Genomic DNA, 71,606 nt, shown 5'->3' with positions numbered 1-71,606 from the left:
TAAAATTTCATATAAGCTATCCTTTTTGCTTTGGGTTATGGAACAGTCTGGTCTAGGTTAAATGTAAGAATTAATAGTTCTCTTATTAATTTTAAATCAATTTCTGAAATCTATCTCTAAGACACTAGATTATTTAATTTAATTACATAAATTGCAAATTAGCTAAAACACAGAACCTTGGCTAGCTACCACCTTCCTCTTCCATAATCTAAAAAAGAAACATTTAATCTGCCTGGCAGAGACATTTTATTTACCAGTATCCCTGGAAGTCACCAAGTTCAAGCTGACTCTGAGTAAATACTGTAAAGCCCCTGGTCTTTGATCCCCAGCAAGATGGCTTTATGTGCAGCTCAGCCACATTGGTAACAGGGAGATACAGCTCTGGCAGCTCTAATTGTATCTGCAGCACATGGAGCTACATGTTAAGGAAACTCTGACAGAAACTGGGCAGAAATTGTAGAAATTACCTTATACGACATCATAAAGCACAGGCCTCATATAAAATTAAATTTATAAAAGCCATAGTTTTAAATGAGGAATTGAGAAAGGCAATGGAAATACTGCATGTCAATTTTTTGATTTATGAGTGATTTAAGGCTGAATACAAAACCCTGCAATTTGGGTGCTGCAAACTAAAGACTTATAGAAGCGATCCAAAGTGATCAAGTCTGTGATTCTATGAAGTCACCTTTTGTCCGCTGATTTTGTCACAATCCCATCTGCCCCAAATTCACCTTGGGCATTATTTTCATTCTCAAAACTCAATTTTGTTCAACATGTGGGTTATTTACCTGCTTTATGATCTTTAAGTAGAATGAACAAGAACCATGATTGACTTTCCCTTCTTTGAAACCTTCTGCTCTCAGTAGCATTTTCCAGTGTTGCTAAAGAGAGGGCTGGACCACAGCAGCCCTCTAAAGGTCACTGGAGTGTGATTGAGAACTTCCTTGGTGTCTCCGTGTTCCACAGACTGTTCTCTCTGCTTGAGTCAGATGCCTAGGTTATCACTGATTATTGTTTGCTGAAAGTTCTTATTCAGAGGTAAGAAAAACAAAATAAAATCAAAGTTATGATCAGGGGTGTCTATCCTCCCATGACTTAAATCTTCATGTATAACCATTAAAGTAGAGGTGATGTTTTGCAGCCACAACCTTTTTCCTTTGTATGATAACATATGTCACCATCCTGTAATATTTTTCATGGTGTATGTATTTTAAATGGGGAAAGTAATAACAAAACTGTATTAAATCACTGTGCCAGATGTTGATGTAGTTGAAGAGGAATCCCAGAGATATAAGACTGGAAGCCACAGTCCATCTAGGAAGCCAACCTGGAAAACATGACTAGTGCTGTGGGTAACGCTGGAGTTTGAATATCTGTATTTTCTTCCAGAAATAAAAAAACTCACACTCTGTAATTTTTTTAAGCTAAATATATCAATGCATGGTCTAAAAATGCTGTGAGCTTTTACATGATATTTTCTGTCTGCTTTTTAAACTAACCTCACTCTGAGTGTAGACATGACCCTTCATTTTTGTCTAGAAAAGATGACTAATAGGATTCTAGTTGGAAATGTGCAGTTTTAAATATATTATCCTGTGCTTTGCATCAACTGTCTACACCAAGATGGGAAATATTAATCATTGTAGCAGTCTGCCACACACAAATAGATTAATTTAACAGATGTACAATTTAAGTGAAACTCTGAGCTCATGATGAAAAATTTGGAGTAAATCCAGTACAAGGAAAATAAAGCACAGAACTTATTAAAGGAAGAAATGTGAGAAAGAATTGTGCTAAACATTCTTCTTATTCTTAATTTCTTAGGAGGACACCATACTGGGCAAGCTTGGGGAAGGAGGAGATCTATCTGCTCCCTGAGGAAAAAATGGGGAAGAAGAGATTCATCAGCCCTCCCCCCTGGAAATCTGAGTCCTGCTCAGTCATTACTTGCACACAAGAAGAGAAAGAGTGTGTGTATAAATCCTAGACAATGGCTCAGTGCCTACAAAGAGGCATTCTTCTGTCTGACTTCCACTGCTCATTAGATTTATGATCTGAGACACAAGTAGATCACTTTGCATGAAAGTCAAAAGGATACTCTTTTCTAACTTGATGCAAAAAACTACAGAAACAGATAGAAAGTTCTTAAACTTCAATAGGATTTGGATCTGTGTCACTCAACTAGAAGATGACAATTTTTTTCCCCTGGATAAAACACAAAATCCACAAAAATGAAAGTTCTTCAGTTTTTCAGTAGAACAAGACAAAAATCCTTAAAGAAAGACAATTCTTTTTAGTACTCAAAATATTACTTGGTCTCTCAAAATATTATTAACATACCATCTCCATAGCATCAGTTGATCTTACTACCACCAAGCAGGAATAGATGAGTAAATAGAGTATTTAAATTGCAGTCTTACTACACAGCTAGAAATACAGGTTGTAATTCTTCAAGAATTATAAGTTATAATATATGCTGTGGCTACTTTTTGGCTTCTAGGTACTTCTAAAATAGACCAGTATTTCCATTTATTAACCAAGTTATTACAGCTTTAACATATTTTTAATTACTCCTGTCAGAATATACTTGAACAACTGATGACTTCATTTTATTTTGTGGAAAGCCTTAGAAGTACCAGGCAAAGTTTATGTTGTAACAGCATTATGGTGAGGACAGGAAAGAGTAAGAGAGAAATGAGTGTAAGAAATGGGACTGCAAATCACAGACAGAACTAAAAAGTAATAACTAAGCAATGTAAAATTAGAAATAATCTCCTGGCTAAATACTATTGGGTATTTGAGGTACCTACAGGTTGACAGGAATTATAAAGATGGCCCCAGGTAGGGGTTGGGGTTTGGGGCAGGGGTATGGGGTTTTTCCTTGACAGGATAGTTTTTGAAACAGCATATGAAATACAACTTTTAAATGGACAATACACATATCCAGATCCTTTCTTACTCATAGCTGTATATTCCAACCCAGAAACTCATTTGGAAAAGGAAGTGTCAGAGAAAACACCTTTACTGATTAGAAGTGAATTAAATTAGTACTGTGAAATGGAGTACAGATAGGATAAATTTGGAGGCCAACATCTCAGAATCAGCCTCTATAACTGATAAAACACTTTGTACTTTCCTTGCAGAAATACAGGCTTTTGGGTGCACGACAAATTGAGCTGTCATTGAGGTGAGTTTGCAAAAGGTATGAAATGATGTCCATAACACGATACAGACTTATTCTGCCTTGTCTGGTTTTGGGCTTGGTCTCCCCTTGGTCTACTTCCCCTCCCCCACAAAAAAGGACGGAAATCAAAAAGCCCAAGTTTGTAGGAATTCTCACTGCTAGAAAGCACAAATAAAGGACCTGATATAAATATTCACATAAATGCTTAAAATCTACTGTTAGCCACTGTCTCCTTTTAGAGGATGTCAGCATCATACAACAAATGATAATTCTTCAATATTTTATTAAGTTCAAGTGCTCCCTTGAACTTAAGAAAATATTGAAGTATTATCATTATTAATTATTATCAATAATTATCATCAGGATTATTATTAATATATTATCATCAGGACATTCCTTCATGTTCTTTTGCTCTGTGTTCATCTGCTGGGGTCTAGCGGGCTGGGGAGTACCCTCTATTCCAAATTGGGAAAAAATTTGGGGTTTTTTCATATCATTCATACCCTAATATACATCACAAATATGAATTAAAATTTTTCCAACAAAAATATAAAGTATGTATGCTAGGGCTCTTATTTTTGATACCCATTATCCTGTTTTTTCAAGGTAATATGAAAAAAGAGAGACAAGAATGAAATATATTCCTAGCTAAGACCACTTTCTTATTTCTATTACAAATCTAACTCAGGAGAATAACAGGAAATTTCCAGTTCATTCCTATGTTCTCTTAAAATTTAATCTATTTTGACTCTGTGGTCAAGATATGTTTTCATACTTCCTCTTTTTTTTTTTTCCCCAGTAATTTATTCTAATACAAACATTAGTTCAGCATTCCTTTCAATTAGAGAAATGTTCCAATTCTCTCACAGTCAGTATTCTCTCTTAGCAAAGAGATTTCTTTTTTCACTACTATTAAGCTGAAGTTACTGGTTTCCTTTTCTTCACCTTCTCCCTCTCTGAGGACCTAATGCAAAATGCAATTGTATAAGTTGATAGTAGAAAATATCAATTTTATAGTGGCAATAGTAGAAAAATTTATCAAGATGTCTTAAACAACAAGATATCAATCACATTAAATCTTAAGCACTTAGCTGATCTATACAACCCAAGTACTGCTTGCTGTATTCCCCTCAGTGATCAGAGATGAACAGGAACCTCTAGAGGCAATTCAATTCCCAGACAGGATTTACTTTGGTTCACTAAAATGACTTCAAAACAAATTTGCTTACTCCCCTCAAAACTGAAGGTGTCAGTCAAGAAACGGCATCCCTAACCCTGAACTCTGACTCTCTCCTATGTAGGAATGCCATCCTTTACCAGCAGCGCTGGCCAAACATGCTGGCACAAGGTTTCACATCACTGTGGCCATAAAAAGCAAAGCCAGCCTGCTTCCATTACACAGAGTAACTTTTCCCTGGCAAGGTTATGCCAAAAGCTCTTTCAGCCCATAGATCACAACAAGCCAAGAATTCTCTACAGTCCTCCCAAAGGTGAAACACAGAACCTGACCCAGAAATCTGATTCAGTCACTGGCCTCAAAACATCTGCTTTGCTAGTTTATCCAACCTCCTTTTCCCACATAGACACACTTCAATGGGTTCAGTTGGCATCATTTGTGCCATTCATTACGTCGTGGACTATTATTCACTTACAATAATGACCATTTATTTCTTTAAGTTATGAGGAATCTTGGTCAACCTAATACATCTATGTTAGTCTGCTCTTTGTGATCAGTGTCTAGTAAAAATAATTGGCCTGCAAACAACTAGCTCAACATAAATGCAAAATCTGTCAAGATTTCCACTGGCTGCACTTTCAATATAGTTACAACAGCCAGAGGTAAAATACAGCTAGAACTGGCTATATAACAACAGTTCATATTAACTGAGCAAAATGGCTGTTGTTTTGTTGATACAATTTATCAAATCACTATTTTCAGCAATGATTCTATTTTAAAGAATCCCTAATCCGAAAGCAGCTCTCATCTCTAATTCAGTTGCAGGTGATGGCGCCTCTCACGCAGGCTCTCAGACCCCAGGCTGTTGAGGCCCTCGCAGCCCCTGGGGCAGAGGGGGACACACGGACGTGCCCGGCCGCGTGCCCAGTTAGCGCAGACCAACACTGACATCTGGTGCCAGCAGAGCCATCTTACACGGGGACAAAGGACTCACTTGACACCTCACTGAAGAACTGCTCGTTTGATGCTAAGATAAATCAGCATCTCCCATTCAGCGCCAAACCACAGCAGAGTCTGACTACAGGAAAAAGAAATGAAACTATAAAAATGTCAAGAACATACTTTAAGCCAGGAGAAGAAAGTGAGAGAACATAAATAATATTTTTCCTGTAGTGCACTTTTTCCAAAATGGTGCTATTGGCTGTCATATCACGATAATTTCAGCTGCTGCTAAAACCGAGATCTTCATTTTTGTGAGAACAGCATTAAAATAATCTGTGCCAGGATGAGCAGAGCTTGCACACTAGAAGAAGCACAAGTGTTTCATTCTGAAAGCAAGAGCTTAGATTGTGGCTGGCATAAGCTTACCTTGCTTTAACAGCTACAGCCACTACATGCCCTACCTTGTGGGCAGGAGAATTCCTCTGTGACAGCACTTTTTGGCTACTTGCCCAGAACAAACTGCCCTTAGGCAATGGAGCATTGAGCCCAATCTGGATCAATGAGTAGGTAGGGGTTGGGGTGCAATCTTTACATGCACATGTAATGTCCATCTCCTCATTGGCCACAGCCTTTCACTGCCACAAATATCAAAGACAGGCTGACACAGCAAAGAGGATGGTCCCAAAGGTATTTATAAGACTTTTCAAGACTGTGAAGAACCAATTACAATAGATTATGACTATCTTACCTAGTAAGAAACTAAGATTTTACACTGCTCTTAGTTCTGCTGCCAGCTGCTAGCTCAAATACATCTGTGCAAGATGCACAAACCTGCCCCAAATATAAGCCAGCCTCACTATTCTCTCATGCAAGTAGCCAACATAGAACTATTTCCAAAATGTAGCTGTTCCATACAGCAAAATACTTTGCAACATGTCCTTGTTCCCATAACACACTCTGCAGCCAGCAAACTCCTGTAATAATGTTATTTGCAAGCACAGACTTGGAAAAAAATGGCTTTTTATTATTGCATCTTTGTGCCAGTGCAGACAGCATCCTGATTTACCAGATGTTTCTTATTTCTTTTCTCTAAACTGTACTTTGGTATTTCCAGAATTGAAGGTTTCAGACAAAGAGGTTTAGGTTACCTTAAGAAATCCAATTTAACACTGCCTCAAAAATCTGTGATTACCCAAGTAAAGCCTGATTGAGAGAAACACATCAAGCCTCCAACCAAAGAGAGCACTTTGAATAACTTTTGTAACCCCACGTATTTAAAAAACATGGAAACAGTAATAAACTCTGCAAGTTCCATGAATAGAAAAGCAGTCGTTTTGTGAAGTTTTGAGGTTTTGGAACACAGAGTTGTGCTTGTGTTTTTCCTTTAGTTGTATTTTTTCCTTTGTTTTTTATTTTATAATTGAGACAGTCAAAACCACTGAAATCCCAGAACCATATAAGGGACTATATTTCATAGGGAAGAACACTATTCAAGATTTTGAGTGCCCATGCAGGGAAGGAGGTGCAATGGCATGACAAAGCGAAGTACAGTTTGCCTGATCAGTGCCAAGTGTTGCTGATTAGTTTTCATCTCACTTAAGGTCTCAAGACCTTTATTTAAATACCTCAGCTACTTCAGCAGATGCATGAGCAAGGTCTGTGATTTTCCTGCTTGCAGGAGATGCCAGGACATTTCAGTTCTCTGATTCCTAACAAGCAGCAGCTTCTGCTCTAAGGAAATAGGAGCAAATATAGAAGGCACACAGTTTATAGCACCTTACTTTACTGACTGCTTTTGCCACTACAAGAATTGCACTTAAATTATGGATCGTCTCTAAGCCCTATGTTAGGAGTGTGCATTACTTTTCAAAAATAACTGTAAAGCAAAGAATGTGGAAAACAAGGTGAAACTCTCGTTCTCTAGATAATAGATAAGACAGAAGGAATTCACTGGGGGAAGGGAATTAAAGCACAGTAGCAGAGAGTTGGGCAAGAAACAATGGAAAATAAAGTCCCCACAGCAGTTTATAATTTAAAATCATGTTACATTGCATTGTAGAGACTGTCCTTTTTGTTTTATTTTCCGTCTCACTTCTAGATTTTCATCATTAGACTAACAGTTTACTCAATCAGAATTGATTTTTTTTTTCCTATTTACTGGCCTGCAATACCAACAGCAGTTTGGGGTGGCTGCTTTACAGGTTGGATTGCTACAGAATATTGCAGTTGCACACTCTGTGCCAAAGATCATCTTTTTGAATTATGCCTTTACTAACTGCTAATTGAGCTCTATATCTTTACATCTCCTACTAAGTATGGCCAAGGCAAAACCAGGTTCTGTGATAAAACCTACAGGCACAGGGAAACCAAGACTCCTTACAATTTCACAACTCAACATTTTTGCATGACAAAAATAATGCATTGAACTACAAATTCATATTTGTTTTCATATTCTTGCAATAAAACATTTATATTTTTCTTCCGCCAGTGCAATTTTTGATTTGGGCAGTCTCTCTGTAATAAATAGTTCCTTGTTTGACTCTAAAACTTCAGTGTAGTTATTTCTGACTTCTTTGAGCTCTCAGTCATGCACCTTCTCTTTCTCCTTTTCCCACCCTTTCCATAGTTAGGACAAGGGATTTCCTGGCATGCTCTTATAAACCCAGGTCTCTGGAAAACAACTGTAAGGACTAGGGAGGGGTTGGCATTATCCCATAGGCACTTCCAAAACATACTCAGTTTTGGGGCCCATTAGAGCCTAATACTACATGGCTTTCAGATTTCAAATAACCCAACTAGAAAAAAAATGGTTTCTACAACAAGAGCTAAGAATTTTATGAATTCTAAATTGATTCCTCTGTACAATGCCAGCAAGTGGCTATCTTTGAAGAATTTCCATTAAAAGAAGCTGTCCAAGCTTTCTGCTCCCAGCCCTTCTCATCACAGTAACTGTAACACATATTCATGTTTATTCCACCAGAATAAACATTTGTTCACTCATATTTTATCTCCTCCTTAGTCAGCTACAAAACAAGAGCCTGCTCTCTTACCAATAGTAATTTACACAAAACGATTGCTTTTGTGGGACCTTTCCTATCCAGCATAGCTTGGAACACCAAGTTGGCAGTCTCTGATCCCCCTGCATTGGCCACTCGCCCGGGTGCAGCAAACACTTCACCAGCAGCTCCAGGAAAGGTGACAGCCATGGGATGGCCCCAGGAACTGCAGTCTGCACCAGGACAGGTTTGGTCCTGGGCAAAGGCACAATGCCAGAGTGAAAAGTTTGCCCTTACCAGAAGTCACTGGCATGAAGGCCTGGCCAAGGAAAGGTTTGAGTTTCCACTGCTGTCAACCAGAATCCTCTCACAGGCACTGCGAAAGCAAGACAGAGATTGCTGCTCCCTCCGCAGTGGGACAGCTGACTTCTGAATAAGAGGTTATTAAACAAGATACATAGGTAGTAACTAAAAAAGTTTCTGGAAAAAATAATAATCTGAGACCAACTTCAGTCTACTGTGCTTATTTTTTAAGCAGTTTTACCAATTTCAGTTAAGCGCGATATCAATATAAACATTGCAATTGTTAGTCTTCCATTGCTTTCACTGGGATATGATTTTAAGTCAGTGCTGAGATGTAGCACTTGGTATCAACTGTTCCACACACTACTGTGTGTGAAAACATACACGTGTTAATTTCTCAGCATTCTGGATGGGTTTTACAGCAAGACAGCTCCAGCTGTACATACAGAAAGGCAGCTCCCAGACCCCAAGGAGTGATTAGAATCTGCTTTCAAACCAACCTTGTATGTGTGCAGAGAAGCCTCAAGCCAGGCTGACTCTGCCTGCAGTTTGTGCTCTGGGCACCCAGGAACCTCAGCCAAGTGTGGAAGCCTGGAACATCCTACGATACCGTGAGGATTATAAAGAACAGTCAAACTCCAACCCACACACAATGCCTGTATTGCACTTCTACTACCTACCTGTACCACCCACCTGGCTCAGCACTACTTATAAGTTAGATTATCAACATTGTTTCCTAGATCTCTGCTGATTCCTTACTTAGCCACCATGTAACAGAAGCAATTTTTGGCTACTTACACAAAACAAATCCTAAAAATGCAGATATGTGCCTCCAAAACCTTCTCCCAACAGACCATGTATTCTCTAATGCACACCTGCTCAAGGGCAGTTTGTTACAAGTGCATATAAATCTACAGAATTACCACGCAAAACCAAATCTGCTGCCCTTGCAAGCTTCTCACCCTGAAGTCAAACAAACAGCATGTCTGACAATGTAAAATATTTTTTTGTTTTTAACAGCACCTTTATTTTTACAATAAAAGGGAGGGGGTTTCCTACTGAGAATCAAATTTTAAAAAATTCCTCACAGCTGCTTCAAGTAGTTTGGGAAATGCAATAGAATTTTTCTTGTTACTTTCCATGAAATAGGTGGGGTGATAGTGGCCATGTACATGCCACCACACTGCTGATAGCAATGGAAACTCATCTGCTGTGCAGGAGGTGCACTGAGTAGTAAACTGCATGGTCAGGGTGAAAGTCTGGAGTGTATCCATGCCTGGAAAGCTTTATTACATCCATGTGAACATAGTGACATGCACAGAATACCTAGGGCTGTCCTAAGCTTGCCTTCCTAGACAGTCAGAAAAAGTATTTCTGTCCTTCCTTCCCACTTTACAGCTGTCCTTTCTGAAAACAAACACATTTCTGGCATATTTCAAGTGGTAAGACACGTAACACGAGATTTTCTGCCACAATTCATGCATTCTTCCTGCTTTTCTCCCTGACATTTGACACAGCAGCCTGAAAAAAGTACCCAAGTTTCATGTGGCATTTGTTGCAAATTATAAAATTCTAGTAAACAATGGATTTTTTTCCTTATTTGAACCATGTGTGTTCTCCTCTGTGATCTACCACAGATGGTATTTTTCTTGTTACATAGATGTAGTATCCTCTACTGTTAAGGAGTTATATGTTTTATGAGAGAACAATACAATACCATGAATTCAAGCAAGCATCTTTAAAACCAACTTGAAGGGTAGTTTATAAATTATAGGGAAGCACAAAGCTACCTGGCATTGATGTGCAGACAGAAGGGCCACAAAGGACAACAGAAATTTGACTATTTCAAGAGAGGGCCAGACAAGTTCAGCTCCTGATTATTTTTGAGCATATTAAACATTCCTAAGTGTTCTGTTCCACTTCTATTTCCACATTAATTACCAGCCTGTTGATTATTTCTTTGTTTTCAGTTTGGTGCCTGCAAAAAACTGAAATAAAGTCATACCCTTTAACACCTGTAAAAATACTGCAATTAATGGATGCCTAGGAAAGTGGGTCAGAACAGAATATTTGAGCACAGATAAAAGATATTTCCTTTGGCCATGATAGAATTTTTTATTAGATACATATTTGAGGTCCTTTATTCAAATCCTTTAAAGAGTTTGAAAGAGACTTCAGACTAAAAATTGCTCAGCTGGGTATTAGGAGATCTATGTGGTTCCTCTGATGTAGGATAAATGAGTTAAGGGTGGAGAGATATTTCAGAGGTACTCTTAGAAGCTATTGCTGTTAAAAAGGGGCTTGATTTACAAATATAAAAAGAAAGATTTCTGAGAATTGGATTACATTTCTGTGGCCATCAGATATTAGAAAGGTCTTCCTATTATAATAGCAGTTGCCACAAATGTGTTTTGAGGGAATCTGTAAGGTCTTGTGTCTTTCTGTAAGGACTCTCAAATCCAATGTGCAACACAGGCACCTACAGATTTTGATAGCTTTCTATAGCCAGGGCATTTCTACTTTTTCATACAATAGAACTTATCTCCTCTCCACAATTTCCAGGGAATTAGCTGGATAGAGAAATCAATAATGAATATATCAGTTCAATAAATATTATTAATTGTTCAGAAAATACTTGTTGATATGATTCATACATCTTCATTTTTCTATTTGGCCCTGCCACAGACCTAAGTCCTATTAATTACTGATCTCCTTGGACTATACTTCTCAAAACTGAACTCCTACAACATTTCATCTCAAGATGATTTCTTACTGCAATTAACATTTCAATGATGTGAATAATTTATCTGTCTGAAATAGCCTACTTAATAGAAATAGGTAATAATTTCCAAAAGCAGAAACCAAGGCTTTGCCAGTAGGTTTTGTCATGGAAAATTCTATCGTGACAGCGCTACGTGTTAGTTCATACTCAGAAAGGGCCATAAGCACAACCAGATGGAAAGATGTACTAAAGGTCTCCTATTATTTTCCTTGCTCTTAAAGCATTTATTGTGGTGGCAGTTTAGCATTCAGTTCCCCAGAAATTCTGGCAGTAAATCTATTTTTGTGATGAAATGGTCCTTTGATAGACTTGGGTAAAATGCCGGCAACTCTGAGCTCAGTTGCAGATTCATCATAAGCATGGGTAGAATAGTTGTGTTAACAGCAACTTACAATAAAACTGCTTAGTAAATCCTCAGACTTGGAGTTAAAGTTGTAACACAGCAAAGGGAGACAGCAGAGAAGGTGATATGTGAAGAAAAATAAGCATGTCTGCAAAGCATAGGCTAGTGCTGGCATATTAAAGATAGATTTATAGGAGGAGAGCCATAAGCCCATGAACATGCTTTCAGCTGATCCAAAAAGGAAATTTCTTATATGCTTGAAATCAATGGGTAAATAAAGTTCTTACTGATTTACAAAGCAGTGGCAGCTGCTATGCCATGTACTTTGTCAATGCAGTTCCAAGGAATATCAATGAAGCTCAAAGGTTAGTTTCAGGGTATTTTTGTTTGACTGGCAAGAGTTTGAAATGTTTCCTGGATTTCTATTTTGGCATCAAAACCAGTTGGATGTAATCTCTGGAATATCTACTACAGTTTGTCCAGGTTTATTCTCCTTTTGCAGTTTTATACCTCCTATTAAGTGGGGGAAAAACCCTCAACTTTTCATTCCCTTGCAACAAAGCTTTTCCAAATTTTGTCTTGCTGTACCTTAAACCTACCCAAAGGATTTGTGAAGCAACCCTGAAACAGAGAGAATCTGCCTTAGTAGTAAGGTAAAGCAACTTGAGTTTGAAAATGAATCCTCCACAGAGCCAGAAACTGGGTAATAGAATAGAAAGAGAAATTACTCTGTAACAGCCCCTTAAAGAGGTTCAAAAGTTTCATTTTACTGTCTTAGAAAGTTGCTGGTACGTATCCAACTAAGTTTTGCTTGTATGTATGCAAAGCTGATAAAGTTAAATCTACAGTGTATGAATACTTAAACTGTTGAAAGAGTGGAAACTCCAGGGTCCATCAGGCTCCAAACATCTTTTTTACATGTGCACAATTAGCTTTATTTTGGGAGGGGAAAAAAAAGTAATAAGAAAAGAACAAAAGCCAGAGACAATCATACATAGCCTTGTTCTTTAACCAGCAAAAACACACTGAGGAAGACAAAACATAAAATGTATCTTGGACCTTAAAATCCTACACTTCCCAAGAAAGCAGGCTATGACTTAAAACATATAGCTCCCAAGTCTGACTTGAAAGAGATCTTTGAAGGGTGGTTCTAAATTAACAAATAGCTCAATTACTAAATTAAGCTAAATTTTCACATGCCTGCTCTCTTAAAAACCTGGGACAAATTTGGGATTCACATTTGTATTGAGAGTTTTGTTGGAACCAGAAGTGGGATACAAAGCCAGAAGTAGGTTTTTAGCTGCAATGTGTCTTTTGCCACTGAATACACTGCGGATGGAAAGAGCTGTAATAAATAGCACAGAATGTTCCAAAGGCTGGTGAGATGAAAAATGTTGGTTTTTGTTTTTTTATCCTGCTTGGACTAAGCTTTGTAAACACAGACAAAAATGTGAGCAAGTCACAGCTGATTCAGATAGAAGTAAATTTCAACTCCAAACTCAAATGCAAAGGGTTTTCTTGAATGCCTTGGTCACACTTTTAGTCTCAATTCTGAAGCTAAAGCAACAAGAACAGATCACAGTAGGACAGATCACATACAGAACTAAGGTGCTGTTTGATAATTTTCCGGTAAAATAATTTAAATTTTAGAACTGAAGAAGAAATATTCCAAAATTCCTGAAAAAAAGGTCAGATAGTTCCAGACTGAGAAAGAGGGGGAGAGGTTTCCAGTTGTCCTACATCAGTAGTTTCAGATATGCAAGAAGCCAAGTCTTCAATACTTGGAAGTTATTTCCAGCTCTACAACTCTCACTCTCATTCTCATTACCTGATTGCATCATCTGAGATGCTGCAGATTTCCCAAAGCTTTTTAAAGAGGCTTAAAAAATAAATTCACCAGACCAAGGTAGACTGGCAACAATAGTGTCTCGTGCTGCAATGAGAGTGATTTTAAAAAATAAATTATATACATATAATCTGTATTCATATGTAAATAAAAACTACATTAACAAGAAATACTTGGATTATGTATTGCTGCCTCTGCTTTGCAGTAGTGTTTCTAAAGCAGGAACTGTAGCTAGATTAGAGGAGTTATGGAAAAACTGATCTCTCAATTGAAAAAAAATCCACTGGCTTGTTTTAGAAATTATTTAACTGGCAGTTGCTACACTTGGCCTTTTATCTGTTCCACAGCATAAACTCTGACAGTCTAAAACACTCTTTCTTTCTTTCACTGCTGGCTAATGAAAGTGTGCATTTTCCAATGACTGTGTAATTCTGTTTTGGACTGATGTCATGGCTGCCACTCCAGCAGACCCATTAAAAATAAAAAACATACACACCTAGAACTTAAGCTGTTACCCAAACCAGAAACTTGCAATTGCAGAGGCAAGCTACACCACCTTATAAATGGATTTTGATGTATGGCATCTGTTTTACTGAGAAATGCTGTAGATTCCAAAGCATGCACAGTTTAGGAGCATTTAAACTGCACAAAAAAAAAAAAAAAAAAAAAAAGAACTGCATGAGAAAAATGTCTGCTCAGTTTGAATTCACTATAACACTAGATTTAAAAGTGAGAAGGCCATTGCTTGAAAAATAAAAAGCCTAATTAAGACAAACTGGGACTGAAATACAGGAGAAATTTCAGTGTTCCTTCAAAATGGAATTTCTTGTGGAATGTTGCACCAAGGGGAAGAAAGCTTTAAAAACCTGTCCTTGACAATACTGAAGACAAGTTGCCAATAATCCATTTTCATGCACAAAACATGCATTTCACAGCACATACATAATTGAGAAGAGGTGAACAGAAATTATTCAAAGGTATGCTTTGGCAAATGCTTAATGAATATGCTGTCTTCCCCCAAACTTAAAAAAACATGCCATAGACATGAGGGTTTGCACTTTGTCACAGCAAAGCCAGAGAACAGATAAATACAGAAGAGCTTTACTTTAGATTTACAAATCATAGGGTCAGTAGAATTTCCAAAAAGGGAGATTATATACATGGTACTAAAACTGTCATCAAAAGCAGTTGCTAGAAGAATTCCAGAAAAAACATTCATTAAGGCTATTTCTGTCAATATCTTGCCCAGACAGAAGCCTGGACAACTGCGCTTTGAACTCAGGTGATGGTAGCTAAGCAACACTGTTGTAAATAGCAGAAAAATCAGCAGAGTTAACTTTGTTTTTTCTCTAAATGTACAGTACACCAGGTCGAGTGAAAGCAAGTGATAGGTTAAAGAAAAATGCAGCAGTCACCTGGACATGGCCAGCTACCAGGCCAAACAGCCACTGACACAGCTTCAAGGCAGACTGTTAAGTGTATTGAACAATTGTTCTAATGAACAATCAAAAGAAACAGAGATCTTGGGGGGAAAAAAACTATCAACTCATCTTTGGTTTTGTAAACAAAAATTCAAAATATTTATGGCTGATGTGCATTGTATAAATAAATCAACCTCTCTGTAAGTCAAGTTCCTAACAAAAGTTTTCTCAAATGTTTTGAAACATACCAACCTAATTTATCTTACAGTAGAAGCTTGCCACATGCTTTTCTTCCCATCATCTCAAACATGTTATGGAAAAATAATTGTCAAGACACTAGTGAAAACTTTTGTTTCACTACTGCCACATACAGAAGCAATTTCTTTTAAACTACTTGAATGATGCACGTGACAGCAGCAGATTAGTCAGAAGAGATCCAAACCAGCAAGAACAGACGATTTCCTACTCTGGCTGTACCTGTCCTTGGGGCCAGAGGGCCTGGTAAAATACTTCTTTAGCTGTACTTCTTTAGCAGCACACCAACCCTGGCCAACAGCAGGTGCTAGGAGACAATCACATACAAAGGTCAAAAATAAACTGGTATTTTCCCAGTATATCACCTTTCAATCACCCAGCCTATGCAAATATGACAGAAAATAGTGACATGCACAACTGTATTTCGTGCTCTGTATTTTATCCTGAGAGCCCTAAACAAAGAATAATTTAATTATTAGCTAAAAAAAGTCATTCTTAAATGCAAAATAAGACACATCTGTTTTCATTTATTTTAATTCATATCTCAGGAATACAAACCAATGCTGTTCATCCAGGTATCTAGTACTTACCTGCCCCTTTTAAAATGCCACATTTTCATAAAGTCGTGTAGGGTAAGTATCCCACTACTGACCAAAGCAAGGTGGAAGCAAAAATGAAAAATATTTGTGTTAATAGCATTTTGCTGGAAAATCACAAACCTCTCCACATAAAGTAAAAGGTTTGGTGCTCATACAGAGTCTGTAAAATGCCAATGGCTTGTGAAGAGGGCAGTGGAGCACGAAATAAAGTAACACCATGAGGGCCCTGTGGTACTTCTCCTCAGGTTTCTCTTCTGCGTGTGTGCCTGCAAGCATAGCCAATGAAACTGCTTTCAAAACTGAACTAGTCTGAAGTTTGCAACATGCAAATTGCTTTTGTTTCAGTTGAGCTCCCTAATCCACTTCCTGTAGCACTAGTGTTGTCATCCTGAAAGGAAAGTTCCAGTATTGCAGTTTCTCCCTTCCCCACCTTTGTGGCATCATCTCTGGTAGCAAGCCCAGCCTGGATGACAATTTACATTGCTAACTGCTGTACAGTGCAATGAAGTCAAAAGAGCCACAAGGGGAAACCCACAGTATTTATAAGTAACAAACCCCTATAGGAAAGGTGAACACAAAAAAGCCAAAAGTGAACACATACAGAAATACATATTTCTCTATTTGCAATTCTAAGTTTTAAAATCTGGTCCTCAGAATAAGTGGATATGTAACCCAGGAAGATGGGTGGCTAAAAATATCACTTGATATGGCATTATCCTAAGTCCATGGAAGATGCTGGCTCTGACCTGCTCAATGTAGGAAGGCATTCTGTAGGTGTCTGAATTATTCCAAAGAAAAAAAGGCCCACAGAAATAAACATACAATATAACATACAACAATCAAATTCTCTCCTTACTGCTACAGTCACACCTCTTTGAGTAGGAATACAAGTCTTCTCTTTTTCTTACTAAAAGTTGATATATCATTTTGATTAATTACTTGTCAGGGATTTGCTTGGCTGTCTAACAAACTGAAGGAATAATTTTTCCGCTATAGTTAGAAAAAAAAAGTTATTCCTTTCCAGCAGATGAATTATGTCTCTGCTTTCCTCTGAAGAACTGGCTTTGGAATGAGTTTAGGCAACACCTTAGAAATAACACGGGCTGGATACTTCTTTTACTCTCTGGGAGGGTCAGTTCTAAGTAAACACTGGAAAGAAAATCTGTCTGTTTTGATGCTCAAAAATAACTAAACTGAAAATATTAAAGAACAGTTTAGAAACTCAAGTAATCTATGTATAGAATACTGGTGAGAAGTTTCACCACCAGGAGAATGTGGGATATGTAATGACAGATGAAAGTAAGAAACCCCCTGAGAGAATGAATACGTTGATAACTCTACACATTAACCAGTGCAGCTCTAGACTCCCACTGTCAAAATTCTACCTGCAAGGTACAGTTAGCAGAATGGTCCTTTTTTGCAATCCACGAGTAGTTCATTATCATTCACAAACTAACAAAAGGACAGGACCACAAGAAATTCACTGCTGGAGAGCTCCGAACTACTGCACGCCTTTCCTTCTAACACTGCTGTACCTTTCACCATAGAACGAGTTAATCTTTTTCCTACGCACCTAGGAGGAGCTGGTTTCTTTAGGGTGGCATACAGGCTTTGCCCTTCTCCTGACTATGCACCATACACATTTTGCCACTCAGGTGTCAGTTCAGATCAAGTGATTACTTCTCCAAGACAAAACATTTTTCTTAAAGTGTATCTTTTCAAGTCTCAGCTGTGCTCTCAAAGGCCAAATAGAAACACACAATTCAGGCTTCTCTTAGTGTAGAGAGAACTAAAAGGAATTTACTTAAATTTTATAGAAGACTGTCCCTAATATCTTAGCAATTAGTATTTTCAGCTAGTAATTAGTATTTTATTTTCTTTTAAAATTATGAGTCACATTCTGGAAAGCAGATCCTCTGTTTGACAGGGGACAGACTTAAAAGCAAGGTCAAACAAAGGGCAAGTTTTTTCCAACCTTCTCTTTACTTATGGTAAGGTCCCATGGGACTAAAAAACATGGCTAGAAAATAGTTGACTGTGCAGTGCATTCAAAACAAAAATGTCACTATTTTGTTTTCAATTAACTTTTAATTATTATCAACATAAATTTAACTTAACAGCTGGGTATGACTTATTAGGCTCCAGCCACTCCTCTTTCCTATGCCAAAGCACCTCTCAGAGTGTGGGGAGGATGACTTAGGAGCTGACTTCATGTAAACTCACTCAATCAGGGCTGGCTCCAAAACCCAGGAGCATGAGCTGGCACAAAGAAAACAGAGAAAGGGATTTTGAAAGTGTAAGTAGACAAAGGTGAACTAATAAACACCACGGACCAGGATGATTAGGTGCAGACTCCCTAATGTACATCACAGAGGTACTCTCCCCAAAGCTCAAACATGGCAAGGTCCTTTAGCACCTGCCATGGTGACTATTGAGCAGCTATCAGTATCTACACAGTGTATATTTAAGCATATATTCTATTGCTGTACAGAAATTGTAACTTCTCCCCACTCATGTTCTGAGAGCTGATTTATTAAACACCAGTGTGTAACATTAGGTGTGTGGGAGTTAGCTCAGTGGAAAAACTGATCAGATTGTTCCTCTGCCTGCTCGTCCCTCAGCTTGCTGCCAGAAGGCAGGGCAGCTGCCAAGGGGTCGCACACTCTTGTCAGTTGCAGAGCAATTAAACCGGCATCCAACTCACTTGGATTCCCTGTTTTAGCACTCCATACCTTTAACAGCTTGAACAGAAACCAAGATTCCTAAAGCCAACCAAGACAAAAAACAAACCAAACTCCAACCCCCCCACCAAAAAAACCCCAAACCAACTTACAGAACCACCCAAAAGCTGCACAGTTTGTCCACCTGCTGTCTTTTGTTTTCATACTAGCCCTAATAGCCAAAGAGTGTCCAGCACCTTCCTTCTCTCCTCTCATCTCCCTCTTTTAGCATTTTAACAAATTTAGAACACACAAATTTCATCTTTTGAATTTTCTTTTTTTTTTTTTTTTTTCCTTTTATCTTTGAAAGCAAACTGATAACACTGCTGTCAAGGTTTGGGCAAACAGGTCTTCTCTGTAAACACTGACCTAGCTACCTAAGAAAATAAGCCTTACCAACATCATACCTGCTCTTAGTTTTAGTTTCTTTAAAGCATTTTAAGTTGAAGGTAGGCATTTAAACTAAGCAACTTGAGAGAGAAAGGGTAGGAAAACACAGGTATTGTCACTATCCTCCCCAGACACTTGCAAGCACCAGACAGCTCTTTACAGACATATCCAGCTGTTCCAACACAGTCCCCTGATAATCCATCACTCCCAGCTCCTACAGACAACCACCATTTGCCCCAGCCTGTTTTCATGTGCTGTACCAGTGACAGATGGTTCTATCCACATGACAGAACAAGGCATTATTTGACATGACCCTTTTAATGCAGAGGCCCAGAATACCTTCTCAGTGTAAAATCTGTCCTTTCCCTCATTAATCGTGATGCTGGTCTCAGCTGCCTGCAGACCTTGGCAATACCCTCTGCAGGTGGTGTTTAATGACCTGCCTCTGTCTCCTCTTTTCAGGTCTGCTGCAGGAGAATGCTCCAGTTCTGGCACTGGCACCAAGATTTCACTCACATTCAACAAGTCAGAATAGAAGGCTCCAGCTATGAAAATTGCTCTCAAAGAACAGAATGGTCTCAGTATCATGATTAAAATCACTCTTAAACACATCTCATTGCACATCTACATTAGTCTCAAGCAATATGAGTTCAGAAAAAATTCTAATTTTATACAAGAATGAGTTCCACATGCAATAATTTAAACTGAGTAATAAAAGTGCTCATCAAAATGCCACTTTTACATCAGAACTGAAAATGCAATTACCAAGTCCACTTACAAATTTGATCTTCAAACTTGCTTGGCATGCTCAGAAGCCCACCTTTTTTTGTAAACTTCTTTGAAATACAAAGCTATTTTAAAGATAAAATACAACTGCATTCTTTTTCCACTGCATACTTCCCATCAAATATATTTCCAGCACTTCCATTTCTAATGGAATGACTTAATGAAAGCATCTGAAAACAGATGCTTTTCAAATTATCCTCAAACCAAAAGAGCTATTTTTCTCCAGACTGTATGATGTTGAAAGTCCTAAAAAAAGATTATCACCAAGCTCCCCTCAGGTAAGTTCATTTCACTCTATGCATGCTACATCATCCACAAGGAATATAGAAATAAATCTCTATAAACATCCTTCTGTCCTCCTGTTCAAGCTAAACAGACCTTAAGTACCTAAGCAATTTGTCCATTTTGATGGAATTGCAGTGTGATTGCATGCAATTCTGTGATTATTCAGTGCAAGCTGAAAAGTTAGGTGTTCATACTTGGTGCTGTACTAAGACTGCTAGTGCAAAACCTTGGGGAGGGATACAAAGCCCCTGATAAAAAATGGCCTCTCTTTTTGCTGCCACAAATAGGTTAATTTTGTTATTTTGTGAAACACCAGGCTGGCAGTTTTTCCTGTTTAAAAGTTCTCTTCTTTGAGACGATATGTAATTTTATGACTAATGGAGTGGGAGAGGATGGTGAAAAGCTCTGATTTCACACACAGTCAGCAGTACCTCATCTCTTCAGATGCCTCCACACATTTCCAGAACTCTGGGCTAGTGACCATCCACAAAAAAAGGTCAAATGAAAGTAATCCAGTTTCATGCCCTTTTAAGTCCTTTCTACTTCTGCTGGTCCTCCACCACAAGCACAAGTACAAACTGCTTCCTGGAGTGCTGTTGACATTCCACAAATATCTCTTCTGTCTCCTGATCTAAGTCTTCTCAGATCCTTTCATATGGGGCACAAAGGGAAAGACTCCTCTTTGCTAAGTCTGAAAGTTTCAATGTGGGGACGTGCCTTTTCAAACTAATAGTTTACAACATTCAGCTTTGAACGTTGTCTGTCTTGCCTTCTTTTCTACAAATTCCTGGTGTGCTTAACAAGACAGAAAGCTGTAACACCATACTGAGATTTGTCCCCTCACTTAATATATTCTCTGTTCACTTACTGCCTTTTCAATATTGTTAAAAGGAAAACTTGGTATTTCTATTTTCACACTATCTTGCTTTTTTTGTCTTGACTCTCCTGCTCTTCCTCCTGTATTTTTTATATATGCCTCCTGCTTCTTTTGCTGCTGGAAAACTGCTGCCTTCTAGCTTTGAAAGTCACACAAAGACAAAAAATTAAGCAACTAATAAAAATTTTCCTCTGTCCTTGATGAGGTCCTTTTTCATTCCCCTGTTCCTAATATTAACGTGCCTCTTAGGAATCAAGCATAAAAGACTAAATACATTAGAAGGAAAATCTTGATAGATGTGAAAAGCTACCTTTTAGCTTGAAATTATGGAGCAAAATTATTATTCCATATGCATCCACAAATAAAAAAGGAAATTAAAGCTTCAGTGATTTTGTTTCAAGATTACTCCAATTTAGTTTCATGTGACTGTTTTTGACATCAGGGCATCCTGGGTCAAAGAAGGGTCTACACTGAAAGGCTGTTTAATCTAAAGTGTGCCAAAGTAAGCATAAAACATTTATTTCCCTTGGGCTTCCCAGGCAGCAAATAGCCAAGCTTACAACTGAAGTGCAGATAGTATCTGCAGAGAAAAATATTATTGTTAATGAACTTTCTTATTTATTCCATTCTATTTTGTCTTATATGTGAGTTTCTTCCACACACTGGTATCTCAACCACAGTTCCTGCACAAACCCAGAAGAGACACACTCACAACGTGGGGGATAAGCAGGTGAGAAATCTTTCAAAAACATCAGCACATGTACCCGAGGAAGAGAACAACAAAGAAAATGACACAAGGAAGCAGCTGGTGCCAGGCAGCTGCCCAGCAGAGCCTGCTAGGAAGGAGAAAACCCTTCTGGTTACAACATCATGAAAGAGTGATAACCAGAAATCACCTTGCACCAGTTAATATTCAAGTCTTCAAGTTACACAAAACAGGAAGAACCTGCAGCACTGCCCATGGAAATAGTTTATAAATACAACAGTGTGAGAGTTCTTGTGCTTGTGGGCTCTTAGGAATAAATGGCACAAGTAAAAGTAAACCACATTTTGCTCAAACCATCTAATATGGTTTTCTCTAACACTATTTGCATTTTTTTCCATCTAAATTAAAAATTCATAATCCACAAAGTTAAAACTGGTTACCCCTGTGGGCCTGAAGGACACCCAGTGAAACAAAATGCAGAGGTAAGCAAATTCCAGCAATTGCCACAAGGCTGACTGAAGCCTGGCTCTCTAGATTTGCACAGGAAACCTTTGTTGTATTTGGCAGCCACTCTCTTGTGGGGCTCTCAGAATTTATTTTTTTTTTTGTCTACACACCATATTGCTCAACAGAGGAGGAAAATTTAGCCAGAAAAAGTCAATTGCTGATACCTTTGCTATTTCACTTTGACAGCCTAGATTATTTTGAGTATTTCATAAGCTGCACATCCTTTAAGACAGGATTATTTAACCTGCAAACTATAACCTTTGTTCCTGCTTCTCAGCCCCAACAATTACTGAGCAGCACAGACTCTATAGAAGTCATCAACTGGTTAACAAACAATCTGTCTTATAGAGAGACTCAGTGCCTATCAAACTCTGCCTTGCCAGCCAAATTCTGCAGTTCCTCCATGTAAGAGACCAAACATTTCCGATGGCTTTCTCTCCTCCATGCAGGAGTGCCTGGAAGCACTGCAGTAACAAAACAGCAGTCTCTGTGGGAAGGCAGAGTCTCAAATTGCCCAACAGCCTGTCTGCTGGCTGACAAAAGAGAAGATTTTCATGGCTCTTTCAGGAGCTCTGTCCAGCCTTTCACAGCCAATAACTATGAGTTCTGCTAAATTATGACACCTGCAAGTTTCCTGGAAGAGTGGAGGCCAAATATTTATCCACAGATGTCAAATACAATCTTATTTATTCATCCCTGAGATGGAAAACACCTGTGTGGTATGTCAATCTGACTGACAGGAGTCATGGCAGGGCACATGGCAGGATCTTGCTGAAATTAAAGGACATTAGCTCCCTAGACACCTGCCTATAAAGGCAGCAAAACATCAGGACACACCATACCCCAGTCTGTGAACTGTTCTGGGGACATTTTTCTTCATAGACAGAGGAAATTTCCAGGGTGTGGCAGTATATTTACCTCAGATAAGAAACTACCTGATCAAGAAACTAGTGAAAGATTTGAAATTTGGAAGAAAGCAATTTGAAAATTGAAAAGAATAGTACATTAAGCAGGAAAAGTAGCACAGTAAACACACTCATCTTCACAAAAAAAACCTGAAACACATTTAACAGTTTTACTGCAGTTTGCAAGCAGAATAGCACTGAAGACAATGAAAGGCAGTTGTGAATCTAGAAGTGAAACTACACAGAACATACCACAGGAATTTATATGAATTACGTTCAAAGACGGTAGAATAGAAGGAATAAGACCAAACTAAAATCTTCGATAGAAACCCTAATAGCTTGAGGATGTATTAACTTATCCACAGCAAACCAAAATTAAATACATAGTCAAGATAGGAGAAGGCACCTTCATGAAAGAAAAAAGAAATGGAATCAAGACAAATAAGCAAATGATTGCAACCAAAAATGTTAGAAGAACAGGTATCTCAGTAAGATTCTCTCTCAGAGAAATAACAAGTATGGACACCTAGGGTAATCAGATTAAGATTACTTTTACCACAACATACAAAGAATTTAAATTGGCATAAACTTACAAAGGTGCCCTAAAACAATACAGTCTAAGGTGCTTATTCATAACAAGACTTATTAGTCCAACAGAAAGAGAGCAAAACTATGCTTAAGCATAATTTGGAACAGGAGACTGATTTAGTGTTGATGAACAATACTAAAGTAATCCAAATAAATCCTTCCATTGCGTAGACCCTTTTTTCTCACCTCCATTTAATTAATTACAAACTGTATCTAACACCTGGTAAACTCCATTTCTGTGACTTCTAAAAGTAGGGCGAGTGTTCTCTCCAGATGAGCCAAAAGCACGGTTTGTAGCAAGCTCAGGTTCTTGCTACAAGAACACATTTCAGGAATAGCATGAAACAAGTCCAGAAATTCATGGAACTGCTTATGCTGGGATCCTTCAATAAGATCTGCCATCATTTGAAGACAGCAAAGACATTGCTGCTGCTGCCTTCTGAAACATGGTGCCATCCTTATTACTTCACTGGAGCAATACCTTCCTTCTAAGCAACAAAATCAGCTGCAGGTCAATACTGTGAGCTCTCACTCTCTCAGGGCCCTCCAAGTGCACTGTGTGGATCTGGAGCACACTGTGCCAGGAGAACATGAAACCTTCAGAAAAAAAAAAAAAACACTCAAATTGAAGCTACAGAATATTAGCAATATGAACTATATCAACAATTGCTAAAGGCAACATGAGTGCTAACCCAAAGGCAATCCTTGCTCCATCATCTACCAAGGTCCAGTAAACTTTAGAAAAAGGCATGTAAAGGATTTAACAGATGGGCATACCATTTTAGAAGATCCTTAGGTAGAATTGGTGCCTGTGGATTAAGACTGTTAAAAGCAGGTATGCAGCACTACAAGCAAGCAGCCATGTGTGGGTAAGGGAAGACAGAATTTGGAGGAGATAATCCCTAAACCACATTTCACACAACCTGTTATTTGCTTGCAAGCTAGGAGATAGTCTCCTGTTAATTTATGCTAGTCAGTCCAATAGGTCTTACAATATAAAGCTATTCCATGATGACTGACTATTGTTTCTAACAGTTGAAGTCCCAGTTCAGAATACATCATGGTTTGTGTTGGTTCTTCCTGTTAGCTAAAGCAGCAGCATTTACCCAGACTACTAAAAACATTGTGCATTAAAAGATATCACACAATTCTGAAATAAACAACCCATTTGGACTCACTCTCCCCTCCAAAAGCCTTCTTTCAGTAGAAATCATGGTAACAACCATTTGGCAACAAAACTGTTTTCCCTGCTATGAAACTCTATACAACTGTCAAAAAAAAATCCACTCTGCAGCTGCTGCAAGAGAAAAATCTAAACCTTAACAATAGGCATCTGGACTTGGTGCTTGGAAATAATTTGGGAAATGAATTTTACGTTAGTTTGAACATACTTATAAATTATAGTTCTGTTGGCATTGTTTATCTCAGAGGAGACGTGAATAGTAAAGGGCACGCACCCTTCTGAATCTGCCCCTTTGTGTCAGACAGATGCCACAAACGCCCAGGCATCAGTGCAAAATGCAGAGGAAAAGTGGAGGGTACATTTCTTGTAAGAAAAAGACATATGAGAAGAAAAAAAATAAGTAACCGCGCTAGTGGCAGTATTAGAAAAGGGAAAGTAGATATTTACTTGACCTATTATATTACATTACTTAGGACACCCACCAGTTCTGAAGTATCACTAACTCTGATCTGTGAATCCTCAAGGCTCCTCTCAGAGTTCTCTGAGAGAAGAAGATAACTACCATTAAAGATAACCACCTCCAGTGAGGAATGTTTTAGAGTTAATTAATGAAACACAAGAGAAAAAAGAAGAGTCTATGCTTGCTCAATGAATTGCTTCTTGAAAAGTAGGGCTGTGGTTATGAACTAATGCATTAAAAGTACATTGTTTCCATGCTCTCAAAGATTTTCAATGAGACTTTTTCCAAAGACACTGAAAGCTGCACCAAGACCCCAGTCTCCTAGGCCAGCTTTCAGCCTGTCACTGGGCATGCAATCCCAGCTGGCATGCAATCCAGTGCTGGCCCCTGCTCTTGCTGGCTTCAAGAATGGGACAGAATTTTTAAAAACAGGGTGATTATCAGTAGGAGGGAATTAACACAAGTTGAGAAGAGAACAGTAAAGCTTGTACGTCCTGCTTTGTTGTTGGAAACACTTATAGCAAGAGAACACTGTTTACACACAGTAATGCATGGTTACAGCTGGTTTGTATCACAGGAGAGGCTGTGAACATTTGTTAGACTACAGACTTTTAAAAGCCTGAGAGCTTTTAAAAGACTGAGAGTCTCTCCTTTTAAGCCAGAATGTTTTTGTAACTATTGCAGCACTTACCTTCCCTAGCTGTACAAAGTTTTGTCTGCCCTGCTATTGGTAAGGAAAAAAAATTAAAGACATGGAACAGTGGACACTAAAGATTCAGCAGCTGCTTGATGTAAAGAAGATTGAGACCTATTAAGGGGACCTATTAAGCTCTGCTCCCCTTAGACTATGTTCTTGCTTACTAACAGCCACAGCTTAAAGAACAAACCCATGAGGGAAGACCTCCACATACAATAAGATCTACTTAGAGTATGGTATGTCTGTCTTTTTATGACAGTCTTTGCTCTGAACAGTTTCAGTTCAGAAGAAAGTTAGAGGGGCAGGCTCTGTTTGACTTCTCAGGTTATCTTTTGAATACTCAGCATCTGTTTCAGCTGTTATGAGTTGCTCCATTTGCATTTTTGTGGAAAAGAAAAGGTATCCAGCAGTAGCCAATGCCTTATTGATAAAGTAACTTAAAGTCTCTGTGTGTCACAGCTAATTAGGAAATACTTATTGTAATTATTTCAGCGCTGCCTTTCTTTACCAGAATAGAGGAGATACACCAGAATACAAAATCAGCATCGTACCTCCACACCTGGCTGGTGTTAATAAGCAGTTAACAGTGATGGTATTTGGCTGGCATTGCCATGACATCATCTCTGCTTTTCAATGAGGAATACATGCTGTAAAATGCACGTGGATCAACACTGTCCCCGCTCTGTCTGTTGGGGTAATTTGGAAGACCCTTGGCACTTGATCTAGCAGGCACTTGTTTCTCCAGTTGAAACCCTGACTCTTCAGCGACGGCCTTGGTGTAAGGCACACACAGATGCAGAAAATGCACAGCTGGTACAAACCACCATCTGGGACAGCACACACACAGGACCATACTGAGTTCCCAGAGCAAGGCTCAAAGACTCTTGACAACCTGGATACAAAAGCACAGTTGTGCTAGCATGGCGGTCATTTGGTACCAAATCTCCACAAAATGCCCTCTGCAAAGGGAAAGGCACAACCCAACGAATGAATAAAAGGTCAAGTACATTCACAGTGCCTTAAGGTGGGCTTCTGCTGTCATATGCTATAGCTTTTTCTATTCTAACTACTAGAAATGCTCAGAAAATAAAGCCTATTCCCTTTTTACCATTAAAAAAAAAAAAAAAGGAATGCATGAAATGGGAAGAAATTTCAGTGGAATTCTTGTTGTCAAATTCTCATATGAAATATCCATTTTATTTACTTGCAAGGCGTCTCACTGTTTCCTTATCAGGAAACTAATATCTCCTTACCTTAAAATGTTGGTAACAAAAATTCCAAACAGCTCTATCATCAGATTAAATCTACTTCAGTAATTATTGGCCAATATTTCCATAGTACTTAAAGACCTTGCAAAATCAAACTAGTATGGGATGACATTATAATCAAGAATTCTGTAGTATTAAACAGTCTTATAATCTTCAAAAGCAACTATTTAAATTAAACTGAAACTATAGTATTTACTCCTTCATAATTTATCAGACACCAAAACATACAGACCTGTAATTATTTTAAAGACCAACTTCATAATCACTATCAAGATTCAAATTTCAATTTATCAAGTCTGCCTCTACTCATTCTCACCATATGCTCAGTCCCTCTATTTAGAGATGTTTCAAACCAAAACTTTGGAAAGTGATTGAAGTGTTTACACTTGTTTTGCCATCACCTGTTGAGCACTGTTAAGGAAACAGTAACAAGAGAATCTCTCCAAGGTGCCGGCCCTCCCTTTGGCAGCAGCGGATCCAAGAGGAGAACACCGGTGTGCTGTTTATGGCAAGGCTGCCTCAGAACAGAGAGCTCTGAGGGGCACCGCGCCCTTGGCTCCCCTTCTCGGGGAGTTCTGCACTTCAAACACGGAGTTGTTCACGGTGCAGTCGTTCTTCCAGCACCCTCTAGTGCCGACGGCGGCTTTGATTTGTTACTATAGTGGGTTACTATAGGTACCATCTCTCCATAAACCAAGCCTCCCCTCCCCGCGGAGCTGCTTTGCCAACTTGAACACTATGGATGTGCCCCGCTGCAGAAGCTTCCCACAGCACCACGCCTTCCTGCCGCGTACTCCGTTCTCATCTCTGTCATGTCAATTTTTCTTTCAGCAAAGGAGAGGGTAATTTTTGGTTACCACAAAGAAAACAGTGTAATTGCCCTTCAAATAAATATATCCCCTGAACTGAAGTCAACATATGAGTACATTGTCTTTGTGTTGTTTTCTCAGGCAAATTAGTAATCATTTATTTGAGTCAGTCACATCACCTCCTAAACGAAGGCATTATTAAACAAGCAGCCTTTCTTATCCCTGGTTTCCTTAGAGAAGGCATTTATTTCAGAACCCTCTTTGCAGCCACAAGCTGGTTGAGAAGGGCACAAAATGGAAGACAAAAAGCCATTCAAGACCGGTGGTGGAGCTTACAACCAGAACAGATTTTGAAATGTACCAGATCCTTTGGCCCATGCTGAAATGTTGGCCAGTCAGCGTTCCAGTGTGAAAGCAGAGTGTGGGGAGTGACAGATCACAGCTTCCAGGCTCCAGACAGGGATACAGAGCTGCATATTCTATTAAGGAGCAAAGCTGAAATCAAATAGGATATAGGAAAGTAAGAAACTCCCTGAAAACCAAATCAAATATAAAATCTAGTTAGCATCTTAAATCAGATATCTGTCCTGTGTTGTACTACTGACTTAATGAACTGCAGTGGTACTGTAGTTCTTAAGGACTGTCCCTTCCTTAAGGATAGTCATTCTGCTTCCTTGAAGTCCCAACAATGGTGTTTTCCCTTAATCACTCCTACACTGTATTATTTACATGGGATTTCACAAGTGTTGGGACAGTTTAGAAACTTACAGACTAGGCAGACTACATAAACCTAATCAGTAACACTTGTTTAGAAAGAACTCACCTCTTGGCCTGCAAAGATTTCCATCTAAGTTGATAACGTATTTAAAGTTATTCTGTTTTTATTTACAATATTAAAAATAGATGTCTCAGAGCTGCATTCTCTCCAACTAGTTTATCTGTAATTACTTACACAATTACACTGTGAATTCTAAATACAAACAAATTTTTGGTCAACACTATTTGCTGTGACTTATGACCTATTTGCTCAATTCATTGCAATATGGTTTTTTCCAAAATTTGCAAAAATACACCTTGTAGTACTTACAATTACAGTCTATTGATAAATCCTCCTAAAGGAATTAGGCATCAACTGAATACACCAGAATCCTTACTGAATCAAGTCACTGCTTTGGGAAAGACAAGAGCAACTTTCTGCAGACAGACAAACCTATGAATGTCGTATACTGAAAATGTAAATTTAAACCAAAAAATTAGAAATAGCATACAAGGCCAACACTTCAAACAAATAAAATCAAACTACAGGTTAGATTCGTTTTGCTCCTTTCTCCATTGAGCACCACAAATCAGATACTTTTAGTAGCTTCTACTACCTCAACTTCCAAAAACTGGTACACATAAGTAAGTTTTGGTTCTTTATACACCTGTGCATCAAACCACTCTTAAAATATAGGTTATGAGAATAAATTAATAGGCTGAGTGCATCTAAAAAGAAAAAAAGTTGTTTTAAAAACACACTCTGTGTTTATTATTTATTAATAATTCTATATTATCTATTATTATTATTTACAATTATTATTCATTATTTCCTAATAAATTTATGGCAACCACTTTAACTTTAAATACAAAAGTCTTTTTAACTCTGCCATAGTGACCCAATCTAATTCACAGAAATGTTCCATATTTAGAATAGCAGTACTAAAAACTTTGGGCAGCATTACTTGGAACAATTACATAGAGCATATAGAGTTGAAAAAACCCTGTATATAATAACTAACAAGTGAAACTGATACTGAAGTCACATTAATTGTGGCTGCATTACAGGGTTTTCTACTGAAGCATGGAAGAAAAATTGAATTGTGCTGCTGGAAGCAGAGAAAGCCAGTGCTGAAAGCAGTGGTTGTGCTGTGGGGGAACAGCGCTCTGCACTGGTGCTGGCAGTATGTGGTTGAATCTCTCTGTGCTCCTGCCCTAGGATATATGTTTGGGGGTAGTCTTCATCTCTACATGGTTTATCAGCTTCAAAGCTTATGGCAGATTTCCAAGAATGATAGAAAGGTGTGCATTACAATAACATATGCGCAGGTATTCGCCTTTCTCCTTCATCAAGGGAAAGGATGAACATGCCAAGTTCCTGGGTTTTAACAAAACTTAACTACATTTAGTGTAGACCTGACAAAAGAACCCCATTCACATAATAATTTGGATTAAAGGGACTGGCTTTTCCTGGATACCTCGGTTTTTTCCCCCTTTGACAGATCTCTGGCTTTACTCAGCACCTATGACTCAGGATCTGGACACGATGCACTGTCCCATACAGGAGGGGCACTGGGTTGCATCTGCCTTTGGGTTCTGAAATGCTCACCAGAATGAGAGCACAACACCTCTTTTGCAGCCAACTGCAACTTAGGCAGCGCTTGCAAGGCAGCGCTCTCAGGTCCGGAGAGAATGCACCGTTTGATTGTCAAAGCATCTGAGAACGGCGGCCGGGTTTCTGGGTGCACTGTGCCCTCTCACAGCCATCCCCAGCTCCCTATGACCATAACACTCCACGGTGTGTGCTGCTGTCCCTGCACAATCCTCACTTAACCTGAGAGCTGGGTTCAGTCATTAGGGAAGAAAAGGGGGACAGCGGGATGATCCCGCTCATAACGCACCTGTCCCTGTTACTGCCTGTGAAGGGCGACTGTTTAAAAACCAATTACAGGCATACCAGGGATACCTTCAATCGCTTAAACAGCCGCCAAAACTCCACAGCTGTGCAAGAACTGCAATTGCTATTCCGGAGCAGCAGTGAAGGGCGCAGACACCATAAATCACGCTGTACTCCAGACATTCGCATTGCTTCTGACAGCGGTTTTCCTCCAGATACGAGAACACGATGTGCTCAGTAACTCAGCAAACCCACAGCTCATCCAAGTCGGCGAACAAGGCGGGTTTTAGCAAAGCTTACCCATCGGTTTCCTCTGCTCAGCCTTTCTGCTCACTTTAACAAGAGAGTTAGCACATTTTTCTCCTCAGACAGGCGCAATTCCAGAGCCAGGCAGAGGACTCTCCCTTGCAGTGCCCTGGCAGCCCGTGCCAGGCGCTGAGGCCAGGAGGGACCGGAGTGCTCGGGGGGGTTGGGAAGCTGAGAGGTGCACAGCCCCTCACGGGCCGGCACAGCCCTGCCCAGTGCCCCCGCCGCCTTTCATCCTGGGAATGGCCGCGGAGAGCAGCCCGAGGAGGTTTCGGATGAAAACCCTGGTAGTGGGCATGGGCAGTATGCCCACAAGCGCCACAACTCCCCCGCTGACCGACGCTGTGAGGGGCGCTCGGCAGGGGCACCAATGAAGGGCGGAGCGCCCGGTAAAAATCACCTGGTGGGCGGCTGTGGCTAGGTGAGGGGCGGGCCCTGCTCCCAGGAAACCGGCGGGGGAACACAGTCTCAAGCTGAGCCAGCGGAGGTTCTGGTTGGACATTAGAAGAATTTCTTCAGAGAAAGTGCTCGGAAGGAGCTGCCCGGGGAGGTGGCAGCTCCTGGAGGTGTTTAGGGAGAGTCTGGACGCTGGGCGCCACGCTCCGTGTAATGGATGAGGCGGTTTAGTGGCCGCTCCCCTCCTGCGCCGCCCCGGTGTCTCCGTGAGGGGGCGCGCGTGCAGCCCGCCCGCAGCACGCGGCGGGGCCCATCGGCGCGGGGCGGGGCCGGCGCGCGGGGGGCGGCGGGACAAGATGGTGTCGCCGGGCGCGCTCCGCGTGGTGCGCTGCGGCGGCGGCGGTCAGCGCGGCGCCAGGGCTGTGTTCTCCGCCGACTCCAAGCAAGTGGGACGGGGGGCCGGGGCTGTCGCGATCGGGAGGGCTCCTGAGCTCCGAGCGGGGCTCTACCCGCCGGTATCCCCGCGGCCTGCGGCTGCCGTGGGGCGCCCGGGCCCCTTGGGCCGGGGTAACAGCATTTGCCCCCTGCAGGTACCTGCTGTACGCCTCGGGGGACTTCGTGAAGGTGCACAGCGTGAACACCGAGGAGACCCTGCTGCTCCTGTGCGGCCATGCCGACCTGGTGACCGGCATCCAGCTCAACCCACACAATCACATGCAGGTTTGCGGGGGGAGGTCTGGCTGGGAGTGGCCGGGCTGCCCTGACCCTTGTGTGCCACCGCGGGGGCTGTCCCGGGGCTGGCTGGAGTTTGGGAAGGGGCTGGCAGTGATTAGAGCACCGTCGAGCTAAAGTTTCGCTGAAATCTAACAAGGAGGGTAGAGCTATGCCAGTTTCCTACAAACACAAGTATGAAATGTCATGTGGATTGCGCTCCTTGAATGGAATGACAACAAAACGGAAATACAGCGAAATTTCCGGTTGAAATTGATTGAAAGAGTAAAAGAGACATATGAGAAGATCAGAAATACTGTGGTTGGTGTTCACCCTTCTGTATCTGCTGGTAGTGATGCAGATGTGACTAAATCCCTTTAACTTGCCCAGTGGCTCCCTCTGCCCAGCCTACCTTCCCTGCTCCTAGTTTGCTTGGGCTTTTTTGGTGTCTGGATATAAATCAGACTTACTTACCAAGAGGGACTGATCTACATATTAGCTTTGTAAAATTAGATGTTCCCATGGCAGGTATCCGTGCAGTCACTCTTTGTGACAGTGTACATTTTGAATGAGAGTAATGGTGTTGTGTTTGCACTTTATTTGAAGTCAGCACAGAGCTGGTCTCTATCCTGTATTTTTTATTATTCAGTTACCTGGTTGTGATTTTATGTAGAATCTGGCTTTGATATATTGCTATTACTTATATAGTTGTTTTTGTATTTTTTATCTTCAGCTCTATTCTTCCTCTCTCGATGGCACCATTAAGCTGTGGGACTTCATGGATGGCATTCCCATTAAAGTATGTTCAGTTAGTCCTGTTAAGAGCATTTAAAAAATGGGCACAAATCAGTCTGAGATGGGCTTTTCTACTATGAATACAACCTAAATCCCATCTCATTATGCCAGTGAATGTGTGATGATGATAGTGATGCAGATCCTTTTGGGGAAGCAGGTGGGAGATGTCCTGACATACTGACTTTGCTACCTACTGTAGTTTTGAGTCCAGGGTAGCTCTGGGAAATGTTCTGCAGTTTGGGATACACCAATAGGAATTGGTCCAATGGCTTGAAAATGTGGGCTGCTTACTCTTGTTCATATTTCTGCTAAATACCCATCTCTGGGTGTGCCTTTGTATTAGGGATAGGGTGAGGCTTTTCAGTAAATCTGATGTCTCATATTTTATTCGTACTGTTTTAACATTTGTATCAGTCCTTGATAGAATAGAGATGTATTTGTCTTAGAATTGAGAATTTTATTTAATACATGAACCTTTCTGTAAGACATGATTTCCTTATTTCAAAGACATGTGCACAAATGTAGTGATTGTTGATTTCCTTCCCTTTTTTTTTTCTTTAGACTTTTACTGTAGGACCCAAACTTCTGGCACTGTACGCGCTTGCTAGCGCTGAGGACTCGGTGTTTGTTGTCATTCCAAAGAAGGGTGAACGAGGTACAGTAAAGGCAGCACCATCCGTGTCAGGGCTGTCATTCTGTGTCTGTGACATTATTCTTCCACCTTAGGCAGCAATACCATCAGCAGACTTGTCCTATGCACAGCATGCCTAGGTATTTTTTGATGGGATTTTGTCTGCAATAAATACACCATCATCCATGTCATCTCAGTCATTCTGTGTCTGGGCTGCTGTCCCAGCAGTGGGCTGTGGGCTGCAAGAATGAGCTTTAATATGTTAATTCTGAAATATTTTTTAAAATCCTGTGGCAGATCTCTAGTACTGCAGTTTGTACCTTTTTCATTCTCATTCTGTGACATCTGTCATTCCAGTATTTATCTAGAAGAGTGCTTGTCTTTGCTTTTGAAGCATGTGCTGCATGGATGTGGTCTCATAGATGCAGTTCATCTTTGAGCAGTGCTCACCAAGGTTCAGGTTGCACTACTGAAGTTGGGTATGAGTGCTGGGGATTACTCTTCCACCTTGGGCAGTAACCTTAGGCACATATTACCATAAATGGACTTCTCCTATTCACAGCATGCCTAGGTATTTTTTGATGGGATTTTGTCTGCAGTAAATGCAGCTTGGCCTTACTGTGTACTATAATATATTGCTACTTCAGAGCAAGAGCAAATACTGTGCAGCTTCCCTTGGATTCTTCTGCTTACACTTGTACTGATACCCACTGTCTGGTCCTCGTTCTTCAGTGCATCTGTTGGTTTCAGGCAGATTTTTTTTCTTTGGTCAGATACATTCCAGCTGGTCTCAGTTAAGCTGACAAAAGGAGCAGGCCAGGATCTGGAAGGCAAGGAGCTCTCAGTGGTTCTGGATGGTGTTGGTGCGTCACCGAAGCAAATTGCCTTTGGAAGAGAAGTATGTTCACATCTGGGTTTTTTTCTTCTCTGGGTGTTGGTTGGTTGGGGTTTTTAGCTTCTCTCAAATGAACTCTATGCTGTTTATGCCTTTATACAAAGCACAGCAGTACTGAAACAAAACTGGAAATAAATTAATCAGTGTAAGAACTATACTTTTTTTAATATTACCAAAACAAAAAAGAAACTTTGACACTTATAATGGGAAAGTATTTACTCAACATCAGCTTACATGTTGTCTCCAGAGTAAAGTATTTTGTAGTGAAATGCACTTTATTTTTTCCTTGTGTGAAAATATAATCTGTATGTCCTAAATGGCTTTACTTTAACAGGATTCATATGTGGTGTCAGTGAAGGATGTGAATCTCCAAGTTTATTTTTTTAAACTGAAATTGTTGAACAGGTAAGAATAAGAATGAAAATGTCAGGTATTCATTCAGTCTGATATTTCCTAAATGGTTTTTACCTCATGATGTGTGCACACATGGTCTCATTTGGTTTTCTGCTGGAGGGGATGTAGTCACTATACAAGAAACTTCCTGTAGAAGTGAACTATGAGCAGATCAGTGGCAGTGGTACCTTACCTTTGCAGCTCAGGAATGTGTTTTTTTCAGTTAAATACTTAGGTTGATGCTGATCTGAAATAAGTGACATTGTTTGGATAGGGCCCAGGTAGTGGGAGGGAAGCAGGAGAAAAAGAGAAGAGAAAAAGAAGCAAAACCTTTCACCTTGATTGAAGGTGAAGAATTAAGGAAATCAAGAGGAAAATAAGTCTGTCACTATTTTTTGAGAGTGCATGTAGCCATAACAACTTGAAAATATTTAATTTTTCTAATCAGAATTATTTTTTATGTGCACTAGCTGATCCTTTTGAAGATCTGTTTTAGAAAAAACGAACTAACTCTCACAATTCAAGTTCCTTTCTTAACTTTTGAAGGTTTTCTCTAAGTACAGCGAAGACAAAAGGAGGAGACAATAGCTTCAGTTGCGTCGTGTGCCATCCTACAGAGGATTGCATTGCAACTGGCCATGCTGATGGAAAGATTCGCCTCTGGTATGTTCATTTTGTTTAGATGTGTATCCCATGAACTCCTCTGACTGTAGGAATTAAGTCAAACCTGAGCAAAGCACTCAAATTTGTTCTTAGCATTGCCATTTTCAGAAGTCAGAATGAGCAATGAACCTGCACTGCTGACAGTGTATGTGTCAGGTGGAAAAAATGCCTGTTTGATCTTGCTCCATTAAATCTAAACTTGGGTGTAAAAGGTAATGTAAGAACAGCTGAAGTAACTCTTTATGGGCAAGTAGAGTCCTAAAGAGAGCACATCAGTGGAATATTTGATTAAAAACACTACATGGTTAAGTTGCTTCCAGGGCTGAGTTGCTCAGTACATTGAAGATGTGAGGTGTGGACAGGAGGCTTGTGAAAACCTGTAGTGTGGTTCCTTCCCTCCTTCTGCATCACTTGAGGGTAGGATAAACTAGTCTAGAAGTTAGAGGACAGGATGATATAATTGATTCAGTTCAAAGTTTCCTTTTGTTTACTCTGTTGCTGATGTTCTGAGTAAAGAATTGCTTTGTTCCTCTCCACACAGGAGGAATTTCCACCACAAGAAAGCATACACATATTCTGCACTGCACTGGCATCATGATACAGTTATGGATCTGGCTTATTCTTTGGAGGGTGAGTAAAAGAAAAACAAAAAACAAAACAAAGTAATAAAAAAACCCTACCAAAAAACCCCAAAAATCTCCGTCAGCCAAATAAAACCTTAGCAAATTTGAAGTGTTGCAGTAGACAAAGAAGAATTTGTAGAAGGTCCAAGTTTGTCCACTTACTAACAAGTTAATTTCTAGAATTTTAAGTGTATCCAGGAAGGATCTGAAATAAAAGCTAAATGAATTATTTTTATATGCATTTTGATTGGCATTTATAATGTCAGATATCTTGCTCTTGTTGTAGAAGAAAAATCCAGTCTCTTCTCCCTCACCTCCATTCTTCCTCCCTCCCCTTCTGTTTCATTAATAGTACTGATGAGTTCTTGCCAGTTTTACTTGCATCCAAATAAAACAAGCCAGTCTTGTCTGAGCTGAAACCTGCTGTCAGAAATACTACACCTTTATCTGAATTGTGTGATCTGAACTATTCTTCTTAAGGTATTTCTTACTGCAGAGTACTTTTTACAGAACAATTCAGCCATATCCTAACACAAATATTCAGCTGATTTAGAAAGTGATGGGATCTACTACTCCCAAAGCATTGCTTATTCATTGTAGACACAAGTTCCTGTTACTTAATCCAAGTTTCTCTAGCAATTTAACAGGAGATAATGAGAAGCATGTCTTCTCATTCTCAGTTTAAAAAGTTTTGAGAAACTCTTGTCTGTCATTGTAAAGATACAGGCTGCTGATTTTATTTCTTTTTAAGCAAAACCTTTTAACTGTATATTGTTGCTGGAAAAGGAACCAGGTTGCTGAGTGGTGGAGTTGAATCTGTTCTAGTCCAGTGGCACAATGAATCTTCATGCCAGAAGGATTTCCTGCCTCGTTTGGGGTCTCCTATCGAGTGCATCTCCATGTCCTCTGACGGCATTCTGTGCTGCACCCTGCACACAGACAACAGTAAGCCAAACACATCCAAGTATCACTTCAGTGGAAATGCAAATCTGTGGAAGCCTTAGTTTGTTGATTTTGGATGAATTAACTAAGAACTGCATAAAATTTCATTAATGATCTAAAAAACAGATTATTTTGTTCTTTGATCAGTTCTGTGAATTTGCTTGGTGACTGCTTACACTTGGCTTTCCTCCTTGGTGTCATAAACTGGGAAAATATACATTTACAGTACAGATGGTTACATGAAATGTGTGCCTTTTGCAAGACTTGGTTTGCTTTCTCTTTCAGGAATTTCAATAATCAACAGCAACCTAAGGTTTTCCAGAAGCATTCAAGGGCTAATCAAAAGTAAGTGCAGTAAAATTTGTCTTCCACTTAGTGGGTGGAATGTGTCACTTGACAGCTTTGGTCATTTGTCACCTAAATTTTGTTTTCAGGTAGGGATGTCAAGACTGGCCTAGTGGTTGATCCTAGAACGAAAGCTTTGGTCCTGAATGGAGAGCCAGGCCACTTGCAGTTCTATTCCCTCCAGAGTGACCAACAGTTGTTCAGTGTAAGTTGGATGGGCTTGTAACAAAACTTTAACTTACTCAGTTAAGTAACTTATGCATCAGGTTTTATTTGAAGACTTAATATGGCAAATGGAAAAAAAACCTTGCAGCTATCCCACGAGGCTGGATTCCAGGCTGATATGTTCTTGGTTTTATCTCTGTTCATGTGCTAAGCAAATCTAAATATTGATTTTGAAAAAAGTACTCTAAAACAATGTGCTATCCTGTTAAATGTCAAAAATTTGTATGTAAAACACCTTCAAATTATTTTTCATTCTTTCCGTCACTGTGGAATGCACATCCTCTAATTCTGCTTTCCCCACATGTTGGCATTGTTCTTCATGCCACAGCCTAGTCAGGTCTAACTGGAGTCCTCAGAACATCCTTCCTCTGTGGTTTCAGAAGTGGTATCTCTTCCAGCTCCACCTGAATTTTGAATACCCTGTGGCCTTGCTTTGCAGCTGGACATTGTGCAGCGCCAGTACATCCACCAGGCGGGCCTGAAGCAGTCGGAGCTGGTGAAGGTCGCGTTCAGCGCCCAGGGCACCTGGCTGGCCACGGTGGAGGAGAGTGAGGAGGTGGCTGACCCCGAGCTACAGCTCAAGCTCTGGTTCTACAGTGAAGAAACACAGAGGTAATCGTAACAGCTGGCCTTCCAGCTGTCAGTCACACAAATCCCTGCACACAGGTTGCCTTGCAAAGGCAGAGTTTTTCCAGATCTGTAAAGTTACCATGCACACTACAGTGTGTGCAGCTGAGCACAGAGTTGCACTGAATACACACAGGAAGTGATTGCTCTGGATCTATTTTACTTACAAAAATTAGAGACTGTTGTAACCATGGGACTTAAATTCAGCTATTTTCTTGGTATTAAAAATCATGGACCTGACAGAATGGTTCTGTAGCTCCTACAGTTTCCCCACCTCTGTGTAATCCATCATTAATTGGTTAGTCCTTCTCCAGAGGTTCAGAAGATTATAATTTTATTGTTGGTCTTTGTCTTAAGCTAACATATGCATCTAGCCTTTCCTTAATTTTCCTATTAAAAAAATTACATTTTGACTACAAATTATTTTCTTAAAGAAACAAGGTAAAAGAAAGCTACTACACAGATCAACCACATAACTGATTTTCTAAGTAATGGAAAGACTGCCCAGGGTTCAGGCTGAGTATTTGAGATGCTTGCCTACTGATAATTTGTGGTGCTGGGCTACTGTATGGAAGCCATTAGGGAAACCTGATCTGTTAATGCAATACCATTTAGCTGTCTTAATTAGAAGTTCCTTTGATTGCTCTTCTCCCTGCCCATTCTAGAATCAGCTTGAACTGAAGTCTTCCCCAGATTCCAAATGAAATAGAATGGCAAGCTTTTGCTTTCTTTCCCTATAGCTTTGCACTGAACACCAGAATAAACACGCCCCATGACAACCACATCACAGACATGTGCTTTCGTGACATGGCTGAACTGGGAGATGACTCTCTCATACTGGTAACAACTGGGAGAGACTGTGTGTTTAAAGTCTGGGTGATGGTAGAAGACTCTGATCCAGAAGGTAAGCATGGCTCAAAAATAACTTACTTCATCTTGTAACATAGAACTGTAAGAATAACCTGAGTTGAAAATTAACTACAGTGCCATTTGAAGTTATGCTGTAGAAATCAAGACCTTACTTTCATTTGCTTAGCCCCCTGCATTGATCTGCTGCTGCTGCTGCTGCTGCATGAAGTATTGTGTTCTGCTGAGCATCCAGTGATGGAGTTCTGCCATAGTTCCACAGTATTAGCTTGATTTGGAGGTTCCTGATATAGCCCAAGACCTTGGCAAGCTGCTGCAGAAGGGAGTGGCAGCCTGTGTTCATTGGCTAAAGAACTATTTGTGGTAATGGTTTTTCCATGCTGAGAAAATGGATATTTGTCAGTCCTCTGGATTGGCTTTTCATTTGAGACTCCTGCTCAAAGGAGCAGGGTACAGAAAGTGTTACTGTGTTTGAGCTGAATTAGTGTAAAATAATAGCACTTCTGCAATTTGACATATCCACCACTTCAGAGTTCATTTTTTGAACATCCTTCCTTTCCATTAGGTACTTGAACATTATAGAATGGGTATGTAGGTAATTCTGAGATACTTTTAATAACCAAATTTAACCTCTTGAAAGACATGCTGGTGTCCAGTTCTTTCAAACACACCATTTGTGTATGTTTATTGATTGCTCTGTATGCCTTTGGATGTGAAATACAAAAGATTTCCAACATATTAATGTCCTTTTACTTAAATGTTATTACAGTGTCAGTCACACTTAAGTGAAGTGGCACTTTCCTGCCACTTGGCTGTCTTGTCATTTCCTGTTCCTAAGTAGTTTTGATAGTGGTGTTGCTGAACTGCTTGCAGTTTAGTAATCTGTTTGTCTTTTCATGGACAGGTGAGAACATGTTCAAAAGTACTTTAGCGCTACTAGGGTTTCCATTTGGCAGACTTTGCCAGACTTTCTCTTTCCAAGCTCTTTGTTCCTCAACTGTGGCTGCTCATGAGAAGAAAGACCAAACCTGTGTCATTTACTGTATTAGTAGTAATCTCCCCAATGGTATCTGAAAGAGTGTTTGGTTTTGCTTCTTTTTTCACAAATTATTCTGAGGCTAAATCATATTATAACTTAATGAGCCGATATTTTGATCTTCAGTATAGTGTCAGATGGGGAGGAAAGATTTTTTTTCCCCCCCCCTTCCACAAAATAGTTTTGTATCTGCTGACTGGTCTGGTTTTGTTTCATGGTACATGTGAAAGTACCAATTAGTGGTGGCTGCTGTGCTGCATTTGCCCAGTGGGGCAGAGTAGGAATGCTCAGTTAGAAAGGCTTGACATGCTGCAGCTTCTCTGCAGCAAATACTAGTTTAGCAAAGAGCTAAAGAGCTCCTCAGTTGAGCTCACTGGTATATGTTAACTGCAGCAGGTCTCTTGCTGGGCCCCTAGATGGTGCCATGCAGTTGGAAGTATACAATCTTTCCTGGCCTTTTTTTTTTTTTTGATTTTTTTTTTTTTATTTTATTTTATTTTTTTACAGGCAGGTCTTGTAATCATCAACTTGTAGCCATTATATAAAGGGTAACTTAGCATAGAGTGATTTTCCCTTTTTTCCATCCTACTCAAGTGTTTTAAAAGCATGCTGTAGGAATTATTTTATACTGGGAAATGTATGTTAATGTGGTAAGTATATCACTTTGCTCCAGTTTATTTTCTGGTAACTGCCAACAGTGGGAAATGTGTCCCAACCGAGTGCAGTGGCAGGTGAACCAACAGAAGGAAGCATGCTGGTGGGTCACTTGGTGATCCTCAAATCTTCTGTGAATGAACCATGAGCTTTGTTGGACTCAAATGCAAGCTGTGTTCAGATTTTAAATAATGCTCCTGTGTTCTTGCTAGAGTTATGACAGAACAATTTTTCCAGAACAATAAGTGTTGAATCTACTTGAGTATCATTTTACCTAACCTCTGCCTCTGTGAGAGCACAGTTAATGGAGTTGGCAAACTAAGCATGAATATTGTACCCTGTCAGTCTCAAGGTTCTCTGTTCAAATGCAAACCTGATGACAAATGAAAACCCTACCAGCTGCTTCTCATATTAGAACAGGACAGATTCTCTCTACTCTTCAAAAATTGTGAAAGAAAACTGCCTTGCCTTGTAATAATTGAATTCTTTTTTCTTCATGTATGGACTTGAATTACCTGGCTTGTTCATTCAACGCAGCGCACCAGAGTGTGAGCTGGAGCTGTGACTTTGTAGGCAGCTACCACAACTACCAAGCCACGAACTGCTGCTTCTCAGAAGATGGCTCTTTGCTTGCTGTTAGCTTTGAAGAAACTGTCACTGTATGGGATTCACTTACTTGGGAGCTTAAGTGTACATTTTGCCATCCACCTGGAAATATAAGGTACATTTTTCATCTGCTCTTTTGTCTCATTTGAACTCTCAGAAAAGAAAGAATCAATTCATAGCAGTCCATGACCTTGTATATGTTCATAAACATATACACATAAACACTGAATTTATCAGTCTTAAATTCATATATAGAAAAGACTAAAATGGCTTTCATTTATTTTAAATGTTGGTTTAAAATAAGATTGAGCATTGCAGTTTATTCTTACTTGCTTATGTCTCTTGTACCTCTCATCCTTAAATCTGTATCATGGAGCACACAAGTCGTGTTTTGATAGCACTTCTCTTTTCCCCCATTAATCCAGGGCTGAATCAAAGTCCTGGAAAAGTGTAAATGCAAACAGTTGGTTCATTATTGGTGTATGCATGCATGCAAATGGAAATTATATGAATAAACCCATAAAGGCATGATGACCTTACTATGTACTGTGAAATACATATCTTGATCCTCTGTAACCTCTGTTCAAAAATCCATGTTTTCCTGGCAGACTTTCCCAGCAATGCTCCATTGTATGCTGTCTTGATAAAAGACATCAACATTGTATGGTCACAATATTTTAAAGACTCTTGACACAAAGAATCATAGCAGCATACAGAGGTTTCTCCCTTCGCTGTGCTGTGTGTATGTTTGTAAGCTTTTGTGTGATGAAGTCTCTTTTATATTGGTCCTCTAAGATTAGAAATTGAGAGATGTTATTCTGAAACTGGTGTGGAGGAAAATTGTGGTAGGTGTTCTGTTATTCTCAAACAAGAGACTGAGAAATTAAATCACATGTTTTCTTCAACTGGAGCAGCTTCTCATAACCCTTTTTTAACTACTTGTCTCATTCTAGTTCCTAAACAATAGTAGGGCTTCTTTAAATATTAAATTATTTTCCAATCCCAATGTGAATACTTACAGTTATGTATGGGTTTGTAATTTACTTTACAAATTTATGCAACTTTAAATTATCAGACTTATCTGACAGTTGTGTGTGGAGTTTCATGCCACTAGAGGTGAATGCAAAAAGCAATCTTTGGATTTAGATACTGAAACTAAATCATACCTAAATGGTTTTTGTGACTTGTCAGTAACTGCTACATAGAAAAACAAAGATGAACTCTGAAGGTAACTAATTTGTTTTGACTTTTTGCTTCTGTAGGAACATCTGCTTTGGGAGACTAACATGTTCCAAGTACCTTATTGGTGCCACTGATTATGGCTTTCTGTGTTGCTGGAACCTGCTCACTTGTGCATGTAAGATCAGCTTGAATGTGTGCTAGAGTAATTGATTACTTGAAATTACTGTGAAACCTTGAAATAATTCTAGTTCAGTTCCAGATTTAACACACTACAAAATTCTCTGTGGAAATGGGATTATTTTCATACTTAGGATAATATCCTGTCCATGTGCATGTGCTTTGTGTGTGCAGAAAAAATCTTAGGTTAGGTGAATGATGACCCAGTAATAGGTAGTATTTCTTACACTTGTGTAGGAGTTGGTAGCATTTGTGTGGTTTTATTCACCAGGGAATGAGTGGGGTTGCCTCTTCCAGCAGCTAAGGCCCTGTGTATTGTTTGTTTGACCTTTTGTTTGGCTCCTTTTCACCTCTGCCTCTTGCTGCACTTGCTTTTTAGTGGAGTGGAGTGCCCACCTCAACATCGTAGTTCTGCAACCTGATCCCCTTTCTGAACATATTGCTGCAGTCTCATGGCTCTCCAAAGAGTCCAGCTGTAAGTACAAAGCCTTCTTTCACAAGTCATAATCAGCAGAATTTAAAACTGGGGAAGCACAATTCCTAGGACAGGTTTTCTTAGAACTCAGACCATGAAAGCTGGAGAGGGACTTCAGTGTGCACTTGCACCTGTGGAAACTGAGCCATATCTGACAGCAGCATTCAGATAAAGTGTGTTCCCTTTTCTTCCAGCAGGTAGTTTAAGGTACAGGATATATCTCAGGATTAACCACACTTTCTGGGTGAGGTTCTCAAATGTTCTTGACCCTCTCTTGTAAATGCAGAACCGTGCCGCTACATTTTAGAGCTCCGACATTAAGATAATTCTTCCTACAGAAATGTTAATTTCCAAGTGTGTTCTCTGGACTGGAGTATCGTGAAAGGTCCCTTATATTATTGAGCAAAGTTATCCAGTTATTTGCCTGTGAACTGGTGCTTGGAAGCAATCCTGTCCAGCCTTCCTGGCTGAGATACGTAGGGCTTTGACAGCTGGCCAGGAGTGTAAGAATTTCCTGATTTTAAAAAGAAGATATTTTTGGTTTTTCAGTGTTTGTGTTTAAACCAAGTGAGCCATGGCCAATCTACATCCAGAGAAATCTTTGTAAAGAGAAGATCCTGCTTGCTGCCTTCGTTCCAAGAGATGAACCTGAAATGATAAGCTCAGAAAAATACTGTTGGCTAAGAAAATCCCAGCTGTTTTTTCTCACAGATACACAAGTAAGGAATAGTATTGGCAGGTGGTTCCTGGGGAAAAACTGTTTTCTTTAAAATGGATTGATAGGAATTCAAAGTTCTGCTTATGAGCATAGGAGTTCCTTTTTTGATTTCATGTCATTGTAAGCTGTGCTCTGTTGAAAGCTTTTAACTGCCAAAACAGCCTAAGATCAAAATTATTTACTGGTTTTCTACTGGTTTTCTACTATTCTTGTGAATAATTTTATGCTGCTTCATTGATACAAGACACTAGATAACATGGGAACATTGTCTATGCTGTTTAACTGAAGCACCTAGAAGCTGATTGTTCAAATGCTCCATGTGATATTCAGTTTCCCTGTGATTTTTTGGATGGGGGTGTCGGGTTTTTTTGTTTGTTTTCCCAAAAGCCTATAGAACCTCTAGGTCCATTTTTGCTTCTCTTCAGTTTTTTTACAAAATAAAGAGGAAAAGATGGTTTTGCCTCTTCCACTTGACTGATAAAACTTTTGGGCCCGTTGGAAGCTTCTGTAGACAAGCTATGGAAACATAGAAAGCAGTTTCACATATGATAACTGTGCTACATCCTTCTGTATTTTAGGAGCTAATGACACTTAGCACAAAGTCTCTGGAAGAAAGGCTCACACCATCAAGCAAACAGGTACCTCTCATAGAACTTCTGAGATGGGCAGGCCAGTTCAGAATTCTGATGGTGGTTATATTGTCATATTGAAATTCCCTTTCGTCATGGAAATGCTCACCAGATCCTTACTCGGAGTCCCAGGCACTTAGCTGAAGGGGCAGTAATCTGGATTGGTTTTTTTTTTGACAAGAAGTGCTGTTTGTAAAAAAAAAAAAAAAATTAGGTTGAGATGCTTTCCATTTCCCCTGGGGGAAAAAAAAAAGAATACTTTTCTAAAAGATTCAGCTTACATAAATGAAGCAAAATGTTTGTGTAAGCTCTTTCCTTATCTTGGTTTCTTTAACACTTGGAACCTTGATTGTGGTCTGAACTGTGCTTTCTAATGGGGATGAACAGTTGTCAGTCAGTTGTGACTTACCTGTGAGAACGAGTTCCAGAATTGCATTCCAGTATGTATTTCTGTGGAGAAGTAGTCTGGGAAATTGGATTATTTTTTTTTTTAATTCATTTTGAAGAAGTTAAAACTGTAACAGCAGCATTTGATTTATTTGGTTGGTTAGATCAAGTAGATCAAAGTAGAAGTTAGTATCTTTTTAATACAAAATGCTGTGGGACTGTGGGCATAAGCAATCAGTTTCTTTGGAGGGTGGGAAAATAATCTGGTGTTCAGATTAAAGTGTGTTGATGCAGGAAAATGCCAGAACTCAAGGTGCCATGTTTTGCTTCCCAGTGCATAATTGAATCTCTCTGCAGATGATGCTGGAGTATAAATAATCTTTTGGTTCTGTGAAATCAGAAAACCCATCCTTTGGTTTTCTGGCACATGCACCACCTTCCATACTTGGAAGTTAATAGGTAGATCAGCAAACTAAAATCCAGTGTTCTTGGGGCCAGATTTGGAGAGTTTTGTAACCCTCTGTGCAGGATTCCCTCCAGCCACCTGACAGAGAATGAGTATAAAGAGCCAAATTTAACTCACAGCTCAGTTGAGTTAAATTTGAGTGTAGGCTTTTCTCACTTGGGTTTATTCTGAATTTTGGTAACTTAAAAGGAAATAGATTTGTGACACTAAAATTCTACTTACACTTTTTCAAGCTGGCAGTAGAAGAAAGTCTTCCTATGACACCATTTAGTGTGCTGCTGGGAAAGCACAGACGTCAGCAAGCACAGGAGGATACAGACCTTGGAAAACCAGTTGTTCATAATAAGCAGGAGCAAGCTTCGCCTGCTGTCAAAGAGGTAGGAGTAATTACAGTAAAAGTAATTATAAGCAAAATCACGACAAACAAAGCCTTTCATAAAGTTTTTGTTTTATCTTTGCAGCTTTTGCACACTCCAGCACACGTTTTGCCATCTGCTTCCTTCCTCTGCACTATATTTATTAACTCATTGCTCATTTCCAAAGAGAACAAAAGGTAAGAAAAGTTTAAGAGCTCTCCTTAGTTATCAGAGTTACTTTAAATGATGTCAGTCTTTGTTTGATGTGTAATAGCAGTTTTCCAACTCTTATTCAGTAATTTAGTACAATACTTCAGTGTGGTAATGGTCAGGCTGTTCAGTGTATTGGCTCTTTTTGTTGCTGTTATTTTTGCTGGGTTTTGCATAATGTGTTTATATGCAAAACACTGCCTTTTACACTCAGATGTTCTCTGTGAATTTATTCCAGGGATTTAATGGCTTTTTAGTTATTTTTGGTTAAATATTATTTGAAATTACTGTGACTTGCTGCATAACTTTTGGTTTCATTTTCTAGAAATACCAGTAAGTTAGAAGCTTGATCTTAAGAATTTGTGTAGAACTCAAATGTCATTTCTAATTAAGCTACAACATACAAGTGTATACTGTAAGCACATCTAAGTTTGGCTTACAGTGCATTAATGCCAATTTAATAGAGTAGTTTGGTAGGTACTTAAAATTGTAGCTTTCTCCTTTGGGATCAAAGGAATGCAGGCACAGGGATTATGACAGTGTCTTCTATTAGGATTAATATCTTGTCACTTACACTGAAGCCAGTTCAGTGATTGCATTTTTGTGCCATCTCTTCTTCAAAGTGCTTCATTAAACTCTGCCAGGCCAGGGATGAAAGCCTGTCCTTGCAGTCAGGTGTTGGTGAGGATTTGCCAGATGGGCGAGCGGGTGGTTCACAGGGCCAGAGCTCACCCAGGAACTCTCACAGCTCCTGGTGTGCCCTGGCTTCTGCCCTGCAGCCTGTTATGGGTCCTGGCTTCTGCCACCTTGGGCTGGCCACTGCTGCAGGATCTCTGACTGCATGGCACAACACAACAGCCACAGAACAGTGGCAGAAATCTAATACATGGGAACTTGCATCTAGTTTCAGTCCTGAAGAATGTGAGAGTTCAGTGACCTGGGTAAATATTTGCATTTGCAGAGCTTGTACTTTGACAGCAGTGACTGGTGTGGCTGTGCATTTAAAGGTACATGTTACTGTAAGCACTGGGCCCTTGAAGATTGACCACAATTTATCACTGGATTGTGTATATGTTATACAGTGGATGTCTTATTAGTAGTAAATGCTTCTGTTTTCCTTGGCAATATGATATTACTGTGTGCTTCCCCATTTACATTTTGTGAGTGATGAATAGTTTGTGCTAGAGCAGATGATTTTTAGAAGAGCAGTACTGTTTTGCCATGCAGTTCACTCTTAATAGATCTGGAATATTTATACAATAGACACTTGCATTAATACTATTAACTAAGGCATTTTAAATTATTACAGTTCCACATAATTTGTTGGAATTGTGCTTTCTACTTCAGCACAGGCTTAAAACTTTTGAACTCAGAAGGGAACAGCCACTTTAAACATCTCTCTATGTTTAGAGAAAAAAAACCAAACAACCAAAGAATTTTTTTCTTTCCTAGTAACACTCTAGGTATTGCAGCAGTTTTTAAGACCAAGTGACCCTTTTCAGATTTGAAAGAGAAGAATGACCTTGAATACTGTCTCATCTCCCAGTATATCCAATGTTTCTGATCCTGTAGGACTGCAGTGTTGTAACATTTGTCATAATGCTGACCTGCCTGCTCTGCAGTTACCTACTATATTACAAGAAAGAAAACTATTTTAAGTTTACTTAGAGGAGAGCTATTTGAAAAATGGCTTGAAATTGAGATGGCAAGAGTAGTATAGTAAGTAGACTGAAAGGAAAAAGGTAGACTGAAATGTAAAAAAAAGATAAAATCTTGTTTACTCAGTTGTTTGCATGATACTTCTCCCCTATAGTACTGCAGTATGTGAGAGAGCACCTATTAATTGGTTTTTTTCCAACCATCTTCCAGTGCTGAAGAAGTTGCTGATGAAGTAGAAATGGAAAGTGAAAAGGCAGAGGATGATTCAGATGAGGAAGATGTCACAGCAATGGAACAAGAAGATACAAGCCATATGGAATTATTGGGAGAGATGACATGTAAACTGTCTAAATCCCAGGAAAAGGAGCTACGAAAAATAAGAAAAATGGACTACAGCTGGATATCAGCCTTCTAAACAGACATCTTTCTTTTTTTATACTGCAAGTTGAAGCTTTGTGGATTAAATATTCTTTAAAAAATTTTTTCAGGTCCTCTGGCCAAAAATTTTATCAGCTTCTCTTTCCGAAGGAATGCGGAAGAAGGGGGAGTGATTAAAGTTTTGAAAAGCTGATTCTGCTCTTCGTTTATTACTGATTCTCTGTGACCTTAGAAAATGCTTAGCCTGGTTTGGGGGCTCCTCCCCACTGCAAATGTATTTAAAAGGCTAATAGCAAAACTGAGTTCGTTATCTGGCTTGTGATCAGTTAGCAAAGTGACAGCTCAGCTGCTGAAAATCTTCCCTACTGAGGCTGGGTTACTGCTGCCTGCAGTTGGTGACAGAGCTTAGCTGAGGGTGTGGCAGGGGGAGTCTGGGTGTTTCTTGGTGCTGTATGCAGGTAAGTAACAAGTCTCCTCCCCAGAGGTTCCTCTCCAGCTGTTGAGGCAGATGAGAAGTGGTTTAACATGCCTGGTTAGAGAATATAGATATCAATGTTTGTGGAGTTCACAGAGTACGGAGATTCTCGGGTGGAGGGTGCACAGGGTATCAGAGCACTGTGAAACCTTTCCAGATATCAAGACAACTGCATCATGTAGGAGATGCATCAGTTCATGCAACAGCCAGTTTAGCAGGCCTTTAATGCATCAGCTGCAATTCCTATATGTCACTTAACTATGCAAAGCAGAGTGTGGGATTGGTATGAAGTGGTGAATTTGTGGACATAAGAGTGAATACAATCTGTGGTGCTGCAGTATGAAGGCAAGCAGATGCAAGTGGTACAGGTCACTAAAAGCTCTGAAGAAACAGTGTTTTGCTAAAACTGTTCAAATTAAAAATGCTGGAACAAGACCAATCCAACATTCAGTGAAACCTGAGTTCTCCTTACTCTGCCTTTCCAACAAAGTGGAGGACCCTTTGCTTCCTCTGCTGTGTTACCATGATACAGTGGAAGGCAGTTATTGGCAACACTTACAACTTTTTTGGGGGAAATTATGCTAGAACAGACAAAATCTGTCACTTCCACCCACGTATAGAAATACTGAAATTCATGCTTAGGCATCAAGGAAGGCAGCTCAGAATCATTTTCCTAGGAGGTTTCCCTTTCCCATTTTAACACCAAGGCAGTGCTTGCTCCCTTGGTGTGCTGGCAGGTCCATCAACAGCTGCTGTGGGGTTAAACAGGCCCAGGCTGCAGCCAGGGAGGAAGGGAGGTTGTGGAGCACCCAGAATGTGGCTCAATAGTGACCTGGACATTAGGAGTGAGGTACTTGGGATGCTGGGCCTGCCATGGTGAGGCTGTGGGGGATGTCTTAAACCCTGGGAGATGGAAACACTGCCATAGAGGCAGGGGCACTGAAAAGAGCTGTTAAAAACAAGTCCATGAATAGGTCTGAGTGCTGGCCTTGGGGAAAAAAAATGCCCAAACTTAGTTTTAAACTCATTATTATAGAAAATGACCTTTTAATTCTGTAAATTTGACTATCATGGATGTCAAAACATGAATGTGAGGATACTTCAGAAGACAACATTAGTTTCTGTAAAGAGCTTTGGAATGTCTGCCATGCAACTTGAATTGAGTGATGAAAGTCCCTTGCACACTCTCTATTTCCTTCTAATCTGACATTAATGTGAAAAATAGTTCATGGATCCAGTTTCAGACTAAACCAGCCAGGGCTAACTTGGTCCCAGGGCAACAAGGGGCTTCTGTAGCTCCTCATACAATGAAGTCAGGTACCACAGCTCTTCAGACTGCCACTACTTACGACTGTGACATTTTCTTCTATCGTAGATTATTTACTAGGACTAGTATTACTGAGAATTTTAAGGAAAGTTTTTCATAATCAGGCATTTTTCCTTTCCTGTTGGTATGCAGAAAAATACCATTTTAAGACATGTAAAAGTTTTTCCAAGTTAGTTTCCCTGTAAGTTCATGTCTCTTATTTCTATCACACTTACAGGGAGAGAGGAAAACACACCCTATCACAACTCTGGCCAGTTTTGTGCTTTTGCATTTTCTCCCTTTGTATAACAGCTTTTTAGATAAGCTCAGCTGTAGCTGAAGCAAAAAAATTACAGCTCTCCAAATGTTAACAATTTTTATTTCCACCCCTCTTACCTGCAGAGCTGAAACTGAAACAACCTTTTCATAACCTTGGACCCAGTGGATCTTCCCCTAAAAGTTTTAACAGAACAAATAGAGAAAATTATTATTGAAGACTGTAACTGACAAATTATAGGTTTTGTAAACCCAGAAACATTAAGAAAGGACAGGAAGATAAAAAGTAAAAAGATTCCCCCTCCTCCTCCAAAATATGCACCATAAAAGGCACACTGAAAGGTTTTATTATTTTTTCTTAAATAGTTCTTTTCAGCTCTGGGAAAAACAAGTGTGAGTTGAGCAGAAATCTCCACATGTTGCAAAAGTGCTGCTTCAAAGCCTGCTGGTGTGTACTGGGTCAGCAACATTTAAGCGTGGCTTTAAAGGAGGAAACCTTAATATCTGTTCATGTGGGGGTTTTTCAAATTCACATGAAAGTCAAGTGCTTTCCTGGAAGCCAGGCTGGCATGAGCAAAAGATAATTCATGTGCAAGTCAGCATCTGAAGGTGCAGTTCAGCTTTGTGTTTAGGCAGTAATGCATTCTTAGGCTTCAATCTTTTGTCATTACTGAGTTGGTTTTGCTTTTCCCAGCACACTGAATGTACTGGGATAACAGGGGGCCCTCACTTTGTAGCTCTCTCTGTGTATTTTCTGCTCAAGAAGGAAATACATTTCTGATTTCAGTTTTACTACAATTAATAGGCACGTTCTTGACCAGCCTTTTAGAAAATGTCTTCTGACTGATACAGAAATTACAACAATGAAGAATACAGAGGGAGGGCTGCTTTGGAATGCTCTAGTTTTAAAACAGTTCTCTGCTGTTCCTTCATTTTTCTTTTCTTTTTTCTTTTCCAATCTTGTGTATCTCAGTAGCCATAATCAGTCCCTGTATTTACTGTGATGCCCTAAGTCAAATCTTAATTTGATTTTTTGGCTTCTGTTTCTTTCTTCTAAAGGCTATTTTACAAGATTTTATTTTTCTTTTATAGAAAGGCACAAAAGATCATAGAGAAGAAGATTGAACGTAATCTCATGATTCCAGTTACATGTTAAATACAACAGGTAAGGAAACACCTCTGCAACGTGTAGAGGTCAGTGTTCCATGCCTGTGGGTGCCCTGTGCATCACAGCAGGACACCAGCTTGCACAGGAGCAGTCACAGTTTTATTTAGGCTGAGGGACAGAACACACAAGGGTGGCAGGTGCCTAGAAAGGGGCTTGTTTACTTCCCAAATTTTCCACTCAGACAAGTGGACAGACAACATGAGAGCCTGGAAATCCAGCAGCTGTGGCTGGCATTACAAAAAATAAATATACAGGCAAGAGCTTATGGTGCACATCATGGCAATGGGCTTTGACTGAGGGGCTGCTCCCCTGAGACCGCTCAGGTGTTGCTCTAAATGCTGGAGAGCTGACCAGAAATTCCAGCCCATTTGTTCCACAGAGACTGAAAATCTCTGCTCTTCCCTGGCATTTTGTGAGGCCCAGAGCAGTTATTAGTTAACAGCAGCTGCACCGTGTGCCCTGTCCTTGGTGGGCAGACTTGGCAGGGAGGCCATGGGAAAGGGGCAGTAGTTGCTGTGGATTTCTGAGTTCAAGAACCGGAGAAAAAACAAAAACCCCTGCAAACTGTGCCACGTGTTTTAGGATCACTTGGGTCTTTGTATTTCACTGGTTGGCTGGCCTTGGGGAGGCTCCTGCAGATATCTCAATGTGCCAAATCCCAGCCTGCAGTGAGCCTTCTAAAGCACATGCTAACAGCCAGAATTAGAACCAGCAGAGAATAGGACAGGGGAAAACAACAACAGCTTCAAATGTAACTCAGAGAAATCTGAACAGACCTTCTGCCCCAAAGCAGAGGAACTGAGGTTATTTATTCTTGCCAGATACTAGACCAATTTTGCAAGCCTCTGATAAAAGCCATTCTGTGGTGTGGAATCTGTTCAGTGCTTACCTTTTCTGACAAACACAGTTTTTCCTAATAAAAGTGATCTTCCTTTCCTGCAAAATTTCTGTGCCATTCTTCAATAAGAATCTGTAGAAAAAAATGAAAGCATGCTATTCTATTTCCTTTTGAATAAAATAACATCCCTTTTCTTTTTGCTTTTTTCCTGGTCCTTAGCAACACCAGAACTGCCCTTCAGCCCTTCTTTGGGCTAATTGCTTACAGGTCAAATATTTTTCTGACTAATGTGTAATTTCAAGGGCAAAACTTGTCAGGGCCATTTAATACATTTCTGGGAAGTCCTAAAGCCTGTTCTTTCTCTGTTCTGGCTTGTACTCCTTGCTGCTTATCTTTCTGGTGATGGCAGAAGCAAAGGCAGCAATTTGTCCATCAGCTAACACCCCAGTGCTTCTCAGCAAACCCCTCTCCCAGAACAGAATCCCTGCAGAGCACTGGTTTCTGAGGATATCCCAGTTCAGACTGAGCAGGGCAGGTTTAGCTTTAGCCTCTGCACAGCATTTCCTTGGGGAGTTAAGTAGTAGGCTGTAGTGATGTAAACTGGAATTTAGCCAGGGCAGCAAGGTCATTCCCCTCTAAGGTTGCAAAAGACATTTCAATAATACTCTGAACAGCTCTGCATTTTAACTGCTTCACTAACACAAAGGGTGAGCTTGTCACAGTAGGGTCTCTTCACAAGATTAAATCATTATCAGAGGGCAGAAATAATGAACAATATTTGTGTTTGTACTGTAAAGCCAACTCAAAATGAAATCCCTGACAAAGCACCATTTCACTTTTTAGTCCAGGGTCACAAAGTCACATTGCCAACAGCAAGGTAAAGCACCAAATCTTAAAATACTGCTCTAAGCAATGTTCTGAGTTGTATGTGTGGTTGGAAAGTGAATGTAGCCCAAGCTTCTTACAAAGGATTCCTTGTTAATGTTGTTGGTAACAGAGGGAACAAAGCCTTTAGGTAAATACCACCATGTGGCTGTAAGGAAAGTTACCCCACAGCTCTGGAACCTGCCTATCAGCAGTTCCTGAGGCTGTGGTTTCTCAAATGCTTTGAACACACCATGGAAAGGAGCATTCCCACCTCCCAGCTGACAGCTGCTGCCTGCTGCTGCATCTCCTGTGCCAACACAAGCTCCCATTGCCTTTGTGGGGAGCTGGCTGGGGGAAACAATCTGCACATAGCAAAACCAGATAATACAGGAATAAATAGTTTAAGATGTTCCCAGAACTGCAGTTCCACTGAGAACAGGGCAGGATTTTTCTTCCAGAGGTTTTTCTATGCTCAGAACATGAAGTTTTAATGCTATACACCAAACCTCACTAATTTGTCCCAGAGCCTGTCCCTTGTGCCAGGAGAGCTGCAACCACACCTAGACCATCCCCAAGAGATGTTTGTTTGGTGTGATACCCGAGAGAGCCCAGCTCTCATGCAGCAATTCCTGGTTTCCCCTTACACCCTCTTCCTCCTCTCCCAAAATAATAGGTAAATCAACAAATAAAGCAGTGGCCAGCAGTTCAAAGAAAATACTTTAAGGCTGATGGCATTAAACTGCTGAGGGTGATTATTCTATTAGCTTCTAAAATGAAAGCTGTTTAGAGAATTGTGAGCTTTTTAACATGTAAGTAATTATCATGATTGGAGCCATGACCTTTGTCTTCTGTTGACCCTTCCAGATGAAGCTGTGTAACTAAGAATTAGGCTTATCATTCAAGAGCAGACATTGCAGCCATCAACTCATCTCATTTCTTCATGAGAGCAGCAACAAAGGAGTAGGGACAAGGCAGTGCCCAGAAAAGCAAGAGTTTTTGCCAGTTTTTCAAAATGGCTTTCTTATACTGCTAGCTCCTTTATTTTAAACTAGCTAAATTATCCCAGCCATAAAGCTGCTTATCAATAGTTATTGATGCCTCAACTTCTGCTTGTTTGCAGGCCTTAGTTTATTTTATTTTTAGATTTGAGACTGTGATCAAAGCTTTGAATACCTTGGCTATTTGATTTCCTTTAGTGACCAAAGGAGTTTTCATTTCTTCCTCAAACCAGTGGAACAAGCCAACAAACAAACTCTCCAACATTATCTGAAATGTTATCTCTCATTTTTAGTCACTGACTTTAAAAATAATAAAGTAACTTGGCTCTCTCATAAAGTTTGCTAGTCAAAAGCAATGTATAATTTTCACCAAAGTCAGACACTTCTGTAATGACAGGTTTTGTTCAGGCTAAGTTTCCCCTGGCCTTTGAGCTTCCTTGGCCCTGCTCTTCTCTTATTTGCAGTCCTTGCTCTTCTATGGAAGAAATACAGGGAAAGCAGGGACATCCTTCACAGTTCTCTTCCTTTTCCACTTTGAAAATGAAGTTTAATGTTGCACAAAGTTCCTCTTATTCATTAAAATTATGTTAAGATAAGTTCTCAGTATGAAAGACAGCTGAGTCCAGCCTCAGGAGGAGGCTCAGAGGGGGTCTGACTCCTTGGGCTGCTGCCCTGTGACCCAGCAGGAGCACAGGGACTGTTGGGATCACGGCTGCAAGGACAGAGAAGAGCAGATCCCAGGGCACATTGCTTTAGACTCCTGGTTTTTCTTGAGAGCTGCAGATTGCTCCATTTCCCCTATCACTCCAAAGAAGGAAAAGTACCAAAAATATAAACTAAAAAACAGTGCATGAGCTCTTAGTACAAAGAGACTATTTAAACCCTGAAATATCCCATCCTGAAAAGAGCCCTTTTTCCCTTGGCATAGTGCAAATGAAAGCTGGATTTCTGAGAACTATCACATCTGTAGGAAAGAAAATTTTTCATCGTGCTTGCTCCATCAGTCTGTGCAGTATGTTATTTCTGGACTGCATATTCTGTGAGTAGGCTAGGGATACAGAGACAGTTTATCTTTCCTTTTCTGTGAAATCTGCTAGCTGATCTCAAGGATTAAGTGGAAAGAAAAACTCACATCAGTTGCAAAATAAATACCCACTTCTAAACCAAGAGGTTAAATGAAGCCAGAAAACCACCCTGAATGCCCATCAGTGCAAATCACCTGGAAGCCATAAATAAAAGCTTTCCAATTAACCAGCAAAGAATGTTCCAAAAACCATCTCAACTCAGAATAATGCAGTGTAAGTAGAACCACTTACAAAATAATTAAAGATGGGCTGAGATATACAAACAGTGGAGATTTCCAGCTGCCCCTCTCAGCTCAGAGGTAAATCAAGCCACTTACACAGTTCAGGTAAAACAATCCAGTAAATCCTGTAGAAATGGTGCAAAGATCTCTCTATAGATAGATAAATATAATACAACTGTGGATGGATACCATTGCAAACACAAACATGTCAAGAAAAGGAGAGCTTCCTATTTACATTCCAAAAATTTCAGAAGTGCTTAAATGGTTTTCCAGACTAAATACAACTGTGTGATGAATTAACATGGAAGTCCTGCATCCAGAGAAATAAATTTTAAGCATGCTTAGCTCTTTGTTAAGAGAGAAGGAGTCTGCAGAGACTCGCCGGTGCAAGAGCAGTGTCAGCAAGCAAAGGAACAGCAAAGGGGGAGAGGCTAAAAAACCCCTTCCTTAAAGCTTTAGGAGAAAGCAACCCAAGAAGTTCTATGCACAGCACAGTGTTGCTAGTTTTGCCCATCAGTTTTTGGGTTTGGTTTGATCTCTGATGAGTACTTTTCATCTACCTGGAGCATTCACGTCCCTTTTCCATATGAATCTTCTGGTGCTGAGCCCCAGACTCCTCTTCATGGGATGTTCATGGAGACTCTGCTCTTACAGCTGCTCATCTCAATTAACTCCCTGCAGTGCAGCCTCCTGATCCACCAGGGCCAAACCTGACCCAAGGGTTCAAAAGTTATTTGGGAGGGGAGCGGGGCTGAGGGAGACACGCACAGAAATTGCAGGGAGTTTCATTTTCCTCACGGAACCAAGGCAGAAATCAATTCCCTCCTTTTGTACAGCTCCCTCCTAGGCACTGATGCCAAGTGGGAGAGGCAGCTGCTGAGCCTTTTCCCTGAGCCCACACACTGGGCCACCTGCAGTACCAGGGAGGGAAGAGGGTCCAGATGATCACACACAAGTGCACAGGGACAAGAATCTCACATTAAGACCCTGCTGATCTATCTAAAATACATTCCAAAAAATGAAACCTAACAAATTCAGCCTAGGTCATTGTTCTAAACAAGAATAATTAGGAAAGAACAGAAAGGAGGATTCCTGCAGGCACAACAAATGGACTTGAAAGATTACTGAAATTTCCTAAGTGTTTTATTACACTAATTAGTGACAAGCTGTTCAACCAGACACAACCCAAAAACTCTGCATGTGCAACACAGCAACTCACAGCACAGAGAGCAACAGATTCAGTTTGACTCTGGGCAACAGTTAGGTTTGACTCTGGGTTTTACTCTAAGCTTTGATTTTTTATTTTTGTAGAAGATCCTTTTTTGCTTTTAGTCCCTGATTATCAGTTGGAGCTTTATAGAACTGATATTCCTTTCCTGTAGATTTACTGAAGTCTTATTCTGTAAGAGTTTTCTGTAGCATCTGCTGTTCTTCTTTCATCTGTTTTGATCTCTGCTGTTCTTTTAATTACTATCTCACTAGTTTGCTCCAAACTCACAGGACCTAGAGCCTTGCACCAATACTTTTTTCTTAAAAAAAGATCAAAGCTTTAGAGAGGAGGAAAATACAGATGGCATCTGGAAACTCTTTTGCTTCTGTTTTGATTTCCACACACAATCAGGCTCTGGACATCACATGTGTGGTTCTTATAGGTGAGGTAGAGCTTGCCCAAGCAAAGCCCTGAGAGGAACAGTGAATTTTGCTGTTTCCAATCCTGCACACTTCTCCCACTCCCAGGGAATCAAACAGAATGCAGGAGACAGAAGAGTTCACAAATAAGAATAATAGAGTTCACAGCTGCTTAGTATCCAGCCTGAACTGTGGAAGAAGCCCTTGTGCTCAGGTTGATGTGCTGAATGTTTGTTACAAGAAAGCAGAGCTGAGCAGGACAGGTGGGCTACCTTCATTAAGGAATCGAAAATGTGCTTGTTTCTGACATATTTTTTAAAAAGATTCAGGAGTTACAAGGAAAACACATCTAGACTAATGCAAATGTGGCTATCATCAAAATAAAAAAAATATTAACAGCTTAACAGAACTCACAAAACTAAAATTTTTAATGAATTATTTGTTAAAACTTTGTTCTCTCTAGGGAAAAAAAAAATCTTTCTGCTTAACAATAGGGATTAGGTTAATTTTCCTAACATTTTACTGAAATAATCACTTTAATTGTCATTTTACCTTAAGTTTCTTAATAACTACAGGCTCAGATCTATAGAATTAATAAGAATGAAACCAGCAGGGTTCCAAGGAAATGATCTTGGGATCTTTAGGTGTTGCTATTTCTCAAGAAATTAGAAGAATAAGAAATGCCATAGCAAACATTCAATTCAAAATGCTAAATTGAAAAGCCTACCTTTTTATTAGATCCAGTCAACACTAATTATTTCTAAAGTAAAATCAGAGTGGTACAAAGCAGCTTTTTTTTTTATCCTGTATTCATTTTCCAAATTCAACTTGACTATTCATTAATGAGATCACACTGCAAAGAATGAAATGTGAACCAAGCCATTGTGCAAGTTTGCTAATCCTGCATTTACTTTTTGCCCACAAAAAGCTTAGGAGCTCATGTTCATAAAAGAAAATTAGTGTAAATGAAAGAAATATCTGTTTAAGGGAAGAAAAACTAGAGTAATAGCAATCTGGGAAAATGAACAATTCAGAAATGCTGAAGTGCCCTCTTGGAAGGTTGTTACTGAGAGATTCAAAACAAGGGGGCATTTCTGGGGCTATTTTCTGTAAACCAATAGTGAAATAAGGCTGTAATGTGCATATTGCAGATCAGAGGGGTTGGAAGGTACTGGCAAATATTAGGCAGGTCCAAGTTTTGCGAGGGAGAAAAGTTATCATTGCTTTTTTAGACTAGGTAAAGCCTGTCCTGTCATACCAGGGGTGTCTGCTGCCTGAACAGAACACCAACATCATCTGTGCAAAGGGGGCTGTGGGTGCACTGGCACTAGCTGAGATGAGAGCCAGCACCAAACATCTATTCCAGATATGGTTCAGGGGGGACGCTGCAAATGGATTTGTCTTTTTTCTTGACACACTGCTGGAGACAAAATCCATCTTAAAAGCCATTTCTGGAGGCTCAAGTTTATGGATTTTATGGCTTTGAGGATTACAAACCAAAAGGCAACAACATCAGACAAAAACCAGCCAAAACCCAGGCTGATTTCCCAGCCACCTTCATGCCCCCAGCTCTATGAGCAGTAATATTTGTCATTTGAGATTATGGGCTTTGGAGGAATAGGGTTGGTCAACTCAAGGTGTTTCATTTGCTGAGTTTGTAAGTCCCTCGAGCGTGGGGTAAAATCCAAACAACCCTACAAAACAGCTGTGTTTGCATTTAAACAAACATTAATTGATTGAAGTAATGAGTAACCTCCAAAAATGGTTTGGAAAGTTCACAGCATCCTTCAAATGTTTGTAGACTATTAGAAATTAACTAATTTAATTTTTTATGTACTCTTTTGCTACAGCTGTATCTGGAAGCAAGGGGTGGAAGGCACACCACACTTGTGTGTAATGGTTAGAAATAAAAGAAATATGGGTTAAATACTCAGAAAGGTTTTCTTGACAGTAAATCTACCTTCAGCCTCCAGTTTCCAGAGAACACAGCTCTGTCACACTTCTGCTTTTCCAGAGAGGGGAAATCTTGCAGCAGTGGCCTGGCCAGTGGGTCTGGGCTTGTTCTGTTCCTCCACCTGCTGCAAAAGCCCTGACCCATCCCACAGGTGTGAGAGGGGATGTTGGAATTGCAGCCCCCTGACAGCCTGGGGCAGCTCTGCAGGGCTGGCTGCAGCCCCCAGAGAGGCTGGGAAGGAAACAGCACCCATCACTAATGGAATACAGCCCCAGGGCTCTCCTCAACCAGAGGGAAGGAAAAGATGGAAAGGTAGAAGACATTTCAGATATCTGCAGTACCTCTTCAAAGGAATTGGACACGCCAATGGTATATTCCATAAAACAAGCCAGGCATTTCTTACTTTCTCAAGTATCACTCTTGTGAGGACAGACATCACTGCCTGGACAGATTTTTCTAACCACTTGTTCCATTCAGTTCTTTCAATGGTGTCTATTGCTGCCCTGAAAGCAACTGGTTACTTTGAAAGAGGAAATGCAACTCTTGGAACCATTTGGTTTTTAATTTACCTGCTAAGGCATTACTAGAAAACTGTCTGCTCTTTATTTACACTAAATTTCATGCCTGTAATTAAATTATATTCCTGTAATATTTGAGCCAATTACTGCTGAGTTTTTTCTACAGAAGTCATAATTATTGTAAAATGATCCTTTGAGCACCCCATAAATACAATACGGGATGATACACAGCAAAGAATGTGTTTCCTTCAGTATTTTGCCCTGTCTTTAGTCTGAGCAACATCAACTCCCAGCTGGGAGGTAGCCACAGAAATCAGGAACTCTCTGCAATGCATCAACATGCTCAGAAACCTGAGCTGGTGCAGCCAAGTCCAAAGCATGTACCTCATTAATTAATACCACATTTATGGATTGTACACTGATTTGCTGAATAAGTCCCACTGCTATTCAGAAAATAAAGTGGGTAATCAGAACCAGATGATGTACACAGAAAATTCCTTATTTCCTTAGTTTAATTTTTCTAAAACAAGAGGACAGACAGTACTACTTCAAAGGATAAAAAGAAGAAATTCTAATCAAAGTCAGCTTGCAATAATGGTAGTTTAGTGCAATAAATATTTGTCCCCAAATCAAGCCCTGGCTGTACCTACATAAAGCTGCATGTGCAGGGAAGGCAGAGCAGCAGACCAAGAGACACTGGTAATTAGCCAGATCCAGGCAGAGAAAATGTTCACTTTACCAGACAAGTTGTTCCAACAATACCAGATGCAGTTTTAGTGCTTTGATTTTTACTAGTCCAAGTAAGATCTGGATTTTTCTCAGTCTCTCTGTCTTCAGTACTTTAATAGCACTAAAGTTAGAAATTAGAAGACCCAGTCCTTCCACATGAGCTCAAGCACAGAGTTAGTGGGACAATTCAGATGCATTAGAAATTACTTACATACACATTTGCAACAATCAGAGACTTCTAGACCCTTTCAGAGGGTAGGAGACAGAAATTTCATGCCCATGAGTTAGGCACCACAGCTGCTCAACCAGCTCCTGGTTTTCCACCACCACATAAGGTGAAGGGGTTCAAAAATGAAGCACATGCTACTGGTGTATAAAACTTGATGGCATTCTTTATCTCCCCAAAGACCTGAGCTCCTAAATCTACCAAAAAAAAGCTAACTGGACACCAGTTCAGCTGCCTGTGCCTGCAGCCACATCCAAACCTACAAACAAATGCTGCTGGAGCCCATGAGGTCAATCAGAGGGAGAAGCTGGGCACAGAGGACCCTTGTGCTGAGCAAAAGTCTCAGCTGTGCAAACAGTGACTGGATCTTCCTTGGTTCATGCCTGCAGCACACAACAGCTCAAGGTGTAATTACATGTCTATATATACACGTACTCAGGCATGGAATTATATTGGTACTTTGTATTTGCTAAGGTTGCACGGCTTAGAAGAATTTACAGCTTTGGGATATCAGTGCACATCTAGAGCTGCTTTTTCACATTGTCCATGATGAACATCCTTCTCTCTCTGCTAGCATGTGGATGAAGCCTTTTCCAGAGCCAAGGCAGGCACAGGTTCCCTCATGTCCCTGGGCTGCCCTGTCTCAAGTTACACACACAGTACCCACCACAGCAGGAGCTGTTCTCTACTGCAGGCACTCCTGACAAGGAGCTGGGGCTTGTAAAGGCAGTGGGAAGCTCAGACCATTTAATTCCAAGAGAGAAATGATGGCACACAACCACAAACCTGAAAGAGAGGCTGCCATCAAAAGGATGAGGACTCCTGCTCCATGGCACTGAATTAATGTGTAGCTTGATATAAACTTGCTGCATCCTTAGGGAAGATGTCACTGCAATAGGAATTTATCAATCATAAATTATGAACAATTGGGGAAAAAAACCCAACTCCTTGAAAAGCTTTAGCCTGTGTCAGGGACTCTAAGATTTGTTTCCTGGGATTACTTGGGTAACTATCTGCATTACCAGACAATTTAAGGATTCTCTACTGGAGAATTAAGGATCATGTTAAGAAACTTGTTCTGTGTGCAATATGGCTGAAAAGCTTTTAAAGCTACAGCCTTTTAAAAAATAGGAGGAAAAGAAAGCTGTTCTGTATGAATGTAAAGGATTAGGAAAACCTTGTGCTGGGTTACCAAGGCCTCTGGCTACAAATCCAGCTGGAGGTGCCAGGGCTTGAATGAGCAGCAATGCCTCCAAGCACACTGGTGGGGGTTAAATACACAGGGCTGGCTTTCACTTCTGGAGAAACTAAAACAATGCCAATTAGCAATCAAAAGCTTCCATAGCAGACAAATAGTGGTGTGACAGTGATTGCAGGGGGCCCAGGAGGAGGGAAGAGATGAGAAGCTTGACTCCATGTTTTAGAAGGCTTGGTTTATTATTTTATGATATATATTATATAAAAGCTATACTAAAAGAACAGAAGAAAGGATTCCATCAGAAGGCTGGCTAAGAATAGAAAAGGAATGAATAACAAAGGTTTGTCTGTGACCCAGACAGTCTGGACAGCTGGGCTGGGATTGGCCATGAATGAGAAACAACCACAGAGACCAATCCCAGCCCCACCTGGTGCATCCCACAGCAGCAGAGAATCATTGTTTGCAGTTTGTTCCTGAGGCCTCTCAGCAACTCAGGAGGGAAAATCCCAAGGAAAGGATTTTTCATAGAACATGTTGGTGACATAGTGGTAGATTCAAATTGTCACATGAAATGAGACAGTTTTGTGGCTTTAGTCTTTGGGATATGTGGCCTAAATCATGATCCATAACTACTGAGAGTACTGATCTTGCATGGGACAATAATGTTGCTGTGGACAGCACCAAAGCAGTTTCCTTTAATGTCTTCTGGTTTTTAATTTCTCACACTTGACTTTATTCATATTTTGCCATGTGAAGTACCTTGTCTTTTAGTAAATGAAAGCTGAAAAACATGCCAAACTTTGCCTTAATTCTAAGAACATACTCTCCAGATCAAAATCACATGATTTGAGGGTCATTTTTATTCCTTAACCATGACTTGTGGTCATTGAACCAGCCACAGAAGTTCTCTGCTGCTAGCAGTACCTCGAGTGGTGAGAAAGCTGACACAGCACAGAAGCTGTGGCTTGGATTGCTCGGAAAAGGGGATCTTTCATGCTTAGCAAGCCTCACTTGTGCAGGGAAAGGACAGTTTGACTAACCACAAAACACAAAACAACTATTGAGTAATGTGCAGTCTTCATTTTGGTGCTCCCCTGTCCCATTTTAACATGGATTTCTCTTCAGTTTTCCCATTAAGTTTTCTTACCTCACTTATTTAATTGTTTTGCTAAAGAATTAATCACACAGCAGATAAAGTAAGGATGGTTCTGTTATTTCAGTGGAATATATTCCCACAAAGGCCTCTGGAGCCCCAGGAAGGACCACAACAAGAAACACAGACAAGCCCTAATAACTGACTTCCTACAAAGCACCCCTTGTGCCATGTGGCCTCACCCTGCAGGAGATGTCTATAAAAGCAACTTTTGTCTAGGATAAAAATCTACTTTTTGAAAAAAAAAAAAACCCCACTGTAAAATAATGGAGAGAAAGCATGGAGTGGGCCTTCTGCTGAGTGTTTTTATATTCATTTGTGATGTGTGCTAACTGTATGACTAAGAAAAAATATACTTATTTTTATTTTAAAAAATCTACCTGTACCAAGGATTTTATACCATGTTTGAACTCCAAAGACAAAAGACACTCAGAGATTAGCAACATGTACATCTCTCAAACTGCACTTGGCTAAATTAATCACAAAAGTAGCTTTAGAGTGTCTGGGGCCAATACAAAACAGGAAAAGAATTTCCTTCCTCCAGCTCCCCAGAGCTGGCTTTCTTCATGGGACAGCATGCATTTCATGGGGCTGGGTGTGGGAGCAGCAATCCTGCCCTCAGCAACACCTCAGCCATCCTGCCCCAAAACCCAGTGTGAAAGAGAAAAAAAAAAGGGGGGAAACAGTGCAGAGCATGCAAATCCACCCCATCCACCAGGGAAGGAGAATGAGGGAATGATGACTCCCACTGGGCTCTGGCTGCTAGAAACAATTCAAATGTTTAACAGGAATTAGCCCTCAGACAGAGACACTGGGGAGTGCCAGGTGGGAGAACTGGACTGTGCAGTGGGGTTAATGGAATATTTGGGATTCCCCTTGGATTTGACTCCAGCAAGTCTTGGAGTGTGAACAAACCAGTCTGAAGGCAGGCAGAGATGTCTAAAGCAGTTGAAGACATAAGAACAAAGCACACTTTTTCAACTGGACTCCTTAGAGACTCCACTTGCATTTCTCTTCCTAAGCACCTCTCTTGGCCTGGAAAGAAATTAATCTTGGTAAAGAATCAAGAGGCTGTAAGTACAAAAAGAAAATATGGAGATTTAAAGTAAAACTAGAAAATAAAAATGTTGACAGCACTGAGTTACAAAGAGGGAGATGCTAAAAAGAAATCTTTATTTGTTGGTCCTGAGTGGGATTTGACCTGAGAAGGAGGTCTGGGGCTGAGGAGAGAGGATTCCCTGTTCTGAGAGGAGCCTTTGCCCATCTCAGCCACATAAGCAGTTACTTGTCTGCAGGAGCTGACAGCCCTGCTCTGGCTGTTACTGCTGCAGCAGAGGCCTGGAAAGCAAAACCCTTGTGCTGCCCCAGCTCCTGACCACAAGGAGTGTAGAAGAAAACAATTTTTGCCTCAGTTTTGTTCTTGGACATAATCAGGACCCAATTCCATTTAAAATCCATCAAGCCTAAAGAGCCCTTTATAAAGGCTGGGGGGCAAAATGTGACACTGAAAGCCACCTGCACTCACCTGCTGTCCTAGGGAGGCAAAGAGCTCCCTGAGAGAAGCACAGACACAAGGGCTCAAACAGGCAGTGTAGGGTGAATCCACTAGGGAACTGAAGCCATTTTAGCCTTTGCACAAAACAGAAACTCATACCAGTTTTGGACTGAGCACGAATTTCAAAAGCAAAATGTTCACAACCAGCCTTCTGCAAATAATGTGCAGAAACAGCAATTGCACAGCCAGCACTAAGAGTTCCACAGGGCAGGAGGGCCACTGTCACCATGGGGACAAACTGTACACACTTACACCAAGGCATCCCAGACAAGGCTTCCAGCTCTTCTGTGATCCAGTCAGCACAAATTAAATAATATTACAGTCCCTTTTTTTTTTTCTAGTTAACACTGAACTATTCTTTTGAGGAAGAAGCAAATTGTCTCACATATGGATAAAAAAATTTGGGTTAACTATGTTCAACAGCTTTCTCTGTTGATAGAGTCTTACAATAAAAATATTGATTTTTTTTTTTTTTTTTAGTATAAGTAATCCCATTTCTGCTTTTAATTAATTTTACAAGTATTCTAATCGTATCATAAGGGGATTGGCAAACAACTTGTTCAGAGAGCAGTTTAGTCCATTAAATAAAAGACAACAGGCCTGCTTTTTCAAAAGTGAAGCAAAAAGGGTCCTGAGAGGCAAAAATAAAAAATGTAGGATTAGATCACCCAGACATTTCAACTGAAACACTTGGAGATACATCAGACCATAATCACCCTGGGATTACACAGCAGTTTAGGTGCAGAAATGACTGCTTTTACAGTTCCCTGCAGAAGAAGAAGGAATTGGCAATACTTCTTCTTCTGAAACAGCAAACCACGTTTTCTTTCTGGCAAGCAGCTGAAATATTAATGTTTGTAAAGTATGTCAAGATCTATCAATAGAAAGTGTGCCAGGAACAGAGAACACATCACCACCCATGTGTTACAGAGACCTCCCTTAACTTCACCCCTTTGAAATCCAGCTTGAGTCAAGAGCTACATAAAACTTTGACGTAAAGCAAATAATTGTTCTGCCTAAAATATAAGCTGGTTTTGTGCTTTGAAGATGTGTGGCAGCAAAGAGAGGGAAGTCACAAATGATTTCCATGGGAAACATGTGACTCCACTGCACTCCTATCATTGCTCAGACATCTACTCCTGGGTCTTCTGTTTACACTGTGGAAGGATGTGAAGCCTCAGAAGTTTTAGTTCTTGTATATTTTTACATGTCATGAGCACAATGAATTTGCTTGCTCCCAGGGGCAAATCACAGAGATGCTTATTGCTAGAATCAGAACGCACTAAACTCGGGTTTTGATCTATTCAAATAGACTATTTACAGCAAAGGTTTCCTTTCTGAAGGAACTTCCCTTCAAAAAGATTTGCACTTGTAGAGTTTGATGGTACCTAAATGCTTGGATGAGTTTGCACCTTTATGCACAGAGCACTTTCTGTGGTTTTGGTACTGAAGTACAAAAGCTGATCTAGCAAAACCCATTTTCCTTCGAGGTCTTCACCAGAGAGAACCATCAAACTCACCTGAGAAACACACATTCCCAGTTTGCAGAGGCACAGGTATTTTCAGGAGTAATAAAAAAAAAAAATCCATTTCTGATGCTGTAGTAAAACAAATTGAGTGAAAAATAAATCCCATTCACCAAAAGGCAGAGAAAACACCTGACTTTAGCAAATGACAGGTAAGGAAATGTATTCTTACAGCTCTGTGGGCAGACAGAATAGGATTTGACATACCTCACTGGATTTTTGTCCTGTTCTAGTTCATTTTACACCACTCACCTCTCAAAGTGTCCAAACATCTTTGCAACATCTTCTTGCTCAGAGCCTCTTGGCAGTACACAGCCATTCCACAGTTTCTGCCAGCCATCCCTGCCTTTCTGGCAAGTGCCTGCACCATGTAAAAATTACTTTTGGCCCTAAAGACCATTTCTACAAAATCAATTTTTAATCAAAATCTCATTTGAGAATCCCTTCTTATCCTAGAATCTGAAATTCCTTGAAACTGATATAGTTCATATATTTCTGACTCATTCAATACTGACCTTTCCTTTAAGCTGGTCTGGTTTGGTTTTCATTTTTAAGCCCCTCTTAGGGAAAAAGTGACTTCTCTCAAAGAGTGCAAACAAGAGGCAGGGGTTCATTCTAGACTACATGCAAGGTGAAAGAGTGCATTAGTTCTTTTCAAGGACAAAAATAGAGATCATGTGAGGAATGTGCCAACTTTCCATAAACAGCCACTGGACAGCAATTCAAGTTCCTAATTGTATTTCTGTTTTTCCAAGGACAAGGGAAAGAGAAGGACTTCAAGGAAATGAAACTCTCCAAGTACAAGTATCAGCACAATTACGTTTGCAATATCTGAAAAACATGAGGTTTTCTTTCTAAGGACAGAAAGAACATGTTTTAACAAGAGACCCTGAGGTAAAGGGCACCACGTGAATTTTCTGGTTTACTCAGAATTAACGTTTTGGAGTGCACAGATTCTCATGCAAAAGGCACAGTGGGCCCTCCTGGTGCTGGATAGGCACTGGAGCAGGCTGCCCAGTGGGTAACGCAGCCTTGCTGTTCCCAGGTTTGAAAAAAGCAGATGAATCTGCTCTCCAGCACCATCTTCCTTATCAGTGGATGCATGGAAGGCATTTATTTCATGGCTGAGGTGAAGCTCATTGGGCTGAGGTGAAGCTCATTGAGCACAGACCTGGCATGCTGCAGATGCTGTTTCACCTTGCTGACCTCATCACCTCTTTTCAATGGGCAGAGAAATGTTTTACTGCACCCTGCATCCCTCCTTAGGGAAGTATTTCCACTATCTTGTCAGTTAATTAGTATTCAGAGCCAAACAAAATACAGGCAGTACTATTGATTTTCTTTCAAAATGAGCTTAATCTTTTCCAGTTATAGAGACACTAAGACAGGGCTGTGGTCTAAGGACTGAGCCTGTAACACACCGTGTTTGAAGGTGCAGTGGGCCAGGGAGGATGGAGGGGAAGGTGGGGATGGTGCAGGCAGGAGCTCTGAGACATTTCTGAACAAATCCCTTTAAAGTGCTACCACTCATGTGGAAGCTCAGGGGAGGAAAAAGCTCAAGCTTGGATATCAAGCTGAAGGTGTCCAGCAGGTCTGAATTTCAAAGTAACCTTTAAAGGTGGCTGACTCCCAGCTCATAGAGAGCCTTTGTATCAGCTCTGTTTGAGGGCAGGACAGCTGACATTTCTACCTTGGTGGTAGTTTTTAGGTAGAAGTTACCAGAATCCAACCATTTTCTGCTGTTTTTCTGCAAAGGGTGATGAACAACAACAATCTGTTCTCAAAACATGAGAGCTTCTTTTACAGTGTTGATTACTAGAGAAAATTTCTCTTGCATCCACTCCTATACCTCAGCCAGTGAACAGGACCCAGACTGCTTGGAGAACTTCAATTTTTCACTTGCAGTCCCTCAACTTTAACTGAGCAGTTTTCCTGGCTTTTGTCTGACTCAGTGCTACTTATTGGGTCTGTTTCCTGTTACAGGCAAAGGGAGAACTCACTATTTGAGTTGGAGTGCCACAAAGCTTAATTCATTCTGGTTATTTAAAAGAAACTTCTAGAAAAGAAATTTGAACTTGCAAAACATTTTAAAATCCTAGCAAGCAGATTATAACTATTTTACCTCAAAGCAAAAAAATTGCTTCCTACTTAAGGTGATAAATTATTGTGTTCTGCAAGAGCAGCTTTGTGACTTCGTAATCAGAATTCAGGTTTGTGATACTTAATGCCATTCTAAATATGTATTAGTAGTAATAAACCTGTCTGCCAGTGGAAACCATACACTTCCTGACCCTGTGAGAAGAATTGTAGTCTGCAGTCAGCAAAGTGGACTGTTACTCTGTGATCCACTGGAATTGTCATTCTGATCATTCTTCACCAGTAAGACACACAAGGATTTTAGTTCCTTCTCATTCCTAAAGGTAATAGTCCATGCAGGGAATCTGTGTAAAGTGCTTGATGCAATAGTTTAAAATAAAAATTTACTTGAAAATAAAATAAAAATAAAGGTTTAGGCCTCAAATCAATAGCCTTACCACAGTGTTCAGCCTTTAAGTTTATATCCTTCACATTCTAATAATAAACATTTATAGAATCCAAAAATGAAGTCCAGTGGTAAAAGCAATATTTTTTTATCTTTGAAATGCTGGGAGATCCTGTACAGATTTTTCCCCCGTGTTCATTAAACACTGTTTAATGTGTTTACATCACATCTAAGAGATTTCAGTGCTTACACCAAAGGGAGTTTGATTTTCCAGACATCCAGAACCACATACAGTTTGAGTAACAGGATGTTTCACACAGAAGAATAAATCCAAAGCAGGTAAAAGCAAGGCACATCTCCATCCAGAAGCAAGTGTGTGTTGGTAAGGGACTTTCTTGCAAGGACATAAAAAGGCTGCCATCACTGAGGTATTTCATGAGCACCTTTGCCAAAAGAATCTGAAATGACTGCAAGACCCTGTAAAACAATTACCAGTGTTTCTTTCTAATGGAAGGACCTGCTTGAAGTGTTTGCAGCTTCCAACCAAATTTCAATGCTTAAGGAATTTCTCAAGGAGCAAACACAGCAGTTTTGAGAGCACAGTTGTAGTTTTTTTTCCCCCATTAAAAAAAGATACAGATACAATGTCAAAGTCCTCCATCAGTGTCTCAGAGCCTAAAGCAGGGAGATGTTCAGCACAGCTGTGGCAGGGCTCCAGCAGGGGTAGGAGGAAAGCTTTGTCCTGCCTGCCAAGAATGTCAGGCAGGAGATGGAGAGCAGTGAGCTGAACTTTGCCTTACATAGTGGCTGACAAGGCCAGAGGTCTGTACAGCTTTCATGGTTCCATGTGGCTTTACTTGCTTACAGAACTGTTGACTCTGTGGGAATCCAGGGGAAAAAGCTTCTATTGTAAGTAACTAATTCCTACTGTGCTAAGCCTGTAGTCACACCTCAGCCTTCACTCTGGTACCCAGCTGCTACAGAACTCTTTTAATACACCTTCTCAAAAAGACTTCCCACACACATCACATATTGCCTGACAGGCTGGATTTATTCATCCCTTAACCTGAAGAGCCCTGGTTTGTCAGAAACACACAAGAGAAAACCTCACATGGCATGTCCCATATTTGTATTTCACTGCTGAAGTTTTTCATCTTGCTCATGAGCAGCTGAGGGAACATGGGAGTCCCCAAACCTTCAACAACCATTTTCTTGTTACCTTTACTAAAGGACAACTTATATATTCTTGGAAGAGTTTTATTTTGTTAAAAATTTCTTGGTTTGTTGCTATTATGGTGCCATGATGATAACACTCATTCCTTCCATTTCATTTTCATGAACCTTTTACCCCTCTAAAATACAAATGAGTGGGCTGGGGCTACTGCAGTATTGGTGGGAATTTGTGTTAAATCACAGAACAGCTTCAAACAATATTCACAGATTTTCCTCTTCACTGTAGGAAAGAAAAACAAGCAAGTAAGTTGTCTGGGTTTTGACACTTCAGAACATTTTAATGTTCTACTTTGCAGAGTTACCCTTGTTTAGAGGTAACTTTCAGTATTTTGTCTTTCCCAAAATATACTTTGGAGTGTGTGTTCTTCTGTCGTTCATTTTTTGCTGGTTTTGCCAAGAACATCCAAGTGCTTGAGGCTGAGTGAGACCCATGTGTTTGGGATGTTTTTCACCTAGACAAAAGTCTCTTTTCCCCCACCTCAGTCACTGAATCAATATCTTGTTCCACTGCTAATGGACACTTCTAGATCAGGGACTGAAGCTGCAAAGGCTTTTTGGAGCCTGACTCCCACATGAACAGCAGGAATCCCTTCCTCCACTGAGAGCTGGCTGATTATTTCTCACCTTTTCAGCAAGCACTGCATTATCAGGTCAGATTCGTTCCACCTCTCATTCCCAGCCCCTCCCTGCAGAGGAAATACCATGAAATGTTTTCCCAGTGGAACATGTTTGATTTGACAGATCCTGGGAGCTGCCCACACAGGCTTTTTTCCTCTCCATGCAAGGAATGGGGTGAACCAGCCAAGGGGCATCAGATGTGCTTTACCCTGTTTCCTGCCTGAAAATTAGGAAGGAGCCAGGGAAGCTGAGTTAAGGAAAAAGCAGGCTACTGCAGCAAGGAGGCCAAAGGGGTTTTCCCACAGGGCAACACCAAATCAGGATTCTTCCCAGGGAAGGTCCTTCACATGCTATGAGCCAGTAACCACTGAGATGGCAGGACAGGGGGGAGAGGGGATCTGGGCAGTGCTCAGTGTGAAGAAAGAAAAGGGAATTAAACTGCTCAAGTTTCTAGCATGGGTGTTTTGTTTCCTTTTTAGTTCTGGTCAGGATATTATGGCCAAGGCAGCGAGAACACTGCTTGCCTCCCATCAAGCTGTATTTCTCCAATACAGAGTGAACATGAGTGGTGCACCCCTGACTGCAGACTAAACAAGAGCTTCTCACACACCCCCTGTATTTTCAGGTAGTTGAACCCTACCTCTCTCATTATACTTATGCTCACACTTACACTGTCAGTTCAAATTTCCAGCCTTACAGCTGACCTCTGACCATTGTATCTTTTTCTTGACAATGCCAAATGAGTAACTGCAACCAGAACCCCAATCCTAAAAAGACATCCAAGCTGGTATTAGCAGCCTTGAGAAGGTTTCTAACCTTCCTACCTGCCTGCAAAGTTAGTAAAACTAATATGGTTCAGAGTTGGCCCTGCCATGGTTATATTTCATAGATTTCAGCTATCTTTAATTCAAATTAAGTGTCTCACAAGAGTTACAGTTTGTCAAAGAGCCCCACAGATAATTCTGCTCAGAAGGAACACCTTCAGTGATCACTCTGTCCATCTGACTGAGTTCTCTCACTATATTGTATAACCCAATGTTTCCCACACTGACTCATGAGTGATGCATTAATGGAATTACTCTATAACCACAGATAAAGAAAGAAAGGAAAACCATTACTAAGAAACATGTGATACCATGAGTCTTAAAATAATTTTGAGATAGGTTTGCACTACTTGCTGGCTAAGAAACTGCTGAATCATGCCCTTAGACTCACACCAAAAATAGCATCTGGCAAAGCACATACAAGCTATTAATGTTTCCTATTGTTCCAACCTGCTGATTAGCTGCTGGTCACAGAGGATGAAAAAGCATTCTCTTACCTTTTCTGTCTCCTTGAGAGAAAGAGAATAGCAAATGTGTTTTCTCCCACAGTAGTTCTCCCTTTCACAATATCAGCTTTTAACAGAAAAAAACCTTTCAAAGCATTCTGTGAGCTCTCTGCATTTAGTACACCCCAGAACAGGTGTGCCCTCTTACCTAGAATTGATGGGTAGCAAATACACTCATCTCCCA

At 40.2% G+C, this 71,606-nt stretch overlaps 1 protein-coding gene and 2 long non-coding RNA genes across 9 annotated transcripts; 1 reads left to right on the top strand and 2 right to left on the bottom strand.

Annotated features, from left to right (window-relative positions):
- Positions 1–31,420: 31,420 nt before the first annotated feature.
- WDR75 (WD repeat domain 75) lies at positions 31,421–48,230 on the top strand. 4 transcript variants are annotated; one of them, XM_018911729.2, is made up of 21 exons: positions 31,421–31,484; positions 31,978–32,107; positions 32,832–32,897; positions 33,455–33,548; positions 34,298–34,422; positions 34,754–34,824; positions 35,359–35,475; positions 36,017–36,105; positions 36,885–37,043; positions 37,326–37,385; positions 37,475–37,590; positions 38,050–38,222; positions 38,978–39,141; positions 41,332–41,515; positions 42,663–42,757; positions 43,139–43,234; positions 43,784–43,953; positions 44,531–44,590; positions 45,668–45,811; positions 45,896–45,987; positions 47,870–48,230. In XM_018911729.2, the coding sequence occupies exons 2-21, from the start codon at positions 32,102–32,104 to the stop codon at positions 48,072–48,074; spliced, it is 2,286 nt and encodes a 761-aa protein (XP_018767274.1). In that variant the 5' UTR covers positions 31,421–31,484; positions 31,978–32,101; the 3' UTR covers positions 48,075–48,230. The 4 variants fall into 4 exon arrangements, with proteins under 4 accessions (XP_018767274.1, XP_018767276.1, XP_030097457.1 ...); XM_018911731.2 differs by having other exon boundaries at positions 31,430–31,478; XM_030241597.2 differs by lacking the exon at positions 31,421–31,484 and adding an exon at positions 31,585–31,597.
- On the bottom strand, positions 34,429–45,780 carry LOC108961723 (uncharacterized). Of its 4 annotated transcripts, none has more exons than XR_007777981.1 (4): positions 45,657–45,780; positions 44,991–45,046; positions 44,595–44,767; positions 34,429–34,544 (listed from the first exon to the last, which is right to left on the bottom strand). It is a non-coding gene; the product is annotated as an uncharacterized LOC108961723 (long non-coding RNA). The 4 variants fall into 4 exon arrangements; XR_003946339.2 differs by lacking the exon at positions 34,429–34,544 and adding an exon at positions 41,645–42,039 and having other exon boundaries at positions 44,691–44,767; XR_003946340.2 differs by lacking the exon at positions 34,429–34,544 and adding an exon at positions 41,645–42,035 and having other exon boundaries at positions 44,691–44,767.
- Positions 48,231–50,182: 1,952 nt separating the features above from the next.
- LOC127059811 (uncharacterized) lies at positions 50,183–56,119 on the bottom strand. The gene is made up of 3 exons (XR_007777973.1): positions 55,832–56,119; positions 52,152–52,232; positions 50,183–50,271 (listed from the first exon to the last, which is right to left on the bottom strand). It is a non-coding gene; the product is annotated as an uncharacterized LOC127059811 (long non-coding RNA).
- Positions 56,120–71,606: the final 15,487 nt, after the last annotated feature.

Source organism: Serinus canaria, chromosome 7, assembly GCF_022539315.1.
Source record: "Serinus canaria isolate serCan28SL12 chromosome 7, serCan2020, whole genome shotgun sequence".
In the NCBI taxonomy this organism is placed as follows: Eukaryota; Metazoa; Chordata; class Aves; order Passeriformes; family Fringillidae; genus Serinus; species Serinus canaria.
This window is presented reverse-complemented; position numbering and strand designations above follow the sequence as displayed.

What these genes read in the sequence shown, in the direction of transcription:
- WDR75 (XM_009088144.4), top strand. Translation starts at nt 31,744, where the DNA reads ATGGTGTCGCCGGGCGCGCTCCGCGTGGTGCGCTGCGGCGGCGGCGGT. An exon ending in GTGACCAACAGTTGTTCAGT is followed by an intron (nt 37,591 to 38,049) that starts GTAAGTTGGATG and finishes CTTGCTTTGCAG; the next exon opens with CTGGACATTGTGCAGCGCCA. An exon ending in CATCCACCTGGAAATATAAG is followed by an intron (nt 41,516 to 42,662) that starts GTACATTTTTCA and finishes TTGCTTCTGTAG; the next exon opens with GAACATCTGCTTTGGGAGAC.